This window comes from Equus asinus, chromosome 29 (assembly GCF_041296235.1).
Source record: "Equus asinus isolate D_3611 breed Donkey chromosome 29, EquAss-T2T_v2, whole genome shotgun sequence".
NCBI classification, from domain to species: Eukaryota; Metazoa; Chordata; class Mammalia; order Perissodactyla; family Equidae; genus Equus; species Equus asinus.
Window position 1 is genome coordinate 21,218,260 of NC_091818.1, and position 72,089 is coordinate 21,290,348.

General features: G+C 38.3%; 2 long non-coding RNA genes across 3 annotated transcripts; both read left to right on the forward strand.

Annotated features, from left to right (window-relative positions):
• The first annotated feature begins 21,254 nt into the window (after nt 1–21,254).
• Nucleotides 21,255–51,146, forward strand: LOC139042510 (uncharacterized). 2 transcript variants are annotated; one of them, XR_011499291.1, is made up of 4 exons: nt 21,255–21,630; nt 23,734–23,840; nt 26,070–26,139; nt 49,663–51,146. It is a non-coding gene; the product is annotated as an uncharacterized lncRNA (long non-coding RNA). The 2 variants fall into 2 exon arrangements; XR_011499290.1 differs by lacking the exon at nt 49,663–51,146 and adding an exon at nt 45,518–45,804.
• A 226-nt stretch (nt 51,147–51,372) lies between these two features.
• On the forward strand, nt 51,373–58,848 carry LOC139042492 (uncharacterized). The gene is made up of 3 exons (XR_011499250.1): nt 51,373–54,080; nt 54,772–54,932; nt 57,882–58,848. It is a non-coding gene; the product is annotated as an uncharacterized lncRNA (long non-coding RNA).
• Nucleotides 58,849–72,089: the final 13,241 nt, after the last annotated feature.

Genomic DNA, 72,089 nt, shown 5'->3' on the forward strand with positions numbered 1-72,089 from the left:
GCTGCTGATGGACGTTCTTCCAGCCCCTGATTACACTGTAGTCATCAGATGGGCCAGATGACCCCCTGCAGAAAACCCCCCTCACAGGGGAAATAGATGGCCAGACCCTCTACGGGTCCTGCACATGACCAGGAAGTGACCCTGCTAGAGGCTGGTATTCAAAGTTTAGTGGGAGCAACTTCAGAGGCATTTCCTCCTAAAGTTAATTGGTCAAAAATTGAATTATGCACTCAGAAGGAAGGGGGACATGCAAAAGCCTTTGTTGAACATTTTATACAAACTTTCAAAGGCACACTGCATTAAACCTGGAAGCCCCAGAACATAGGAATCTCCTAATTTCTGCTTTAGTTGGAAATTTTCTTCTTGATATAAAAAAACAAATTCAAAGCAGTGTGGTTGCTCGGTCAGCGCAATCACTAAGCGTAATAATGGAGGCTGCTACACAATTCTCTGAAAATAGTCAGCAGGAAAGTAAAAGAAAAAGAATTAAAGGTAACTCTTCTCACCTTACAGGTTGAATGTTTTGAGAAGCAAAAGGCAACTCTGAGAGTAAACTAAAGCCACTCAGAGGCCTCCCTATTGGTCTCCAGACAATTGCAGGTGTTGCAAGAAGCCAGGGCGCTGGAAAAGAGAATGTCCCAGTCTTAAGAGAAACGAAAGTTTAAAAAATGTCCTCGCTTGGCCCCAGAACCCCCAGAAGGCTGGTTTTTCCCCTCCTGGGGGCATTTCTCCCTTAAATGATGGGCTCAGCCGATCCTCAGTCACACCCCTGAGCCACCATTAACCTTAAAATAGAGGATCCGGAACTGGATTTTTTAGTTGATACTGGTGCAAATTTTCCTGCTATCCATTTGGAGGATTTATCTCTGCCTGTCACCTCTGAGTCTATTCAAGCTGTTGGAGTCCCTGGGCAGCCTATTTCGTTGCCCATATCAGCGCACTCCAATATCTTTAGGTCCCCTTAACACTCATCCTGCCTGTCTAGTCTCTGACTGTTCACCAGCAAACCTCTTTGGCAGAGATTTGTTACGTAAATTTAATGCCTCTGTAAATTGTAATGAAAAAGGTGTTTTTATCTCCTTTCCCTCTGATCAAACCCCAAGTCTCCTACTTTCCTTGCTAGAGACTTGTCCTGATTTGAATTCTTCTGAAGAGGATGAGTCTTTAACAGAGGTCCCAATTAGTCTCTGGGCTACACAGGAGAATGAGGTAGGATTGTTGCTTAGTGCAGAACCCGTGCACATCACCTGGAAGAATAATAAACCATTTCCATCAGTAGACCAATGCCCGCTCTCCAGAGATGCAGAGTGAGGAATTGAACCCATAATAGACTCCCTTTTGCAACAGGGTGTACTAATTTTTACTTCCTCACCCTGTAACACTCCAATCTTGCCCATAAAAAAAAAGAAGGCAAATTTTACTCAGACGGGAATGAAATCTATAGATTTGTACAAGACCATAAAAAGCCATAAACTCTTTTGTAATTCCTCGGCATCCCATGGTCCCTAATCCAGCTGTCATCCTGACCTCAATACCTGCTGCTGCAGCCTGGTTTACAGGTGTTGACCTCCGCTCAGTTTTCTTTTCAATCCCGTTACACCCAGACTCACAATTTCTTTTTGCATTTACATGTGAAGGGAGACAGTTAACGTGGACTCGCATACCTCAGGGATATTGTGAGTCCCCTCAATATTTTCCCAGGTCCTTAAAGCTGACTTGGATTCTGTAGCCCTTACTCAAGGCTCCACTCTTGTTCAATATGTGGATGGCCTTCTACTCTGTAATCAAACTGAGCAGGGAGCCCTTATAGACCCCTCATTCTCCTGAAGGCACTCGCTGAATGAGGCCATAAATCTTCCAGATCTAAACTTCAGTGGGTGCAAACGACTATTACCTGCCTAGGGCATGACATATCTCAAGGCATTCAAAAGCCAACCCCCAAACGCCTTGAGTTAATTTTGTCCATCCTTCTCCCCAAAACGAAAAAACAGTTATGTACATTTCTAGGAGCAGCTGGTTACTGCCGCCAATGGGTTCCTAATTTTGCAGCCCTTGCTAAACCCCTGTATACTCTTCTCCCAGATATCACCCCAGAGCCTATCTCCTGGCCTTCAGAGGCACTAAACTCCTTTGAAACCTTAAAATTAGCTTGTCCATGCCTCCAGCTCTCGGCTTACATAATTTTGACAAATCTTTCCTTCTATACTGTCATGGAAATGATGGAATTGCTACAGGCACTCGAGGGCAATCTTTTTCCTCTCAGATGCCCTATAGCATATTTCTCACACCAACTAGACCTTGTGGTACCAGGTATGCCCTCATGCTTACACACAGTGGCCACAGCTGCTACCTTGATTGACAAAGCCAGTACTTTAACATTAGGGTCACCCATTCATCTCTATGCTCCCCATGCTGTGTCCACTGTTTTGCAAGTTCATAGGACACAACACTTCTCCACATGGCAATAGACCATCTGTGAGCAGACTCTTTTGACTAACCCTTCCATCTTCTTATGTTGTTGTAGCCCTTTAAATCCAGCTACTTTACTGCCCCTTCCTGATGATGGAAAGCCCCACTCCATCCCATGTGATTGCCCTGCAACTATAGAAATGGTCTCAAAGCCACGAGAGTATCTCTTGGACATCCCTTTAGACAATCCAGACTTAATTCTGTTTTGTGATGGCTCCCGTAAATGAAATTTCTGGGGAAACATAATGACTGGTTATGCCATAGTTCCCCACAAGAAATGCTTGAAGCTTATTCTCTGCCCACTGTAAAATCAGCCCAAGCTGCTGAACTCATAGCTCTTACTAGAGCTTGCACATTAGGAAAAGAGAAACTGTCACTATTTACACAGACTCCAGATATGCTTTCGGAGTCTGCCACATGGTTGGCACAGTTTGGAAATCCTGTGGATTCTTAACTTCTGCAGGAACTCCTATTGCTAATGGACACTTAGTCGCAGCCTTATTACGACCTATTCGCCTCCTTTCTAAAATTGCTGTTGTTCATTCTTCATCCCACACTAATGAGACTGATGTCACACCTTTAGGAAATGACAGGGCTGACAGAGCTGCTAAACATGTGTTACTGCACAAAGGGCATGCTCTGCTCGCTGCGAGACAAAAGCCAGTCATCAAGAGGTAAGATGGTGGCAAAGGAAGGGCATTTTATAACAGCTTGCTAGCAAGAGGGAAGATTGCTGACCAATGACCCAAAGAACCATCCTTAAAGAGGGCACAGAATCTTAAAGCAGTTATATAGGCCAGTGGGTTATAGGGGAGGGGGTCAGGAATGCTGACGCAGGAGTCGCCACACCTGATCTTTCAGTTGTCATTGATGATGGCTATCAGCATAGACTCTTTGTCCAGGGGTGATCACATTCCTAAGGAATTCAAAAAAACAAGGTCACTGCCTTATTGCAGCTGGGAGGTACATACACAAGCAGGGGTCATAAAATCTAGAGGGCAGGTGGCTCTCCTGCAGGGTGCCTATCCAGCTGGGTTAGTTAGCCAGAGGTCATTCAAAGTTACAATATGTTTTCTTTCCCACAATATGGCTTCCCTTATGTTGACCTTGTGTTGAGCTAGTATCACATGCAGCTGACAAAAGACCCCTCTATCATTTTTCCACCCAGTTTCTAAACCTGCCTTTACCCTGACTGATATTATTAACTATCAGCCAAATGCCCCACAATCTGAAAAAGAAAATAGGATACAAAAGGGTGCCAAACAATTATCAGATGGATTATATATTGGGCCAAATAGACTCCCTGTAGTTCATTTTCTTTTGACTTTTTGGCTTGCACTTATCTCCCAGCAAATGGGACATATGTGCAAATGGGGGACAGTTAAGGAACTAAAAGACAATTGCTTTTACCGTCTCATCCATAAAATTTCTGAGCAAAGTATTTCCCAGTGCACTACCTGCAAATCTTACCAAGTTTCTGGGAGCAACCAGCAAACCCCGGGAAGCCCTCCCAGGCCCACGCCGCCCTGTGCGGCACTCCAAAGGACTTTCTAGACTTGTCCCCAGCCTTAGGCTGTTCTCACTGTTTGGTTACCATCTGCATGGTTAGTGGATGCACTGAATGCTATCCAGCTAGAGATGCAGACGCCACAACAGTGGGAAAGAAATGAATAACTGCAGTTCTTCCTCATTTTGGCATCCCTTTGCGGATTGGATCAGACCAAGCAAATCATTTTACAGCAGAGATAAACTACTTGCTTGTAAAAATTCTGGGGTACTCATTAAAATTTCATTCCCCGTATCGCCCTCAGTCATCAGGGCAAGTGGAATGTAAAAATCTAGACATAAAAAGGACAGTAGGAAAGGTCTGCTGAGAGACTGGACTTAAATGGCCAGAAGCTCCGCCCTTGGCCCATGTAAAGATTTGAAATACTCCAAATAGGAGACATGGATTAACTCCTTTTGAAAGAGTTTTTCGACACCTGACGCCTACTGGCATCTCTAAACCTTCCATTCCTGGGTTAAATGAACATTATGGGAACTTAAGTGAACAATTTGTTGCTATGACTAGCTATATACAGAAATTAACTAGTCTACTTGAAGCATATCATCAACAGGTCAAAGAGGCACGGCCCCCACTTTCTGACAAGCCTTGCCATCCCTTTTGACTAGGAGATCGAGGTACATCAAGATCTCTAGAAGAAAACACACGCTGTCAGCTCACTGGGAAGAACCTTATGAAGTCCTACTCACCACCTACACTGCCATCAAAATAAAGGAAAAATCTTCATGGATCCATGCAAGCCATGCCAAAATAGACCCAGGACATCACTCTCAAGACAAACGGGAGACAGTCCCCATGGGTGACCTTAAACTAAGGATTTCCAGGGCCAATACCCAGGCCCTAGATGCAGCCAGCCTCATGAAGCAGACAGCTTTTCCCAAGATCACGGATCAAGAAACCTTGCTTACACCTTTTTCTCCCTCTTGCATTTAAAAACTCCCTACACACTCACACACAAACTATTAGTGAACATGTATTCCTTTTAATCACTTATTAGAAAGTTGACTGGAGAGTGCTGGTCTCTATCTATCCTACTTCCCCTCTCTACGTCTCCACTATGGGCTCTTTTCCAACCTGTGTCTTGCTCTTATCCTCTCTTTTTCAACAGGTCAAGCACAGACCAAACACCCCTTATGCTAGTTTATCAAGCATTGGCCACACTATACTTATTTCCAGGACTGGGGAACTGGTTTAATGGAGTGTGCAGAAATGTGCTACGATTTGTTCTTTTCTGCTTATTTATCCTCATTCTAATCTATGTTCTTCTCTCTCTTTGCAGATTTCTTATCACTCAGCTACTAACTCGATTTCTCTCTCCACAGTCACCAGCTCAGCTTTTAATATGTGAAACTTCCAGGGAAGTTCCAGAGGAGAGAACTGCTGGGGTTCAGGGCAGGCTGCCCCAGGATGCACCACTCTGGTATGCGGATTATTTCGAGCTGAAGATGACAAAGGCTCAGAAGACTCAGGAAGAACATTTGACCCTCCCCCTGAAACTGCCTAAGAGAATTTAGCATAGAAGGCCTATTCCGGGACGGAGCTCATACCATGTGATAGCTATAGTATAAAGTAAAATAGGTGTGATAGAAAGACACCAACAAACCCATTGTTTTTGGCCCAGCAAAACCTGTTTAACAAACATTTGCATTTCCATCTCCATGGAAATTGTCTTCCTCCCTCTGAAATCCCAAATCAATAACCCAACATCCTCCTTGTCTGTAGCTGAAGATATTTATTCAGGCAGCGTTGGCCAGACGGCTGAGTTGCTCAGTTTTCCCTGAGTTTCTCCCATGTATACACGATATTAAACTTTGTTTGATTTTCTCCTGCTAACCTGCTTTTTTGCTTATTTGACCAGCCATAAGAACCTTAAGGGAAAGAGTGGGGGGGGGGGCGGAATTCTCCCACCTCCCCTGCACTATCATTCTTCCTCTGACCTTCACCCTGACATCTAAGTGCTGCTGAAGAACACCACTCAGCGAGCAGCCATCCAACTACTTTTATGCAGTTAATTGGCATGCCCTTTCTTCACAATGATGCTTTCAAATCTCTCGCTGTAAACTCCCCACTCTATTTCTTCCCTCCCACACGTACCAGACGATCTTATTTACCATGAGAAACTCTTGAAAGATTTGCCTGTTTCCTCATTAACAATTCATCCCCGCCATCTCTACTACGTCTTCTCCTGCCCCCACTCCCCCAACTACTCTAAAGTCACTGATGACTTCCACGTTGCTAGATCAAAGCGACACTTTTCCAGTCCCTGTCTAATTTCTCATTCCTCTTGGCATTCAATATAAAATGACCTCCTCGAGACACTCTTCTTTTGGCTGAGCTGGGCTTTTGATATTCTTTAACTTTATCCCGAATGCACACACAAGGTGTTCTGATAGAGACAGCGTTCTTATTAAATATCCCACAGTAAATAACATGTGCATTACTCCCCTTCTCAGTCTTCCCCCTGGGGTGACGTGGTGACATCTGATCGCTTGTCCTGCATCAGTAGGTGAAGGACAGAAGACTGACTTTCCCTGCTCCTTGTGAAGGGGCAGGGTCAGCTGCCCTCCTCCCCTGGGAAGGCTCTCGGCCTTACTCCAGCCGTTTGGTATGTAAATAAAATCTCTCCAGGAGCCAGACCTAGAGACCTCTCCAACTTCCTGGGCCTCATTCCTCCTTGAAATGTAAATACCTAGGGAGACAGTGCACCTCAGAGGACCTACTCTGGGCTGTAACTATTTGGTTCTCCTAGGGATTATTATTAATCCTTGCAGCTCAGGGCAATTAACTAGACAAATGGCTGAACATCTAACTCTCACCCTGCATGAAGCGTCTTATAGGGTTAGGGTTTTTCACAGAATCACCAAGAAATCCCAGGAAATTTTATTTCCCCATAATTCCACCCCTCGGTCCTGAGAGAGTTTTAGCCCCTGGGGAATTTTCCTAATGTTAAGGCAAATAATCCATAATCAATCTATAAATCAAAACTTGGGGTGAGTTTATTATGAGCCAGGTCTGAGGAGTATAGCCCAGGGGACTTCCTTCCCCAAGGATGGAAGCACACCAAAGAAGTGGGCTATGCAGAGTGGTTATGTATGTACATCGCATATGACAGGAAAATCCCTTTTAAAACAGTCATAAGATTGCTTTGCTAGCCTAGCAGGTCAGTAATTCATCCTTAGTTTCCAGGAAGAGATGCTTATCCCTAAGGAAATGCCGATATGGGGGAAACCGACTCCTTATCTTTAAGGGCATCATTCTTGGCTTTGGGACATTGTAAATGTTTAAAGCAGACGTACAATGCATGCTCACCAGACCACATCAGGCCTTTCCAGAAGAACAGGCTCAAGCAGAATTAGTTTTAAACCAAATGGCTTCCTCATAAATTCCAATATATCTTAGTGTTTTTCATTCATCATTAAGTGTATGCCACAACACCAACCACTCTAACATGTCAAACTTAAATTGGCATTAGTGGTCACCAAATCCTTATGGCTTATCTTAGGCAGCATTTAATCAGGACTATGATCAGCTGGACCCTGAGCAACAGAAAGAGATGAACCTGTAGCCTTGGTCTCAGCAAAACAGCCCAAGATGTCAGATTCAGGCATCTAAATGAGTCCTCAAAAGCATTAGGGTCTCTCTTGGAAAGCCAGGTGGCTTCCTCCTCATGTTTCTGTATTAATCTTTTCTCCCTGGCCCAAGGTACATATCCAAGGACAGCTACTTATGCTAATAGTTTGGCCTCTGCCTGTAAGGAAGGAATCTATGGCAAACTCTGCTATTCATGTAACAATAGCCAGTGAATTAAAACTCACTTGCATGCCTTTTAGGCTGAAGTGAAGTCACTGTTCACTTCAGCAAAAGTCAGGCACAAAAGCCTTTCCAGTGGAATATCTCCCAAAGTAGCTAAACCACCCACAGTGTACATGTCTCGGGGCTATGTGCACAAACGGGTGTTTCCTTCAGCATTTGAATGTTTCTGATAAATGTCCCTATGTGTAAATCACAGTGTTTTCACTAGAGAGCCAAGTTACCACCTGCCTTTCCCACACACAACACAGGATTCTCAGAGGACACGCATGACTCCCCAGGAAATAGAGTGTCCAGTTGTTAGGAGCTGCGAGCTGGGCATAGATGAGTCAGGCAGCACAGTGGACAGGGCCCCAGCACGGCCTCCACCTCCCAGTGATAAGGAAAGTTTAGTGCCACCTTCCCCGGAGTTCAGTCTGAATAACTGAGGTCAGTTCAGTCCCTGCTTTCAGTGGGGCTGCCTGAAGGCAGGCAGTTTCAAGCAGGTCTGCTGGCCCTCGTCGGGGAGGGGAAACTTTACCCCTATCCCTCTTGGATCTTTTGACTAATAATTAAATTGACACAAGACAGAGTAATTGGGGGGGGGGGGACAGAAATTTGATTTCATATGTACGGAGGTCTCATAGATATGGGACACAAGAAGTGAGCAAAGTTGAAGTTTAGTTAAGAAAATTAAAGTGTTTCTTTGGATAAAGAAGCAACAAATTTGTGAAGAACTGACAAGACAAAGAAACTTAAGCTTGGGTGCTAATTAGTGAAGAAAGCAAGCAGAGCTTGTTTGCATAGGCTCCTCCGCCCTGAATTCTGGATCTCTGGCACTAAGGCTGTCCCGCTACTTCCTGGCGCAGGGGGGCTACTTTTCACATGGGAGATTTATTTCCTGCTCTCAGGCGGAAAGAGACGAGCATCAGAGTGTCCTTCTTGCACCGGTTGTTTCTCAAGTAGCATTAATTCAAAATAACCAATATGCATTTTTGGGGCAGCCTGCCCTGAGCCCCATCAGCTTCCTCTTCTGAAACTTTCCTGGCACTTTTGCATATTAAAAGCTGAGCCAGTGGCTTTGGAGAGAATAATCAGGTTAGTAGCTGAGTGGTAAGAAATCTACAAAGGGAGAAAAGAACATGGACTAGAATGAGGACGGACAAACAGAAAAGAACAAATTGAAACACATTTCCCCACAGCCCATTAAACCAGTCTCCCAACCCTGGAATAGATCAGTCCAATGAAAAGGCTCTGCTTCATTTATCTCATGGAAAATGTTAACCTTCTTTTTTTGACAGACGTAAGTTACACACTACTTGTCCTGTTTCATTTACACAAAAGCAACCTTTTCCACCAGTGATCACACCAGCACCTCCTTGCTGGGTAGTCAGTGTATCTAGGGCAGGACAATTTTGGAGCACAACAGGGGCTAAGCTGTTAACTTCGGACTGGAGTATTTCCAAAGTTTGCTTAGTGGTGTTGAACTCTTGTTCTCTTACCACAGGAAGATTTAAGATGGCTCTTTCTGTTTCATAAGTTCCAAAGCTTGGAATAAGGTCCTCAACACCGAAAAGAACTGAGAGTGGTGACATACAAGCGTGTTTTCTATCACTTCTCGTCCAAAATGTTTATGCAGCACAACTTTCGGAACAAAGAAGCCTAAGTTTGTAATTTGGCTGTATTTAAAAAGGAGTATTTGGTGACAGAATGAGCCAAATGTCTAAGTCCACATTGTCCTGACCATTTAGATGGGAACCCTTTATATCTCTTGCCACCACATAAGATAAAAACTCAGTGTGATTTAAAGATAAGGTCGGAGTTGAACCTGTAACTGCCCAGATGGGAGGCATTCTATGACCTCTGCTACCAGCAATGTGAGGGCCCAGACAGCTCCGTTTTCCAGGTACTCCTGTCAGTCTGTAAGAGCAGAACAGGTTACAAAATATCTGATACGGGAGGCCCTCAGTCTGGCTTGGGCAGCTGTAAAGCTTGGTTTTGTCACCTGGACAAGTTGGTGCAGATTTTGGTCCACCCTTACACAGCTTTGGGTGTTGGGCTGTCTAATCAGGGGAGAGGCTGAGACACCCCAAGTTGCACTAGGATGGCCTGTGAACCACCCAGAACATTTGGGTTTTTGGCAAACATCTGTGCTAGAATCACTTTTAACCTCTGTGACAGATTTGAAGATGCCATCTATGGAATCAAACAACAGGGTCTAATCACAATATTATCCTGGTTTGTCACCCAGGAAAGGTCCAGTGGCATTTCTGTTTTCAATACAGAGGGAAAATTTTCACCTATTGTCTTTATCTGAGCAAGGACAGCCCTTGAGCTTCTACAGAGGTTTTCTGGGGCCCAAGTAACTCCCCAGAAGAAGAGGCAGAGCGATGTTTTTCTAGTCATGGCTCATCCACCTTCTGTACTTAGTCCACCAGGATATGGAGACAGTGGAACCTTCATACACTGCAGATGGGAATGTCAAATGGCTTGGCCTCTTTGGAAAACAGTTTGGTAGTCTCTTAAAAAGTTAAACTTACTGTACAACCCAGCAATTCCACTCTTAAGTACCTTCCCAAGGGAAATGAAAACATATGTCCATACCAGTGCTTGAACATGAAAATTCACAGCAGCGTTGTTCGTGAGAGCCAAAAGGGAGGGACTCTCCAAATGTCCATCACCTGGTGAGCAGATGGACACAATGTTGTCTACCCACACAGCAGAGTACTGTTCAACGAGAGAATAGACTGCTGGTCCATCTACAACATGAATGAACCCCCAAGATGTCATTATTTTAAGTGAAGAAGGCAGACACAAGACACAATATGGATTATTCTGTTTATATGAAATGTCTAGAAAGGGTAAATCTATAGAGAAAGAAAAGTAGATCAGTGGTTGCCTGGGGTTGGAGCTGGGAACAGGGACTGACTGCAAATGGGCATGAGGGATCTCTGTGCAGTGATGGAAATAATTGAAAACCAGATTGTTATGCACAGTTCTTTAAATTTACTAGAAACTATTATACATTTAAAATGGGTGCATTTTATAGTATGTGAATTATACTTCAATAAGGCTGTCTTACAAAGGGTATGGGGTAGAAAGAAACAGAAAAAGAAGGAGGTGATAGGCTTTGTTAAAAAAAGGTTTATTTGTGTTGTTATAGAAGTTATGTGTGTGGTTTTAAGAAAGTTTTCTTTCTGTATCATTTTAACATCCCCTGATAGAAAAGGAGAGAAGGAAACACTTAGCTTAGCAAGGATTGATCTCTATGTAAAATATTTCTATAGTGTAAAGCACATAGTACTTCTAAAAACGAAAGCAAACGGCAAAACTTGTTCTCTTTCTTCTCCTTGGAAAGATTAGTTTACAGTAGTCTAAGTACTGTAAGACAATGAGAAAGCACGAGGGAGAGAGGGAAGGAGAAAGGACCGCTGTTGAGGGAATGAGAAGGCGTTTACCCTTCAGATGCTTAGTAGCTCTCCGTTGGCTATGGTTAGTCCGAAACCTTCTTTGCCTGGAAGAAGGAGAAGTCAGAACTGTTGACTTGATAGAAGGGTAGTTAGATTTCTAAAATATGAACAACTTTTTCTCTTAGCAACTTAGAAATAAGTTGATTTAGAAGTTTTTCCTAGGTAGTGTATGGATACTACAGGGCAATGCAAATATCTATTATTGTTACTGCTCTTTCATGTAGTAAGTGAAAATCTATGAGCTGATAATTCCTAGCCTTCATGGCAGAGACCTGTTCGCAAATATTCATGTGTTGCCTCTGATGAGTACCCAGGCCTTGCTCTCCAGTCCACTCTTCTGCTCTTTTTTCTGCTGTGTGGAGTGCCCAGTCATCTTCTGCTTTCAACTGGCACGTGCTGGTACATATTGAACAACGCACTTTCTAGGAAAAATAACCCTAGTTTGTAGTGTTTTGCTGATTTCTGTGGTGTAAATACTCCTGCTGTGGTCCATTTTAAGCTACCAGCATGACCGTGGAGTTGGGAATAGATGCACACAACTGGCTCTCAGGAGACTGTGTGAGCTGGTCCCAGCACTATCCCCTGGCCCTGCATCTGTTTCTGCTCTGAAGGCCAAGCGTGATAGAGGATACTGAAAATTCCCAACCTTTGCTGAAAAAGCATTTATTTCCCTCAGCAAAACTGACATGGCATCAGTATTGATAGTGCACAATAAATACTATTTAATAACCTCAATCTTTAATGTCCTATTCAGAAGCTTTTCTTAAAAGAGTACTACATGCAATTCTGTATTGAATATGTTTTCAAAGTAAGCCACTTAAGGTAAAAGTGGTTTGTACTTATAAAGCCAAACAGTAAGCAAAACTGAGCCTTATAAGGAAATCGGGATACTTCAGAATCAAATTATAGAGAAAACATTGTTCAATATAAATTTTAATTGATTTTAATATTGTACTGGAGTTATGTAAGGAGAATATCCTTATTCTTAGGAAACACACAATGAGATATTTAGGGGTGAGGGAGTGAAATATCCATAATTTACTCTCAAATAGTTAAAAAAAATACATATATGTAAAGAAAGTGAATGAACAAATGGGACGAAGTGTTAAAAAATTGTCAAGTCTGGGTTAAAACTATGGAGAGAGTTCTCTGTACTATTCTTGCAACTTAAAGTTTGAAATTATATCAAACTTTTAAATTTCCGGAAAAAATGGTTATAGAACAGTTTGTTCAGAATGAGCATTTATTTGTAAAAGAGTAATTTAAGAACTAAACTTTAATCGGTTAAGTCTGATAAAAATCAAACTAGTAATATATTACGGTGTTTTTCCATGTCAAGTATGGTAAAAGAAAGATATCTTACCTTTTGGAAGTTTATCTCCGAGCCCAGTAAGTTTTTGTGGATTTTTAAAGAATTCAACAACTTCCTGTAATTCTTGTTTAGCTTCCTTCACCTAAAGTGACACAATTTACCAAATAATTTAACATAATGATAAGACTCTCATGGTATCCTCTTTGAAAACTGTAACTTTAATTAGAAATTAACTTGGCTTTCTCTTTGTTTCCGTGAAATAGAGCTGCCTCCAATTAGCAAGGACTGTTACATTCAAAATTCTAGTTAAATGTGTCAGTAGCATTTGATATAAACAAAAAGAGTCACCTAGCAATTTTCAAATCCAGATCTTTTTGGGCCTGGTCATAAGTTTCAAGGGCAAATTATGTGGAATTACTATATAGTAATGAAAGGGAGTCTGTATTTAAGTTATAACATTAATTTGTGATTAGGTATGAGGTTGTTTTCATTGTAAACAAGTACTACTAGATTATAAATGGTTCAGTTCCTAACAAATGCCAAAGGACAATGGCTAAAGTTAAGCTATGGTGTACTGATATTGTTTATAAATGGTCATGGCAAAAGAAGTTTGGAAGATTTAATCCCTAAAATATAAACTTTTGTATATTTTCTCCCTAATAAATATCTTTTGTTGACTTTTGACAGTCTTACAAGTTTTTAATATTTATAGTTTTGTTCAAGAAGTGTTGATTTCATGAAACTTATTTTACTCTTTTCTGTTTTGGTAGAGGAAGCAAGAACAAATGCTCCTCGTTAGATTCTGTTGGTGCGAAGCGAATCAAATCTCCAAAGCATCCACAGTCAAGGCCGACTATAAATCCACTTCTTGCTGAAATGGATGGGTAATGGAATTTTCTTCTGTCTCCAGAATATGGTGATACTTCTGGTAACATTCTAGAGGTATGAAAACTGTCATATTTAAAGGCGACAGAATAGTCCCTCATGCAAGAAGTCAAGACAAGCTTTTCTCGGTATTGTATTGTTTCTGTTACTAATGGGATCATTGATGTATCAGCTCCTCTTCATTGGTGATATTTACACCTTCTCTCATTTAATGTATCCTACTTAAGACAGGAAAGCAGTGACTCCAGCTGTGACTATTAGTCTGTTGGAAATGGAAAGGGGAGAGCATGCTGGTTCCACAGAATCCGTGACTAGCTTTAAGGGTTGTGGGAGATTTAAAAACTTGCATCAATTTTCATATTATAAAAAGCAAGAAGTGCGATTACTTTGAAAGAAGCAAAAGCTTTTCTTTATGTCATATAGGGCATTCTGGAAACAAATAGGAAGTGTAGGAGCAAATAATTTGAATTAGTAAACTTGAAAATAAGTTTTCAAAAATAGGCAGGTAACCAAGCTTTGTGTGTCAAGCCATCTCTTCCTAAGTGGAACAAATATTTCAAAGGTGTGTAATCGCAGATGGTTTGGGGATTTATTACCAGCAGTTTTAGTGAAGTGCACGGGCTGACCATTGTTCCTTTTACAAACAGTTAGGGATGTCTTATCATCTTGGGCATAAAAAAGATCAATCCCTTTTCTTTGTTATTGTTCAGATTAATGATAAACAATTTTGTGTAGAGTGTTTCTCTATGTGTGCTGTTTTAATTTTTAGCGAAAAGCTACTTTTTCCTTTTTTAGATTTTAGGTTTTGCTTTTTCCTTTTTTAGTTTTTTAGATTTTCTTTTTCCTTTTGGAATGTGATTTCTTTGTGAAGAGCTGGTTTTAGAATTTCGATATCGTGTTCTATCTACACAGCTGTTGATCCAGAAATCATAGCTCGAGGTGCTGCTGGTTTTTCCAGAGCAGAGTTGGAGAATCTTGTGAACCAAGCTGCGTAAAGTCAGCCGTTGATGGAAAAGAAATGGTTACCATGAAGGAACTAGTCTTCCAAAGATAGACTTCTAATAAGTAGGGGTTTTTTTTCCTATCTTATACTACTAATTATGTTGGAGAATAAATTCTTCTTTTTGAGAGAAAGGTTATAAAAAGAAGGCATAGGAACATGAAAATATATACTTGAACATAACACCACAATTTGGCCTCTTCCAGAACAAATATAGCTCATATGATTAAACCATTTGGGTTTGGGGGGGTCCATGTGTTTGCTCTTGTCTGATATTGCTGATAAAAGAATAGTTAATTTCAGTTAGTCTCAGTATTTAATTTTGATTTTAAATCTTCAATTGCCTTTAAAACAGGTTAGTTAGGACATTTCTGTTAAATTGGAAGTTTATTTTCTGAAAATAGAATTAAGCTTTCCCTCTTGATAGAAGGATGCAGATGATAGTTCTTACAGTTTTGGTTTTCAGTTGACAAATTGTTGTGGTTTATGTGTTGTAGGGTGAATTCTACTCATTTTTTAAACTTTTACTCTGTTTCAAACATTTAATAATGATATTAAATCATGTTACTCTAAGAATGACTCTAAGGCAAATGCGTTTCATACATTAAAATATACCTTCCTAATGGAAATTTTACTTAATTAAAGTTTTGTCCTTAGGGCCTGAACATAGAAGTGTGGAAACTGATAACAAAAACAAAACCATCACAGCGTATCACGAGTCTGGTCACGCTATTATTGCATATTACACTAAAGACGCGATGCCTATCAACAAGGCTACAATCATGCCACGAGGGCCAACACCTGGACATGCAAGTGTCTTGTAGTTTTTTCTTTTCTCTTAGACATCACTCCCCAGAAGCTTAAGTAGGAAATGGCCAATAAAACATGTAAAAAAAAAAATTCAGCTACTTCTTAACTTTATTGATACTTTCTTTAACATTCTGAATTATCTCAAAATCAGAGCACTTGTGAAATTTATCTGCTAATAAATAATTTTTTAAATATTTCAGATACTGTATATTTACATTATGAAATTTAATTCAGGAATGACAGCAAAGTATAATTTTTATATATTTTATTGTTCTTTTCCCACCAAAATGAAATTATATATCCCAGTGACTGGTTCAGTAGTTTCTAAGATTTTTCTTGTTGAGTACAAGTTTCATTCCCTTAAATTTCATTCATTCATTAAAATGTCCAATTATAGACATTTTAAACATTTTTGTGCAATTAGAGATAAACAGTCCTATTGCAGCATGATCTCCCTCTTGTTTATAAAATGTACTTTTGCTGTATAGAGAATTTTTCTTATTTTATCAATTGCTGGTTTTGTCATCAGTCACTTATGACCGTCTCTACTAAATGTCCTTGAGCTTTCAGCATCATGGTGTTAAGTAAGGTCGTGAGAGACCAGTGATCATTCTGGTTATTAATATACATGTGTCAAACTCATGTCTGAGGTTTTTCTCTGTTTTTCAATTGTCTAGGTGTCCCTGCTGCCTGAGAATGACAGATGGAATGAGACTAGAGCTCAGCTGCTTGCACAAATGGATGTTAGCGTGGGAGGAAGAGTGGCCGAGGAGCTTATATTTGGAACTGATCATTTTACAACAGGTTGGCTGTTAAGCGTGGCATTCCTTCAAGTTGTGTTGGCTGGCTTAAAGATATATTTTTAAATTGAGAGTTCCATGTATATTTTTATTTTATTTATTTTTTATTACTTTTGTGATTGAAGTATAGTTGACATAGAATATTGTATTAGTCCCAGATGTATGACGCAGTGATTTGACATTTATTTACATCACAAAATGATCACCCTGAGAAGACTAGTTACCATCTGTCGTCATACAAAGCTATTGCAATACTGTTGAACACATTCCCTGTGCTGTACGTTACAGCCATAGGCTAAGGACAGTTTATATCTGTGATTGTAAATATTCAATTCTGTTTTAGCTGCAAAACCATAACAGGTACTAGAAGGAGGGATGTTGATTATTGACTCTATTGCTTTCCCATTCTGACATATTTATTCAACAAATAGTATTATTTGCTTTGTGCCTAGCGGTGTCCAAGTGCTGAGCACACAGAATAAGCCCAACACAGGTCTTTTTGACTGCAGTGTCCACTAGAGATGAGGGTAAAGGGATGTGTAAGAGTAAAGCCAGCGAGGTCAGTTGGTATTGTGAGAGGCAGTCGTGGATAATGGGCGCTTGGATTAGGGTGCTGAAAGCAGAAATTGAGCAATGTAGGTGGATCCAAGAGATACTGATGTAGTGGAATCAACATGCCTTTGTGATGTTTTGGCTGAGAGAGAAGCTAATAGAAAGCTGTTTTTTAGAATATAAAGCTGATTATTTAGATTTGAAGTTTGGAAGATCTTAAAGAATATGGGACAACTGTAGAGCGCAGAGGCTTCATGACAATGGAGATGATAAGATTACACAAGGTCAGTCTGATAAGAGTGGGGAATAGATTTGTTAGATAAAGGAAAGGCACAGAGAGAATATACAGAGGAAACAAAAAAGTTAGATGTCCCTGTTAGCTAATTACTGAAAAATGTGGCTAATAGAATTTGAGGAAAACATAGCTATATTATATGTTTAAAATTTTTAGCAATTATATTACCTTTCAATAAAAACAACCCATCTTGTTTGCATTTTACTTGATTTTTTTCATCTGCGTCACACCATTCTTCAGTATTATGTCTTTCTGATGAAATCTTTACTGTCCAGTGTGTGCCTTCCCTAAGTATGTACCAAAAACTGTCAACTCTTTCTCCTGTCAGAAAATTATAGCTTAAAAAAGTCCTTCACTCTGGCTGTCAAATGAATACACAGATATCAAAACAATAATCGCTACAAATTACAAAAAGTGTGCAGGATTTACATAAAGGAAAAGAACTGCCAAAAGCTAATGAGGGACATAAAAAGAAGCTAAACTGATAGAGCGGGGGTGCAGGATGAAGCAGACCATTCGATGGAACAGAACTGAAGAACCAGAAGAGAAAAAGCATACCTGTGGATTTAACGTAAGATAAAGTGGCATTTTAAACTAGGTGAGAAAAGATGGATTGTTTGGGACAAGTGAATAGCCATTTTTTAAAGTTCTTAAATGTTGCACCATGCTCCAAAATAAATCTTGGATTGATTAAAGATTTAATTGGAGGAAAATAAAGGCCAAAAACCCCACAACAAACAACTAAAGAAGACGTTAAGGTAAGGTTGAGCTAAAGGGGAGGGTTCAGAGGCATGCGGAAACGCGTTTCCTTTCATCCGGAGAATGTGAATTGGTTTCTCCTAAATTGGCACTTGATGACAAATATGGCCACAGTCGGTGCCACCGAGAAAAGAGCTTTCTGTCGTTGCATCCCTTCAATTTCTCTGAACCCTCTGAGGCGCTCACGGGCACGTGTACACCGCGCTAATGGGACAGATAGTTTGGGCTGAAAGATTCCAAAGCCCAGAACGTCCTTGCTGGAATGTCGTGGGGAGACAGGGTTGGCTCATTCAGAGTCGTAGGTATGGGCTCAGTTTGCAGCGGAAAGCCCAACGAAGAAGATTGTCTGCTTCGGGGTCAGAAGGGCGAGTCGCCCCGGGGCTCATCCTCCAGCCGAGGAGGGAGGGCGGCGTCGGGAGAGAGAGTAGAGTCGACTCACAGCCGGGGTACCACGTCCGAGACGCAGATCTCGCAAAGATCCACAAAGCTGCCAGCGTGGGCTCCGTTGCCAAAGTGCAGCGGATTGTATTGCGTGGGAAAAATGCCCTAAATGACAGGGATAGAGGATCAGGTAATAGGACTTTGAGGGGAGCGCGAGGGGCCGGCCTGCAGGAGGGAGAAGCGCGCACCTTCCCGGGCGCAGCCTGGGGGAGCCCAGCCCGCCTGTCGCCGGGGGCGCTCGGCTTCTTCCCTCCCAAGGCCCCGCAGCACCTGGGCCTGGAAACCTTCCCGGGGTCTAGCGCCCAGGCCGACTTTATGAGCAGCGGGAACACACACTTGAGCCGGTTTCGGACCCACTCACAATTCCCCTTATAGAGCACTTCACTGACAATTGCAAAGTGATTTAACTAAAAGTCAATTATACTGGAAAGAAATGAAATTAAGTATAGACAGTATTTTATTTTTAATGGGCACATTTTTGTGCCATAATATATAGTCTAGAAAAGTGCATAATGAGAAAAATAATTCCCATAATAGGTCAACATCTGGGCTAAAATTTCTTCAGCTAAAATCCAATACCCGTTTTAAGTGAGTGTACACCTCTGTACATATGTTCTTCCCTGAGGGGCCTTAGAAGGAAACTTTGAAGTGAGAAGATGGCTGTGTTCCTGAATAGGAGGACTCCTTTTCTCAAAATGCGTGCTCTTCCTGTATTTATTAATTTTACATCGACCAAATTAAAATATCGTGGTTTTAAAAGTTTTGAGTTACACACGCCGTCTTTTATTATTGTGCTGAAATTAAGAAAATGTTTGCATAGTAGACAGAGACTTGCCCTTCTAGATATTCAATGTGCTATAAATTTTCACAAATTATTTGTTGACTCACAGCTGAAAAGACAGATAAATAAATGGAACAGAATAGAAAATGCCCAAACACACAAATACATATATGTAAGACTTTAGAACTTGATACTGGTAACGTTTCATGTGAGTAGGAAAAGATGAATTATTCATAAATGGTGGATAAATACCTGCTATTTGGAGAAAACTAGCTAGATTTTTACCTCACAAAAATAAATTCCAGATGGAATATGGATTAAAAATTTTAAATATACAAAATGAGAAGAGTTTTAGAAGAAAATACAAATGCCTATTTATAGCTTTTTATGTTGACAAAGACCTTCCTAAGAATGACTTCAAAAGCAAGAATGCTTAAGTTTGATTTTGCAACATAAAAAATTAAAACCCTCTGTATATCAGAAAATAATATGAATAAAAGACAATGTATTTGCAAAATATTTACAACATATTTATATCAGATGAAAAATATATCTTCATTTTACAGAGCATTATTTGAAATCAACAAGGAAGAAAACTCTAATTTGAAATTGGGCCAAGTCCTTTTTGGCATATCTACAAATGACCAATGGACATAGGAAATAATATTTAGTGTTCCTGGTAAGAAAGGGAATTTAAGTTAAAAGAGGAATGAAATACCATTTTCTGTCTCCAAAGTTTGTGAGGATGAGGAGCAAGGGTACTTATACAGATGCTTAAGGTTTAAGCTGCTTTTGACTTTTCAAAGAGGCCACTGGTGATAAGTACCACATTTAAAAAAGATATGTTCCCTTTACCTATCAATTCTATTTATACTAAACTATCTTTAGGAAATAATTAGAGACTATAACATACAATGTGTTTTTCTCGGTACTGCTTAAAATAGTCATGTATTAAGAAGAACTCATATAATGGATTTTATAAATAAATTGCCTTGCATCCGTAGGCTGGAATAATATGTGACCATTGAAGGTGGCATAGATATAGACGTCAATATAGATTATTCAGTGAGAAAAAAATCGGTTTGATTATATATATATATACATAAAGACAGAGTGTGGTCTTGTGTTAGTCAAAAATATGTACAAAATGTGATAAAATTTGTTATTTCTGAGCATTTCTGTTATAAATGAATTTTTCTTTTCCTTTTTTAAAATCTGTGATTTCTACAGTGAACATGTATAAAAATTCTAGTAAAAGTTTATTAGCAGTGAAATAATCCTGAGGAAGAGCAGGAATATGAATCTTGCGCAGATAAAAATAATTTCTCACTTGCTATGTTTTTTTTTTACTTTTTCAAGGATTGTTTTTTTTTGTACAACTTTTACCCTCTTCAGAAGTAAAAGGAATCTTTTAATCTGTGCTTATAGATTTTATTATGTATACATTTAATTATATGCATATGTTTTTTATTATATGTGGCTTTATTTCATATACATATAATATGTAAACATTTATAGATTGATCATTTTATTTTTAGTTGTGTCTTTATGAAAATAAAACAATAACAAATATGTCATGATTATTACAAAAGTTTATAAAATTTTAGTTGTATCCCTCTTAAGAAAATAAAAAATCAAAAATAGCAAATATAAATGATTACTATTAAAAAATATTGCTTTACTTTATAAAAGTTTTCTTTGAAAATATTGAGCTCTCCAACTGTATTTATCCGTTCTTTCAATCCATCTATTCATCAGACATACCCTGAATACCTGTTACGTAGCAGACATATTCTTCGCTCCCAAGACCCTTTCATCCTTAAAAACTTCATGTTGCCCAGTCTGGGCAACTTGGGAAATTTAAAATGGAAGTATTAGGACCTAATCTCAGTTGATGCTTTTCCTCCCTTCTCTCAAACAAAAGCATCTCTGAAGGAAGGAAATGGTAAAAGATAACCTTTCCTTGCCTTTTTGAAAATTTCCAAAAGTATTGAATATTAATATTAATTGTTGAAAATATCTGATTTTTATACAATCCATAAATCTAAATATTGAATAAAATAAGCCATCCCTATTCATTTGAATCCTGCATTTCCTTTGGCTTAAAGTTTCTGGAAAAGCAAAGTAAAAATTACTTTTTAAAATATTCTTTTTTTGTTGTTCTATTATTTTAGTCTTCTTTCCCTATAATGCATTTGTCAACTGAAATAACGAGTCTAGGTGCTATTAGTGAAGGAGTTTATTTAATAATCAGCATGAGGAGTTCAAACCCCAGGAAAACAGTTCAACAGAAGGTTGAACAACTAGATTTCATGTGTGTTAAAAAAAAAAGTGATAAGAGTACATCTGGGCTTTTCTCTAGATTATACATTGAAGGTACATAAACAGGAATTCCTTGATTACACATCAAACAAGTTCAGAGCTGCTGATGTTATCTCCCTGTGGAGGGAGGCCAGGACCGGGGTCGTTAATTATTCTCTCAATCTCTAAGAAACGCAGCTACCCCTTTATCTTTTCCTGCTGTGGATCTGCCGGGCTGCTGTCTTCTGTCAGGAGATGTGGGGTCGCAAGGTCATTTGACACAGCCTGCGCGGCTGCTCCGCAGGACAGCGCGGATTTCATTGTGCTGACTGACAGCCTGTGCAGTTTGCTTGCTAGATTTGCCTGTTGGACCCCGGAGAAGGGCCCCGAAAATCTGTCCACGTGAGTTATCTCTCATTGGCAAGGCGTGAGAGGGGAAGAAGGGAAAGCGAGAGCCATCAGAAACCTGCAGGCCAATTCGGAAATCTGGCAAAGGGGGGAAACAACAACAAGAGGGTTTTTGCTTTTGTTTGTTTTCTTCAGTTCATGTGTTTAGGCAAAGTGCTCTTCAATTTTCAGGGATAATAACTCTTAGTTTGGGAAAGAGAGGGGTGAGCTGGAACCTTGCCTTGAGATCAGTTTTAGGCGGACTCCGAGGAAGCCAGGTTGGCAGTGGATGCGGGTGAGGAAGTGGGAAACATGAGGGAGGAGCAGATAATTAACTGACCTCTTACCCGATTCTGGCAGAAACAGCCACTGAGATAAGAGCCTAAACTCTGCTCTCAAATCTAGAATGTCTTGCTGGGAAGTAAGGAATTTGTAAATAGTGAAATCAAGTTGCATTTTGAGTTTACTAGTCCCTGTTCCAGCCCTACTCAGGAAGGTTAAATGCAGTTTTGGTAAGCGATTCCTCTCTCTTAACACTTTTCTTTTTTCTGCCAAATCCTCAAAAGATAAAGGGAATTGGCCACTAGGTGAGAGATGAGACTGGTGATTATCTTCTTCTGGAGTTCTCCCTAGATTTGTGCTGGTGAATCACAACCAGCTGAGAAAGTTTAAAAACATTTACAGGCGAGGCTCTCCCCTGATTTTTTATGGTATATTTTATAGTATATTTCTATATTGCTCTATAGTATATCTTAATAAAGATTTCAAGATTTTCAAGACTGTCTATATTAATTTATAATATATTTCATATTTTATATTAACCTCTTAAGAATGAGCTTGAATTTTCCAAGTTAGAATTTATGTTGTTTTCAACTTTTTCTTCCTATGTGCTATAAATAACGGTATTCCCATTGGAATGTCTGTAAGCCATATGAGGTCAATCCTGGTTATAGTTGGATAGGTTATGCATATTACAGACAATATTATGTCTTTCTTCTCAGCATTGTTCCTGAAAAATGCAAGTGATTCAGTAGCTTTCATTATGCTAAAAATAATCCCTATAGATTAGTATTAGACTTTTTATTGATGAACCATTATATTTTTATTTCTGATTTATATTTTGCCTAAATTATAAAATAATTTTAAGTAGCAATTAAAATGGAAAACAGATTTACAAAGTAGATGTGCAATAGGGCCTCAGGATTATCATTCTAATTGAGAATAAAATTTCATATTAAACTTTCTAACAGGTAAGGTAAATACCTCTCATCTTATAATAAGAGAAAACCCATGGACCGTTTAGTATAAGCAGTCAAAGGTCATAAGCCCGTCTCTTTTAGTTCAGCGCTCATTTCCTTAGGGACGCATGTGGAGCAGGAGTGCCTGCTGTTGGCATCTGGGATCCTGATACCATTGATAGGAGAGAATCAAGCAAGTCTGTACCACCTGGAGAAATCCTTCACCTTTACTGGAAAGCTCTCAGAGCTGTATCCCTGAGACTAGTTTCTCAAATGTTAGTGTTTGCCACAAAAAAGTATTGTCACATGGGGATTATGCAAATTTAGAGAGATTTCTTTAGTACTAGACATATAATGCACAGTTTTGTAATATTTCTCCAACATAGATGATCATAGAATCTTTCTGTTGGGGCACAGCACTTCTAGGAAGTACATATTCTGTGGAATATAATTTAGGAAACACTACTCCAGAGACCATCATTTAGGTTATTAATTTGACAAAAATCCTTAAAGCATTTACTGCTGTTTTAGAGTTTGTAGATAGGGAAAGAATAGCCCCCGCGCTCAGGAAGCTCTAGGTTTAGATGGCGAGCAATGAAATAACTACGGTGTGCGTGATAAACGCTGTGATGGAAGCGACGACTCTTGGAACCAGCAAATGTTGGCAGTGGGTTTGGGAGAATGACTTTGCAGTCAGTCTGGGGAAGAGGCGGAGGAGGGCATCTTAAAGAGAAGGAGCACAGCGGGGGAGGGGCAGGGACTGCTTTGTAATTACTTTCTTCGATAGATGTTTAAGTCCAGAGGTCCTTTTATCAGTTTTCAAATTCACTTTAGAAATACGTAATTTTGTAAATTATAAATTGTTTCTGCTGTTTTACAGGATGACCTCACACCACTTTTACTTGCTGTAAGTGAAAACAAACAGCAAATGGTGGAATTTTTAGTAAAGCAAGAAGCAAATATACATGCAGTCGATAAGATGAAAAGGTACAGTAATTCTTTTTTTTTTTAAACCTTAGTATTGTTCTAAAGTGGTAACAATCACTCAAGTCAGAAAGACTAAATTAATAAGAAGAGGATTCGCTTACAATTATACAAGTGTGCTGCATAACGACGTTTTGGTCAATGACGGTTTAAAATAATGAGGTTAAAATAATTTAGCTGTTACTTCTTATGTAGCAGGTGCAGTTTCATAGTTTGCTTCCGGCAGTTTTGGCATGGCGGCGAGTTAGTCCGTGTCATCAGCCAGAAACCAAGGAAAAGGCTAGACTAGTTAGAAGTAGCAGTGGGATTCTATATCTTAGGACTTTGAAGACCTTAATCCTTAGGGATCCTAATGTTCATTCATTTCATTCCAAGTATAACCCCTATGAATGGAGTACAATCATGTCACATCTGTGATTTTTCTAAATTGTTGTTTGGGTCTTGAAATGTTCAATTTTTCAGAAAATCCTGTACTTTTTCCTGGGGACTATCTCTTCTACTCTCCTGCTTGAATTTTCCAGGAAGCTGAGTGTTTCCCTAAGTCCAAGGGAGACAAAAGTCCTCTTTCACAAGACAAATGGAGGGAAAAAAGGACACTCTAATCATCCTGTTTCAATTGATTCTATTCCTTCAGGGTTGCTGTTGAAACTGGTCCTGCAGTCCGGACCTTTGCTCCAATTGACCTTTGCTCCCAGAATGCCCTTGCTGATGGAGATCTCTCAGTCTTCATGGTGATCCATACTGAGACGTCAAAGTTACAACTTTTTTTAAAGTTAAAGTGCATATGCTTGTATGCTCAGCCACTGTACCAAACTCCCACACCCTATTCTGGCAGCTGAGCCTCCTCACCTTAACCACACGCACCCTTCCCTTCAAATTCAAAAACCCTATGTGCAGCCCACATCTTAGCCCAGACTTTCAGGATGAGTTACTCTTGGAGGCTCCTGTTTGACTTTTCTGCTAGCAGTTGTTAGTCGGGCCTATTCTAAGCTGTCAGAGAAGTTCAAATAATGCTGTAGGAAGAGATCAAACTTTCCTTTCTCCTTTGTTACCAGATCTGAACCCCAAGGCTGCTTTATCTCCTGAGGAGCACCTTTTCTTAGGTCATGGAAGGTCCCCTATCACCCTTCCCAGAGTAGCGTGTGCCAACTTGCCTGAGATCCCATAATTAAGGTTGGCCCCTCAAGTGATCTGTTTTCCATAATAATGAAAACCTCCCAAGTGACTTATATCTACCTCAAGTTTGAAATATTCTCAGGTTCTGCCTCACAAGGAAGCCAGTCAACAGAAATCTCAGAATCTAAAGTAGGTTAGTTGGCATTGGGAGAGCTAAGCCCCATCCATGACTCATCAGTATTCATGTAAAAAGTAGGGTCATGTCTTCCAAGTGACCTGGAGATGAACATGGAGATTAAGCATCATTCTAACAAAGATCTGCCGCTTCAGAGTTTGAGTAGAGAGAGAAGGAATAGTTGTAGTCCAAGCCAGGTCTTGACTTCCATGAGTTTTCTGCCCTTGGTGTGATGAACTGTAGAAGCATAGGACAATTATGTTATCTGATTTTATGAGGTCATGTATTTATAAATAAGTTTAGTTACAAATTATATAATAGCTGAGATGTCCTGAATTACAAACCACGAAGTAAGAAGAGCTAATAACCAAAATTAATAACGTGTTCTGAAAACTGCAACATTTGAATGTTAGAACCTATGAAAAAACACACATTGGGTTTCATTCGGATTTCCAACTTAGTTCCAGCAATAAAGTTCAAGAAGAAATCATTCCATTTTTTCAGTATTTCTATGAGCTTTTTTTTTTTTTTTTTAGTGTTTTTCTTGTTCAATCCTCTTGACAACCTTGTGAAATAAGGCAGTAAGAGCCCTGTTTTATAGAGAAGACTTTGAGCCAAAGAGAAGCAACTTGTCAGGAACAAATAGCTCTTGGTTATGGAGCTAGAACTTCTTCTGAGTTTAAGACACTTTCCATTATGTCCAGCAAACTCTAGTTAATTTACTGAGCTGTACTGCCCTCAATTCATGACTGCTTCACCTTACTTTTTTCTTCTTTAATTACATGCTTAATAAAAATTTGTACAACTTACAAATTCCAAGTATATGGGATAATTAAAGTTCTGATATTGTCCGAAATACTCTAAGAATTTAATATATTTGGTAAATGTTTTTCATATCAGTATTAAATTAGTAATATTATTTATCACTTTTTTATACATAGCAATCGCCAACTAATTTCTGAATATAAAGAAGAAAAGAGACTAAAAATTTTTCTCCAAACAGCAATCCAGGTAAGGCTTCTGATAGTGAACTACTTTTGTTGGTTCTACCATAGATAAAGAAAGGAAGAGTAAGGAAGTTTTGATAATGAGAAAAAACAATGTGTATATTGTGGGGGTATTTTTTCTTAATTTCTTTTTTAATAGTCTGGTATTCAGCATTATTTAAGAAGTTAATTATAGGTAATTTAAAATCTGAGACAATATTATCTGAAAATAAATTCATTTATTTAATCATGGCCCCTAAAGTCTTATATGATATTTTTGTATAAATAAGAAAAAAAATTTTTAAGTTAGCAAATTGTATGTTTTCTCTATAATCACATTATAACAAATTTGACTTGTTATAAAATGGATCTTTTGTTTGATTGTCACAACCAAGGCTTACATTTAGTAAATGATTATTAGTTATTATATAATGATTTATCTCACTAGAAAAATAGCTATCTTTAAAACCAGGAACTCAACCATACCTTCTTGGTACTATCAATAAATGGCAAACAATAAGAACCACGAAACTTAGCCAGTGTGCAGCAATACCAATAAGAGAATTTCTTTTAAAGATACCTGCTCATAGGACAGAAGTCAGAAAAGCAGTGCCTTGTTGAGAAGCAGAGGTTATTTCACATAGTGTTATACCAACAAGGCCTCTCTGTTATTACCTTCATTCTTCTTAAGTCAAAACAGAAGGAGATGTGTTGACTTTATTAAAACAAGATGTTTTCTTCTGTGTGTTGGATAATTGTCATGACACTGTAATTTTGTTAGAACAGGATGCTCTGTTACCATTAGTCAAAAGAGTATCATAATAAATGTTAAAATAGCCCAACTCTGGACTCAACAAATTATTGTAAAAGTACAAAAATGCTTCACAATAACAGAAATGCTGTGTGCTCCCTGGATGTGGCACCGAGTGCCTGGTACACTCTGAACTGTATGAGAACACCTGGAACTTAGTAGGCCGTTATCTGAGACCTTCTGTAGAACTTGGTTTTGCAAGTTACGGGACACAAAGATGGAAAAGATGCAATACAGTTTGATCTTCAAGGTGCTCATCCTAGAATAGAATTGTCCCTGCTTAATTTCTGTTTTCTTCTTAAAACAGAATTCTTAAAGAAATTATTATTATTATTTTAAAGATTTTATTTTTCCTTTTTCTCTCAAAGTCCCTGCTACATAGTTGTGTATTTTTAGTTGTGGGTCCTTCTAGTTGTGGCATGCAGGACACAGCCTCAGCATGACCTGACGAGTGGTGCCATGTCCGCGCCCAGGATTCGAACCAGCGAAACCCTGGGCCGCAGAAGCAGAGCACGCGAACTTAACCACTCGGCCACGGGGCCAGCCCCTTAAAGAAATTATTTTTATTCATTTACTCATTTGTCCAGTTAACAAATAGCTATCAAGTGTCTTTTAGGTACTAAGCATTCTGATGTTGCAGAATACAAATATTTTAAAAACACAGTCCCTGCCCTCTAGGAGCTTGTTATTATCATTATAACTTTTATTATTTACCCTACTTTATTCAGTGCCTACTATGTGCCAGAGCCCACTAGGAGCTTGTAGTTGTCATTAGTTATTATTTTTTTGTTGGTGATTAATATGTGCGAGACACTTTAAGTCCATGCTGAGGAATTAGAGTTTCTAAAAAGCGAGTAGGATTTAATTGCCAGGAAGAGGCAGCAGGGTGACGTTTGGCAGGAGGAACCTAGCCAGATTACAGATTTGGCAGAAGGAACAGCAGTGCAAAGGCTAAGAGAGATGAGCGACCTTTGCAGGATTAATGAACAGTCCAATTTTGCTGGTGCAAAAAGTAATCCAGCAAGAATGAAGAATAAGGAATGGCTGTTTGGTGGGTAGCCAGCCAGATTTGCAGCAGGGGTTCGTTGGAGAATTTTGAGCAGGAGAGTAACGAGATTAGATTTGATATTAGGGCACTCTGCTTATGGGATGAAGCAGGAATCAGCAGGCTTTTTCTGGAAAGGGCCAGATAGTAAGTATTTTAGGCCATGCAGTCTCTCTCATATCTACTTAACTCTGCCGCTGTAGTATGAAAGCAGTCACAGACAATACGTAAGCACATAGGCATGCCTGCGCCCCAATAACACGATTTACAAAACCAGATGGCAGACTGGATGTGGCCCCTCGTGTAGAGGATGGATGGAAGGAAGCCATGTACGAGACTGGGAGACAAAGGAGGCTTTTCTTTGTTGGTTGATTTAAAGTATTGTTGATTTAAATATTGCTCAAATATTGTTGATTTAAAATGCATCTTACTTTTTTCTTGTATAGTGGATGAGAGGTCTGAAGAATACTCTTCAATCAGGTGGGATTTTATGGATTTTTAAAAATTATATGTTAAGTAGGGAATGCAGAGACAAGAAACTAACATTCGTTGAGTTTTCTACTCTGGTCTAGACATTACATTATGTGCTTAACATTTGATGTCCCGTAGAGTTTTCACAATAGCTTTGCAAAGTACCCTTGCAAAGTCTATTTTTTTATTAATTAGGCACCTGTGGTTCAGGGAGGTTGAATAATCAGCCCATGATTCCATAGTTAGCAAGTGACTGACCCGTTAGCCTGCCTGGCTCTAGAGTCCATCCTCTTGTCCCTCAGCGTAGCTTGGCAGGTACCTGTGCAGCACTGGGATCAAGAGATAGATCCCAATCAGATCAACTCAGAAAGTCAGATTTAGTTCCGTGTTAACATTAACTCTGATTTAGACTTTCCCTAGCAAACTCGGTTTGTCCAAGTATTTGTCCTAATATATTTGACACTTGGCAGTAGTAACTAGTACCTTGTTTTCACCATGAGAGCTAAGCTATGGCCACAGAACCAGCAGTTTTACATAAGCAAGACCTAATCAGGCAAGTCTTAGGTATAATGAGATCTACTCTTCTTGAGATGAATTATTTTTCTGTAAGTGAAGAATATCTATGTATAGACCATATTATGTTCATTAAATTCAGCATCTATTTAGAAGATGTTTCTAGTTGACTTCTCTCCTTTCTGCTTCCCAGTCTGGTTTTCCCTTGAAGTCAGTACCCTTGCCTAGTTCTGTGAAGTTTTTTCTTTATTCTGAGAATCTTTTTTCTTCTTCCATGACTTTTCCATAATCTTCTCTTGATTTTTTACCTTCTCTGCTTTTCTTAGTGTTTCTTTCATTCTATTATTTTTTACACTTCTGCTAGCTAAATATTCTCCGGTTTTCTATAAACAAAAATAAAAGCACATAGAATTTCAGGATTTTAAGGGATCTTGGAGATTCCTTAATCGAAACACCCTCTGGTACTTCAGCCCATGTTTAATGTCCTGGCTAAGCAGTTGTTTACATGGAGAATTTGAAATCCAAGGAAATTATAGTAACTTATTTGGATATAGTAAGTGACAGAAATGAAATTTAAATTCAGGTTTGTAAGCCCAGGACTCTTCCTTCTTTATCATCCTGTAGGTGAGTATTTTAATAATAGAAAGTCAGGGAGTGGTTCTAGTGAATGCAGTGGAAGAGAATAAGAATGGAATCAGCAGAGGAGGCCGAATTTCAAGAGGAACAGCATTGGGTTGGGATAGAAATAAGGGATTTAGTCAAGAGTTCAGAGATCAGATAAAAGAGATCAGAATATTGGGGTTTATGACAAGTTAGATAAAGATAAATCACGTAATAACAGACACAGGATGTTGGGAGTTGTCTAGAAAGGCATGTTAAAATAGGGGGTTCAAGGGAGTATTGAACAGGTTGCTGTTTTGTCTGTTTGTTTAATTGGAAAAACTGTCAAATGCCAGGGTTTCTATTGAAAGATATTAAAATAATTTGAGTCACTGCAAAGATTCTTTTTATAGCAAATAGGAATGTGGCATCATCTGCCTCCACCCCAACTTCCAGAAGGTGGCTTTGATCCCCTCAAGTCCTAGGGGACTGGAGATTGCTGTGCTACATAAGTCTATGGCCCAAGGCAGGTGTCTCCTCCTCTCCACTTCTTTTCCCAGTTCACTGTTGTCCTTTCCATGTTCATGTAGGGTTGGGCAGGGGTAGGACTGGCTGTTGAATCAGTCATGGCGCTTCAGTTGGGTAGTTGGTGACATGCCTATGTTGGGAGTGGACGACTGAGACTCCATTTAGCTTATTTCCAGGAGCAGGGAAATAGACAGCTCCTACTCTTGGTCATTTGATCCCATCCTTGTTTCAGGAGTCTGTGCCTTCAAAGGCTGAAGATTTAAAAAAAAATTTTTTATTGAGTTTATGATAGTTTACAACCTTGTGAAGTTTCAGTTGTACGTTATTGTTTGTCAGTTGTGTTGTAGGTGCACCACTTCACCCTTTGTGCCCACCCCCTCCCCCCACTTTCCCCTGGTAGCCACCAATCTGTTCTCTTTGTCTACGTGTTTAACTTCCACACATGAGTGGAGTCATACAGAGATTGTATTCTCTATATGGCTTATTTCACTTAACATAATACCCTCAAGGTCCATCCATGTTGTTGTGAATGGGACTATTTTATTCTTTTTTACGGCTGAGTAGTATTCCATTGTATATATGTACCATATCTTCTTTATCCAATCATCAGTTGATGGGCACTTAGGTTGGTTCCACATCTTGGCTATTGTGAATAATGCTGTGATGAACATGGGGGTGCATAGGACTTTTGGAATTGCTGATTTCAAGTTCTTTGGATAGATACCCAGTAGTGGGATGGCTGGGTCATATGGTATTTCTATTTTTAATTTTTTGAGAAATCTCCATACTGTTTTCCATAGTGGCTGCACCACTTTGCATTCCCACCAGCAGTGTATGGGGGTTCCTTTTTCTCCACATCCATTCCAACATTTGTTACTTTTTGTTTGGTTATTTTTGCCATTCTAATGGGTGTAAGGTGATATCTTAGTGTAGTTTTGATTCACATTTCCCTAATGATCAGTGATGATGAGCATCTTTGCATGTGCCTATTGGCCATCCGTATATCTTCTTTGGAGAAATGTCTGTTCATGTCTCCTGCCCATTTTTTGATCGGATTGTTTGATTTTTTGTTGTTGAGTTGTGTGAGTTCTTTATATATTATGGAGATTAACCCTTTGTCAGATATATGACTTGCAAATATTTTTCCCAATTAGTTGGTTGTTTTTTTGTTTCAATCCTGTTTTCCCTTGTCTTGAAGAAGCTCTTTAGTCTGATGAAGTCCCATTTGTTTATTCTTTCTATTGTTTCTCTTGTCTGAGAAGACGTGGTGTCTGAAAAGATCCTTTTAATACTGATGTCAAAGAGTGTACTGCCTATATTTTCTTCTAAAAAGGCTTACGGTTTCAGGTCTTACCTTTAGATCTTTGATCCATTTTGAGTTTATTTTTTTGAATGATGAAAAAGAATGGTCAATTTTCATTCTTTTACGTGTGGCTGTCCAGTTTTCCCAGCACCATTTGTTGAAAAGACTTTCTTTTCTCCATTGTATGCCCTCAGCTCCTTTGGCAAAAATTAGCTGTCTGTAGATGTGTGGTTTTATTTTTGGGCTTTCAATTCTGTTCCATTGATCTGTGCACCTGTTTTTGTACCAGTACCATGCTGTTTTGATTACTGTAGCTTTGTAGTATGTTTTGAAGTCAGGGATTGTGATGCCTCCAGCTTTGTTCTTTTTTCTCAGGATTGCGTTAGCAATTCGGGGTCTTTTGTTGCCCCATATGAATTTTAGGATTCTTTGTTCTATTTCTGTAAAGAATGTCATTGGGATTCTGATTGGGATTGTGTTGAATCTGTAGATTGCTTTAGGTAGTATGGACATTTTAACTATATTTATTTTTCCAATCCGTGTGCATGGAATGTCTTTCCATCTCTTTATTTTGTCATCAATTTCTTTCAGGAAAGTCTTGTAGTTTTCATTGTATAGGTCTTTCACTTCCTTAGTTAAATTCACCCCAAGGTATTTTATTCTTTTTGTTGTGATTGTGAATGGTATTGTGTTCTTGAGTTCTTTTTCTGTTAGTTTGTTATTAGAGTATAGAAATGCTACTGATTTATGTAAGTTGATTTTATACCCTGCAACTTTTGCTGTAGTTGTTGATTATTTCTAGAAGTTTTCCAATGGATTCTTTGGGGTTTTCTATATATAAGATTATGTCATCTGCAAATAGTGAGAGTTTCGCTTCTTCCCTCCCTATTTGGATTCCTTTTATTCCTTTCTCTTGCCTAATTGCTTTGGCCAAAACCTCCAGCACTATGTTGAATGAGAGTGGTGATAGAGGGCATCCTTTTCTCATTTCTGTTTTCAGGGGGATGGCACTCAGTTTTTGACCATTGAGTATGATGTTGGCTGTGGGTTTGTCATATATGGCCCTTATTATGTTGAGGTAATTTCCTTCTATCCCCATTTTGTTCAGAGTTTTTATCATAAATGGCTGTTGGATCTTGTCAAATGCTTTCTCTGCATCTATTGAGATGATCATGTGGTTTTTATTGCTCAGTTTGTTGATGTGGTATATCACATTGATTGATTTGCAGATGTTGAACCATCCCTGTCCCTGGTATGAATCCCACTTGATCATGATGTATGATCCTTTTGATGTATTGCTGAATTTAGGTTGCCAAAACTTTGTTGAGAATTTTTGCATCTATGCTCATCAGTGATATTGGCCTGTAGTTCTCCTTTTTCGTGCTGTCCTTGTCAGGCTTCCGTATCAGAGTGATGTTGGCCTCGTAGAATGTGTTAGGAAGTGATTCATCCTCCCTAATTTTTTGGAATAGCTTGAAAAGCATAGGTATTAAATCCTCTCTGAAAGTTTGGTAGAATTCCCCAGGAAAGACATCTGGTCCTGGGGTTTTATTCTGTGGGATGCTTTTGATTACTGTTTCAATCTCTTTCCTTGTGATTGGTCTGGTCATATTGTCTACTTCTTCTTGACTTAGCTTTGGGAGGTTGTAAGAGTCTAAGAATTTATCCATTTCCTCTAGGTTATCCGTTTTGTTGGCATATAGTTTTCCTAATATTCTCTTCCAATCTGTTGTATTTCTGTGGAGTCTGTTGTTATTTCTCCTCTTTCATTTCTGATTTTCTTTATTTGAGCTTTCTCTCTTTTTTTCTTTGTAAGTCTGGCTAGGGGTTTGTCAATTTTATTTATCTTCTCAAAGAACCAGCTCTTTGTTTCATTGATCCTTCCTACTGCCTTTTTTGTTTCAATAGCATTTATTTCTGCTCTGATTTTTATTATTTCTTGCCTTCTGCTGACTTTGGGCTTTATTTGTTCTTCTTTCTTTAATTCAGTTAGGTGTAATTTGAGATTGCTTATTTGGGATTCTTTTTGTTTGTTAAGGTGTGCCTGTATTGCGATGAATTCCCCCTTAATACTGCTTTTGCTGTATCTCATATGAGTTGATATGGCATGTTATCATTTTCATTGGTCTCCGGATACTTTTTGATTTCTTCTTTAATTTCTTCAATGATCCATTGCTCGTTCAATAGCATATTGTTTAGTCTCCACATCTTTGTCCCTTTCTCAGCTTTTTTCTTGTAATTAATTTCTAGCTTTATAGCATTATGATTGGAGAAGATGCTTGCTATTTGAATTTTTTTAACTTTATAGAGGCTTGCCTCTTTCCCAACATATGGTCTATCCTTGAGAATGTTCCATGTACGCTTGAGAAGAATGTGTATTCTGCTATTTTTGGATGGAGTGTTCTATATATGTCTATTAAGTCCAACTGTTTTAGCTTTTCATTTAATTCCAGTTTCCTTGTTGATTTTCTGTCTGGATGATCTGTCCAATGATGTGAGTGGGGTGTTGAGGACCCCTACTATTATTGTGTTATTTGTAATATCTTCTTTTAGGTTTGTTAATAGTTGCTTTATGAACTTTGGTGCTCCTGTGTTGGGTGCATAGATACTTATAAGCATTATTTCTTCTTGATGGAGTGTCCCTTTGATTATTATATACTGCCCATCTTTGTCTCTCTTTACCTGCCTTATCTTGAAGTCTGCTTTGTCTGATATAAGTATTGTGACACCTGCTTTCTTTTGTTTGCCCTTAGCTTGGAGTATCATCTTCCACCCCTTCACTCTGAGCCTGTATTTGTCATTGGAGCTGAGACGTTTCCTGGAGACAACAAATTGTTGGATCTTGTTCTTTAATCCATCTTGCCACTTATGTCTTTTTATTGGAGAGTTCAATCCATTTACATTGAGGGTGATTATTGATGTATGAGGGCTTAATGCTGTCATTCTGTCACTCATTTTCTGGTTTTCCTGCATTTCCTTTGTTTCTCTTTCTGTGTGTTTTGGTCTACCCATTGACGTCTGTAGTTTCTTATGCTGTGTTTCTTAGTTTTTTCCTTCTTTATTTTTTGTGTCTCTGTTCTGCTTTTTAGTTTAGTGGCTACCCTGAAGTTTGTGTTCAGAATCTTGTGCATAACATAGCCCATTTTCTGATGGCCTCTTATTTGCTTAGTCTAAACTGATTCAGTCCCTTTCCTCCTCCCCTCCTAAGTTATTATTCTCATCTTATTCCAACTTGTGTTGTTTGTTTGTGGTTAAAGTGACAAGATTGTCTATGTTTTTGGTGGTTTCCTTCCCTTTATCCCAATACTATAGTTGAATATTTGCTATCCTATTCTGATTCTATCTATCTGTCTCCTTACTCTGTGTTTTGTGACCCCTTTCTCCCTTTTTTTCTTTTTTCAGGTATGAGGGCCTTCTTGAGGATTTCTTGTAGGGGGTGTCTCATGGCTACGGAGTCCCTTAGCTTTTGTTTGTCTGGGAAATATTTAATTTCTCTTATATCTGAAGGATATTTTTGCTGGATAGAGTATTCTTGGCTGAAGATTTTTATCTTTTAAAGTTTTGAATATGTCATTCCATTCTCTCCTAGCTTGTAAGGTTTCTGCAGAGAAATCTGCTGAAAGTCTGATAGGGGTTCCTTTGTAGGTTATTTTCTTCTGCCTTGCCGCCCTGAGTATTCTTTCTTTATCATTCATTTTTGCCAGTTTTACTACTATATGCCTTGCAGTAGGTCTTTTTACATTGAGAAATCTAGGAGATCTGAAAGCTTCCTCCACACACATTTCTCTCTCATTCCCTAGATTTGGGAAGTTTTCTGCTATTATTTCTTTGAGCATGCTTTCTGCTCCATTCTCCTTCTCTTCACTTTCTTGGATACCTGTAATTCTTATGTTGCATTTCCTCATTGAGTTGGATATTTCTCGGAGATTTTCTTCATTTCTTTTTAGTCGTAGTTCTCTCTCCTCCTCTGTCTGGAGCAATTCAACATGTCTATCTTTGATTATGGTGATTCACTCCTCTATGGTGTCCACAGAAGCATTCAAGGAATCTGTATTTTGTTTTATGTCTTCCATTGTGTCTTTCATCTCTAGTATTTCTGATTGATTCTTCTTTATAGTTTCAATCTCTTTTGTGAAGTAGCTCCTGAACTCATTGAATTGTTTCTCTATATTTTCTTTTACCTCATTGAGTTTTTTGACGATAGCTATTCTGAATTCATTGGCATTTAGTTTACTTATTTCTGAGTCCTCAGGACATAATTCTGGGTATTTATTGTTTTTTCTCTGGTCTGGAGATTTGGTGAATTGCCAGATGCTGGAACTATGGGTTTTCCCCATTGTGATATTATTTGGTTGCAGTTACAACCTATTGCCACTAGATGGGGGTTGAGAGCCACATATTCTGAGCCCTCTGCCTTCAGCTGAGAGAGCGTGGCACAGAGCGGGTTGGGGGGGAGGGGCGTTTTCTTTTGCACATAGACCTGAGTTTCCCAATCAGCTTTTGCTATCTGGTCTCCTGGGGTCTTGGCTTGATGAGGTCACCCCATGTGAAAGCTTTCGCCTTATTAGAGGGCTTCCCTCTATGCTGCAAGGGCACTAGGGAGTCCTGGGTGATCCTGCGGACACAAGACTCGTCCCCCACTCCTTCCCTCATGGAGCCTCCCAGGGCAGTGACCACAGTCTTTAGGGAAGGGAGTGAAGTTCTCTCTTACCCCATTCCAGCTCCTCCAAGGGGGGCTCCAGCCTCTCCGCCCTCTGTCATTTGGCTACTGTGACTCTCCGAGGATTCCTGTGCTATTAGGATATTTTCTGTTGGAATATTGTTGCTCCTTTTTGTTGTATGTTGGAGTAGAGAGAGTCCCGGGAAAGCTCACTCTGCCGTGATGCTGACGTCACTCCTAGAAAATTGTTTTTTAAAGGAGTATTGTAGGCAGCACAGAGTGTCTCCTTTTGGGAAGAGGGCTCCCTGAGCAGTTTCTGAAAGGCCAAGGTCATTAATGCCTCCCCTCCTCTGGGAGTCCAAGGGCATTCAGGGACCATGGTTTTCACTTTCTCTCCCTTGTTACAGAATCTGTGTGTCCCATATCAGTAACTGTAACATCACATTTTTTCTGGTCATCCTCTACTCTCACCCAGACCTTTTCCAGAAGGGCAGAGTCCAAGAAAAGCAAAAGTCTTTTCATTGAAGAACATTAACAAACAATTTAAGTGGAGATAAATCCAAATCCTCTAAGCTCCCTTTCAACCGAGCTAATTTGGGGTTACTGTTAGGGGAAACGAATATCATTCCCAGGGAAGTGGGCAGGAGGAAATCTTACATTTCCAAAATAGATTTATACCATCTCCCACCCCTTTTATCTGGATTGTGACTTAATAAAAAGTCAAGAGAGAAGATCAACTCTCTCTGGGAACAGCTCATTTAAAAGTCAAACTGCCTTAGTGAGGGGTGTGTACTGGGAGAAGGGGGAGGGAAGTAGAGTCAAGGATCAATTCGTTGTTGATTAACTGCTGCCGCAAAGGCACCAATTGTCACAATGAAAATAGTTCAAAAGTCCAGCACAAAAGGCCAACAGTAGTGAGCTATCCCCAAGAGGGGGTCAAAATTCCAATCTGATTGGCTTTGCCCTGAGCAGGTGGAAGGCCTCACTCTTTGCAATGTGGCCCTCCCCTAGCTGGTGTCTTTGGCAGGAAATCCAGGAAGGAGGCTAGCTTCTGCAATCAGGAATATAGAATCAGCTTCCGTCAGCAGTCCTGTAGTCAGAGAACAGCCTGGCCGGGCATCTGTGACCTCAAGTTGACCTAGCATCCATGCTGCTGCACAACTCACCAGCCCTACAAAGGGGTGTCTTTCAAGGGTCTCAGAGCCCTAATTCTGCTGCCCTGCACGTGGTGACCGTGCCAGCTTTGGCTTCACAGACCTGAAAACCACAGCCTGCAGCATCTGCTGAGGCAGGCAGGCAATTAAGGGAAACCTCTTGCAAATCTAGGATCTCCAAACCAGTCCACAGCTTTTCCTTCCTTCAGGAACAAGGGCCCTTTTCTTGTGCAAAGCTGAGACACTGCTGGGCATTCCATATCCAAATTGATCTACCCCAAAATGAGTGCACCCATTTCCTGAAGAGCTCTTTAGCAAGCTTAAAAGTTGCTCTTCAAAATGCGTACATCTGGTACCTGTTTCAAAAGCATGTTTAGATCTGGAGTCTGTCTTCCATTATGCAAAAATCCATCACTTAGGAGTCATTCTTTTCCCAAACTCAGAGTCTATTCCTTGGTAAGGTCAGTCTTTTAACTTTAGACATTCAAATATGTGTAAGTGGTATCTCATTATGGTTTTTATTAGCATGTCCTTAATGACTAATGATGTTGAAAACCTTTTCATGGCCTCACTTTCCATCTGTATTTAGCCTGATGAACACTTTTTGAGTCTTTCCCCATTTTTTTCAGTGGGGAAAAAATATTGTTTTTTTATTGTTGAGTTTTGAGAATATTGTATGTACCTGGGGACAAATCCTTTATCAGATAGATGCTTTACAAGATGTTCTCTATTTCATTCTCCTAGCAGTGTTTTCTGATGAGCAAATGTTTTAAGGAAACCCAACTAAGCCATTTGTTCTTTTGTGAAACGTGCTGTTGATGTCCTATTTAGAAATCTTTTCCTGGTACAAAGCGAAAATGATTTTCTTCTAATAGTTTTATGATTTTAGGTTTTACGTTTAGATCTATGGTCCATTTTGAATTAATTTTGTATGTGGGTGAGGCATCAGTCCAAGGTAGCTATTTTGCATATGGATATCAAATTGTTCCAGTTAGCCTTTGCACCTTTGTCAAAAATCAGTTGTCCCTATATATACATGTAGATTGATCTTTGGACTCTCTATTCTCTTTCAGTGATCTATTTTTCTGTCTTTATGCCAATACTACACTGCTATGATTATTGTAGTTTTATAGTAATTCTTGAAATGTGTTAGCCCGCCACATTTGTTCTTCTTTACTTTGTTTCTGTTTGTTCTAGGTCCTCTGCTTTTCTGTATGAATTTTGAATCAGCTTGTCAATTTCTGTCAAAAAGTGTGCTTGAATTTTGGTTGGTATTGTATGAATCTATAGATCAATTTGGGAGAAGAACTGATGCTTTAACAATGTTGATTCTCACAACCCATGAACCAGGTCTATATCTTCATTTATTTAGGCCTTCTTTAATTTTTTCAGCAATATTTTTTAGTTTTAATCTATAGGTCTTTCACATATTTTGTTAGATTTATCCCTGAGCATTTCACATTTTTAATGTTATTGTTAATAGTTTTATTTTTAAATTTTCAATTTTTGATTGCTCCTAACATATAGAAAGACAGTTGATTTTTGTATGTTAATCTCATATCTTGCAACTTTGCAAAACTCACTTGTTGGCTTCAGTAGCTTGCTAATAGATTCCACTGGGTTTTCTACATAGACAATCATGCTATCTGTGAATAAAGACAGTCTTACTTATTCCTTTTCAATCAGAATGCCTTTTTTCTTTTCCTTCCTTTTTTTCTTCCTTCTTTCCTTCCCCCTCCTTTCCTTTTTCTCTAAGTGATTGCAGTGGCTATAACCTCCAGTACAAAGTTGAATAGAAATAGTGAGAGCTGACATCCCTGTCTTGTTCCTGATCTTAGGAGGAAGTCTTAATTTTTCACCATTACTTAAGATGTTACCTGTTGCTTTTTAAAAGATGCCCTTGAACATGTTTAGGAAAGTCTCCTGTATTCTCAGTTTGCTGAAATTTTTTTTAATCAGAAATAGACATTGAATTTTGTCAAATGCTTTTCTGCATCTACTAGATGATCATATGTTTTTTTATTTCTTAGTTTGTTAATACAGTGAATAACATTAATTGTTTTGGGGATTTAAAAAATAATATTTAATTCATTAAAATCATTTTTAAATAAATACATTTTAAAATGTTCTTTTTTGAACTAAAAATCTTGTATTCTATTTAAAATTCCCTAAACTTTGTCAATCTTTTTTTTATTCTGGAAAAATATACACAGCATGAAATTTGATATTTTATCCATTTTTAAGCATATGAGTCAGTGGCATGAAGTACATTCACAATGTTGTACAGTCATCACCATTATCCATTTCCAGAACTTCTTCATCACCCCAAACAGAAACTCTGTATCCATTAAACAGTAATTTCTATTTCACCCCTTTTCCCAGTCCCTGGTAACCTCTATTCTACCTTCTGTCTGTATGAATTTGCCTATTCTAGGTATCTCATATAAGTGGAATCATGCAGTATTTATCTTTTTGTGTCTGGCTTATTTCACTTAAGCATAATGTTTTCAAGGTTCATCCACATTGTAGCATCTATCAGAACTTCATTCGTTTTAAAGGCTGAATAATAATCCATTGTGTGTATATATCATATTTAACTTATCAGTCATCTGTTGATAGATATTTGGGTTATTTCCACTTTTTGGCTATTGTGAAAAATGCTGCAATGAACATTGTTGTACATCTATCTGTTTGAGTTCCTGCTTTTAATTCTTTCAGGTATATATCCAGAAGTGTAATTGCTGGATCATGTGGTAATTCTGTGTTAAACTTTTTGAGGAACTGCCATACTGTTTCCATAGTGGCTGGACCATCTTATCATCCAACCAGCAATACACAAGACTTCTAATTTCTTCACATTCTTCCCAACAGTTTTTCTTTTTCTTGTTTTATAATAGCTACCCTAATGGGTGTAAAGTGGTATCTCATTGTGGTTTATATTTGTATTTCCTTGATGACTAGTGATGTTGAGCATCTTTTTGTGTACTTGTTGACCATTTGCTTATCTTCTTTGAAGAAATGTCTATTCAAGTCTTTTGTCTATTTTTGAATTGGGTTGTTGGGGTATTTCTGTTGTTGTTAAATTGTAGGAGTTCTTTGTTTCCAGATATTAATCCTTCATGAGATATATGATCTGAAAATATTTTCTACCATTTTGTGTGTTGTCTCTTCACTCTCTTGATTGTCTTCCTTAATACATAAAGGTTTTAATTTTTAAAAAGTCCAATTTATCTATTTTTCTTTTATTTGCCTGTGCTTTTTGTGTCATATCTTTAATATTTTTTTCACTAATTTTGAGCAATTTGTTTATGATGTGCCTTGGTGTAATTCTTGTCATGTTTCTTCTTCTTGAGGTTTATTGAATTTGTTGGATTTGTGGACTTATGGCTTTACTTAAGTTTAGAAAAATCCCTTCTCTTTATCCTATTCTTTGCTGGCTCCAATTACCTGATTTGAGTTTGTCTGAAATGTTCCCACCCACATCTGACTGATGATGTCTTCATTTTTTAATTCTTTTTTTCTCTCTGTGTTTAATTTTAGACAGTTTCTATAGCTCTGCCTTCACGTTCACTAATTTCTCCTGCAATGTCAAATTTACTGTTAATCCCTTCTAATTTATGTTTTATGTCAGATATTGTAGTTTTTGTTTTTTGATAGTCAGTTTGGGTCTTTATTTTATCTTCCATGTCTCTACTTAACTTTTTGAACATATGGAATACAATTATAATAACTATTTTAATGTTCTTCTCTGGTAATTCTAATATCTATGTCAGTTCTGAAAATGATAGAATGCCCCAGCAAGGAAATAGAAAGTTACAGCAAAGGAATAGAAGATATAAAGAAGAGCCAAAGGGAAATTTTAGAACTGAAAAATACAATAACCAAGATAAAAAGCTCAGTTTAGAATAGAGGGAACAGAGGAAGGAATCAGTGAACTGGAAGATAGGATGCTAGAAATTATCTAACAGAAGAACAGAGAGATGATAAACTGACGAAAAATGAACAGAACCTTAAGGAACTGTGGCATTATAACAGGATCTAGCTTTCATGTCATCAGAGTCCAAGAAGTAGAGGAGAAAGAGGGCAGGACTGAAAAAGTGCTAGAAGATAATGGCTGATTGGTCCCAATTTGGCAAAAGACATAAACCTACAGACTCAAAAAGCTAAGTGAATCCCAAACAGGATAAATCCAGTGAACCCAATGGCAAAACACATCACAATGAAACCTCTGAAAATCAAAGATTAGAAAAAATGTTTTTCTTATCTTTAAGTCAGAGAAAAATGACATCTTAGTTATAGGGGAAAAACAATTTTGAATGACAATGAATTTCTCATCAGAAACCATGCAGGTCAGAAGGAAGTGGTACATTTTTCAAGTACTGAAATAAGAGATCTGTCAACCCAGAATCTTATACCTAGTGAAAAGATCATTCAATAATAAAGGAGAACCCAAGATATTCTCAGATAAAGGAACTCTAAGAGAATTTTTCATCAGAAGAACTACTCTCAAAAAATAGCTTAAGGAAGTTTTCCAAACAGAAAGAAAATGATAACAGGAATCTTGAAACATCAGGAAAGAAGGAAGAACATGGTCAGCAAAATATGGGTAAATACAATAGGCTTTCCCATACCTCCTGTGTTTTCTAAATTATGTTTGATGATTGAAGCAAGAATTATAAAAATGTCTGATGTGGTTCTAAATGTATTTAGAGGAAATATTGAAGGCAATTATATTAAAATAGGAAAGAGTAAAGGATGTTAAGGGAGGTAATGTTTTTATACTTCACTTGGAGTAGAAAATGAGGACATCAATATGTTATGATGAGTTATGGATATTTAATGTAATACATAGAGCAACCCCTGACAAAACTATACAAAGAGATATACTCAAAAACACCATACAGAAATCAAAATGGAGTTCTAAAATATTCAATCATCCACAGGAAGACAGGGAAAGAAATCAGTGAAATGAAAGATAGAACAAACATAAAACAAAAAATAAAGTGTAATGTTTAAGGCATAACCTATGGATAATTACATTATATATAGATGGTCTTAATATGCTAATTAAAAGACAGCGATTGGCAGAGTGAGTTAAAAACCATGGTCCTTTCTCATATTCATATGGAATTGCAGGGTCCCTGAAAAGCCAAAACAATCTTGAAAAAGAACATAGTTGGAGGACTCACACTTCCCAATTTCAGAACATATTACAAAGCCATAGTAATCAAGACAGTGTGGTACTAGCATCAGGTTAGATGGCTAGACCAGTGGAGTAGAATTGAGAGCCCAGAAAAAACCCATATATCTATTGCCAGTTGATTTTTGACAAGAGTGCCAAGTCCATTCAATAGAGAAAGAATAGTTTCTTCAACAAGCAGTTCTTGGACAACTAGGTATGCAAAAGAATGAATTTGGCTCCCTACCTCTCACCATACACAGAAATTAACTAAAAACAAATCAATATAAGTTAAAACTCTCAGATTCTTAGAAGAAAACAGAGGGGTAAATTTTCATGACTTTGGATTTGTCAATGAATTCTTGGGTAAAGCACGAGCAACTAAAAAAATTGATGAATTAGGCTTCATCAAAATTAAAAACATTCGTCCATCAAAGGACATATCAAGAAAGTAAAAATACAACCCCAAAATTGGGAGAAAGGACTTGGAATCATATATCTGATAAGGCTCCTATTCCGAGAATATATAAAGAACTCTTAAAACTCATCAACAGAAAGACAACTAATACAAAAATGGTCAAAGGATATGAATAGAATTTCTTCTAAGAAGATAGGCAAATAGCCATACCCACAGGAAAAGATGCTCAACATCATTAGTCATTAGGGAAATGCAAATCAAAAGCATAATGAGGTCCCACTTCATAGTGCTAGGATGCCCGTAGTAAAAAAGATGGAGACTCTGAAGATAATACTTACTAATTTAGAGATAATATAGATTCATATGCAGTTGTAAGAAATAACACAGACAGATCCTGTGTACAGTGTGTCCTGTTTCCGCCAATATTAATATCTTGTGATACAGTTTAGGCACAGAATATTTCCATCCTCACAGGATCCCTCTTCTTTCCTTTCCCTTCTGCCTCCACCCCTGCCAATCCTAGCCTCTCCTTAATTCCTAGCAAGTACTAATCTGTTCTCCATTTCAAAAATGTTGTCACTTCATAAATGTCATATAAATAGAATCATACAGTATATAACATTTTAGGATTGGATTTTTGCACTCAGAATAATTGTATGGAGATCCATCCAGGTTGTTTCATGTATCAATAATTCATAATTTTTATTGTTGAATTGTAATCCATGGTATGAATTAACCAAAGTTTTTTGGTCTATTGAATTCATTCATTGAATTCATCCATTAAAGGACAACTGGGCTGTCTCCCATTTTTGGCTATTGCTAATAAAGCTGCTGTAAACATTTGTGTACACTTTTTATATAAACAAAATTCTTCGTTCCTCTAGATAAATGCCCCAGAGTACAACTGCTAAGTCACATGGTAGTTGGATTTTAGTTTTTGAGAAACTGCCAAAATGTTTTCCAGAGAGGCTGTGCCATTTTACATTCCCACCATCAAAGTATGATCGATCCAGTTCCTCCATTGTGGTATCAATTTGCATTTCTTAGTGACTAAAGGTATTAAACAGCTTTTTATGTGTTTATTTGCCATCTGTATGTCTCTTTATGTCATTTATTAATATTCTAATTGGACTTGTTCTTTTACTTTATATATTTGATTACTTCAGACTTTTCATATAAATGGAATCATACAATATGTGGTCTTTGGTGACTGGCTTTTTTCACTTAGTGTTGTGTTTTCAAGGTTTATCCTTATTGCAGCATGTATCAGTCCTTTATTTCTTTTTATTGCCAGGTAATATTCCATTGTATGGATATACCACTTTTTGCTTATCCATTCATCAGTTGATAGACATTTGGGTTGTTTCTACACTTTGAATATTCTGAATAATGCTGCTATGAACATTCCTGTACAAGTTTTTGTGTGAACATATGTACTTCTTGGATAAATACCTAGAAGTGGAATTGCTGGGTCATACGGTAACTCTGTTCAACCTTTTGAGGAACAGTCAGACTGTTTTCTGTAGTGGCTATATCATTTGGCATTCCTACCGGTGGTGAATGAGGGTTCCAATTTCTCCACATCCTTGCCAACACTTATTTTCCATCATTTTCATTATAGTCTTCCTAGTGGTATGGAGTAGTACCTCATTTTGGTTTTGATCTCTATTTCCCTAATGACAAAGGATGTTGAACATCTTTTCATGTACTTGTTAGCTGTTTATCTCCTTTGGAGAAATGTCTATTCATATCCTTTGACCATTTTGTATCGCTTGTTTTGTTGTTGTTGTTGAGTTGTAGGAGTTCTTTATATATTCTGGGCCAAATGTATTTTTTATTACTGTTTTGCTGTAAACTTTGTCTAAATCTCAATGTTCTTTATTGTTACTGTGTTTTAAACTTTTGTCACATCCACTTCCTTACCTTTTCCCAGTAATTTGCTACTAGCAGAAACATATTTCTTTATCTCAATCTCATTTTCATGATTTGCTTCCTTGTCAAAAGTAAGAGAGAGGGGCCGGCTTGGTGGCATAGTGGTTAAGTTTTCATGCTCCTCTTCAGTGGCCTGGGGTTTGCAGGTTTGGATCCGAGGCATGGACCTACACACCACTCATCAAGCCAGACTATAGCAGCATCCCACATGCAAAGCAGAGGAAGACTGCCACAGATGTTAGCTCAGCGACAATCTGTCTCAAGCAAAAAGAGGAAGATTGGCAACAGATGTTAGCTCAAGGCCAATCTTCCTTACCAATATATATGATATATATAGAGAGAGAGAGAGAGAGAGAGAGAGAATTTCCCACCCCAGTCATATCCACTCTTACCTATAATCCACATCTTCTCCTGTAGCAAGGGATTGGGAAGATTAAACTTTTCTTGTGAGAGAACTTCCTAGAAATTGCATTCATGAAGTTCTCCAGTTAGGAAAACCAAGCAAAACCAGGCATATTGCTGTTTTGTGCAGGAGGGCTGGCTTATGTGCCTTGTAATGGATTTAGTACACCCTGGACAGATGACCTGTGACGCTAACAGCTACCATCTCATTAATCATCAGGATTACTTATAAATGTCATAGGAAAATTCAGAAGTTATAGGTAAAACCCATAAACTTTTTAGGTGGCAAATATTTGTCTAGAACTGCAATATTAGTCCAAGTTGACAAAATTGTAGTCTAGTCTCTGTTTTTTCTCATTCTTTTTTTCCTTTATACTATGTTTCCAGGTGTCGCTTCTGATATGAACTTCAAATTACCATGCACAACTCTGTAGAGATCATCCAGGACACTCATCTTATATGATGAATGAGAAATCTCAGATGACATGAGATGGATATAGTAGCAAAGAAAGAGACACTTCCTCCTTCCATACTGAGGTTTCCCCCATTATCTCAATGTGCACTATAAAAACCATAAATCAGCGTCCATTCTTTAACCACCAAAATAAAAATATTCAAGATAAAGCTATTGTGAGGGGAATCCTCTTTCCAAAAGTCAATTATTTTGGTGCAACCTTCAGCATATGTTAGATGAATGTGAAGAAGTCCATGGTGAAAGAAACTTCCTTTTTCTCCCGTCACATTTCTCTCTACCCATAGACAAGAACTTCTGTCTTCTCACTAATATTTAATAAAAACACTGCCAACTACTCACCTTGAACCAGCTCATTCCTGGAGCCAAGAGGAGTGACTTATTTGGTGGATAATAATAGCCTTCCATTCATTGGCCTACATTTCCCTGTCAGTGAGGTTAATAAGTTAATGGGTATAAAGGCATGGTCTCCCTTTCTCTCCTGGACTCTGCGCAGGAGGGGTGTAAAGCTGGTGAAGACTCTCCATGCACCGGCTGGGTTGGGTGAATGTTTATTCTGTGAACCAACCTTCTCTGTATTCAGGCTCCAAAGTCAAGACCTGGAGAAAGTATTAGAGAAGTCATTTTTGGTCATAGGGTCAAGCTATGTTTTCCAAATCAGCTTTGTTGTTGTTAGTGCCATTGATTCAATTCTGACTCCCAGCAGCCCAGTGTATAGCAGAGCTGAACCCTGCCAGGTGTTTTTGCACCATTCTCTCACCTTCTGGCACTCTATCAAACAATACTCTGCTGTTATTCACAGAGTTTTCATGGCCACTATTTTCACAAGTGGGTGGCCAGGGCCTTCTTCCCAGTATGTCTTAGCCCAGAAGTTCCATTGAAACCTGTCCACTGTGGATGACTCTGCTAGTATTTGAAATACCTGTGGCAGAGCTTTCAGTATCACAGCCACATACAGCTACCATAGCATGACAACTAACAGATGAGTGGTGTGGTTTCCTGATGGGGAAACAAACCTGGGCTGTGGCAGTGAGAGCACCTAATCTTAATCACTATACTGCTAAGGCTGGCTAATCAGCTTTAACAGGAATCATATCATGGGATATTGGTCTGATCTCTTGGTTTATTTCTAAATTGGTTTAGAACTCAAAGGGGAGAGGTGTGTTATCAGTTTACACCCGTAAAGCTCCGACAGCCTTGTATGCATTCTAATGGAAACTAGATCTCTGAGAAGCAGATATAAATTGTTTATCCCTGTTTGAGGGTGATTACTGTATTTCAAGCTCCATTGCTGACCAGAGGCAGAGGCTTTATGTGTGTGGCTACTGCACACACGCCGGGGTCCAAAGCATTACATTTCCATCAGGGCACGCATCCCCAGGATGCCCGAGAGACACAGGGCAGAGGATGGAACAGGCAATGGTCTTCAGATCATTCCAGTAGGACATTGGATGCACCTGTTGGCTGGTGCTTGGAACCAGGAGGCCTCAGCAAGTAATGAGCATGTATAGACACTCAAAACGTGAGTCACAACAAATTTCTATAAACCAAACATTTTTAACTCTGCCTTACCTCTGCAAAACATTCCAGGTTAATTGCTCAGAATAGCTTGCAATAATGACAAGAGGGCAGTGGAGAGAAAGGATGACTCCTGAAATAATTATAGGTATTATCCCAGTGTACATAGAACTGTGGAGATAGCTTTGCAAAACCAAAAGAAGCATTTCCAAGCCTTATTGCTGAGGAATTTTTGTGACGTTTTTGGTCTCCTCCCAGTGAGCCCCAAGCCCTGGTTATGCAACGTGCGATTAGTGCGAGAACGTTCAGACGCAGGCAAGAGAACATCCTGCTGTGCAGGGTGCCTGCACCTCCGCCCTGGAGGGCCAGCTTTGCCAAGGCCTCTCTGCAGCCAGATTGAGAGAGTAATGGACTGCATCTGCCCGAAGTGAGTCCCAGATTAAACCAGGGACGTAACGAGAGGACACACATGGACTTTGTTTCCTTGTCTCAATTTAGCCCATCATTGTAGACAAGGCCATCAAACTTTAATTCTCTTCCCTGAATTATGAGAGGACCATTATAAAAATGCTTAATGCTTTGCCCTTTGATTGTGCAAGATGCATATTTTGACCTGTGCTTTATCCCTCTGTGTGTCTGTGCTATGAAATGTGACAAAAAGTCATTATGCCCTGAACAAAAGGGAAAATCTTCTATTTTCCTATTCTCTGGCCCGTAAATCCCAATACCTCCTGCGCCTTGAACTAATTCCTGTTAAAAAAGATAAAAATTATAACCCACAATTGGCTCCAAGCACTTTTTGGAGACCTCAATATAATTTTAAACTAGTAAATAAAGATCTAAATTCACTAGGACTTTTCCTCTTCCTGGCCCACGCTATTCCTAGAGAATAGATTTTGAGTAGGGTAATGAAGTGGTGTTTGTTTTCTATAAGTTGCACAGAAATTTCTGGGTTAGGGGAGGCAGCAAGGGGCATGTATAGGAATTTTCAAGTAGATCTTCAAATTGGAAGTATTATAAGCCCATGTTATAATACCAAATATTCGGGAAGTAAGTTCTAAATCTAGTGTTTGGGGGCATTAAAGTTTCTGGGGGTGGGGAGGGTTTGATAAACCCCACACTGTCCAGAACTGTGAAGCCCCTCGGCTTTTACCAACTTATAAGCTAACAGGTTAACCTGCCACAGTTTCACTGATGCTGGCAGAAGACACGAGACCCCTGCATCAGAGAGAAGAGAAGCGGCAGGTTGGTTACAAGTCCTCTTTAAAATATTGGGGTCTCCTAAGCTTGGGGTTCCTGGGCTGTGACCTTAACCCGCTGGCATGCGCAGCTTCCTACTCGGCTGTTCTGCATTGTGTGGTAGGACCTGGGGACCAGTGTGGACATGAAGCTCCTGCTGGCTGCAGTGCCCTGAGGAATAAAGTTCTTTGTCTGCACATGCAGTGAGTGTGCATCATAGCCAAGGAAGCTGAAGCTTGGGAAACCCCAATATTTAAAAGGAGCTACTAATAAATCAGCAAAATTTCCCCCCTCCCCAGGAAGTCATTGTCTGTACTATCCTGCTCAGCACACAAATCTGCCTTCTGCCCCAGTGGGGGCCACTGCCCTTGTCTATTTGCTGTGGAAACATGCTTGAAAACATAAAAGATGTAGTGAGATGTGATGCGCTGACACAAGAGGTGCAAAATGCAAGAAACCCAAGAAGAATTGTTAGTTCTGAAAGGAATGTGGTGGGTGAATTGAGTGATTTACCCAAGCTCCCATGGATTTTATTGTTTATTTTATTTTTTTGCTTCATTGATATCTTTGGTTAACTCCTAAACCAGTACAGAACTATTTGATTATAATAACATTAAAATATATTTTAATATCCAGTGGTCCCCACTGCCCCTCCTTCCTTCTTATTCTTCTATTTCTAAATGTCCTTGTTTGTCTCATATAGGGTACCGAATTTTAGAATCATTTTATCTCATCTCTTCAAATCTTCTTTTAAATCTCCCCTCCCCAGTTTATTGAGATATAACTGACATGCAACATTGCATTAGTTTTAGATGTATGGCATGATGATTTGACATATGTATATATTGTGAAATGATTTCCACTAGTTTACTTAATACCTTCATCACCTCACAGAGTTACCTGACATAGTGTTTTTTTCTCATGATGAGGACTTTTAAGATCTTCTCTCTTAGCAATTTTCAATTATACAATACAGTGTTTGTTAACTGTAGTCACCATGCTGTATATTACATATGTAGACTTATTGATTTTATAACCAGAAGTTTGTGCCTTTCTACCACCTTCACCCGTTTCCCTTACCCCCATCCACCGCCCCTGGAAACCACCATTCTGTTCTCCGTGCGTTTGGTTTTTTAGATTCCACATATAAGTGAAAGCATACAGCATTTGTCTTTCTCTGACTGACTTATCTCACTTTGCAGAATGCCCTCAAGGTCCATCCACATTGTTGTTCCCATTGGTTTTTTAATTTGAAAAAGTGACTTCACTTATATTTCCCCCATCTTTAATTCTTTTTTTTTAGGTGCCAATAAAATTAATAAAACAATGAAAACACGTGATGAGGTTGCGATTGTGGGAATAGGATGCAATTTTCCAGGAGGTAAGAGCGATGATAAGGAAACAACAACAATAATCCATGGCCTATATAAAGCCTAAAGAACTAAAAGGACGTTTGTTATGAATGTCATGCCGTTTATCATAAAAGCAGGAGGAGCTCACACTTGAGGACTTACTCTACACCAGAGCCACACTTCGAATGAACAACTATAATGTCTTCATTTTAAAGGGGAGGCGTCTGGAGTGCAGAGGGTAAGGTGCCCAAGGCCCTGAGAGCCAGGAAGCAGAAAGAAGCAGCCTGCCAGAATATGCTTCCTGTGAAATGCTGTCCTTCATTAGGTCATGTGAGTGCTTTGGGAAAATAAAAAAATCTTCTGAAAGGCATACATCCAAGGGAGAGTCTTCCTTCAAAACACTCTGGGAAACTAAATTTTCACATCAGTGATAACACTCAAGATAGCTGTAGAACGCCTCTTTAGAAACCATGTTCAGAAAGAAATTCTATTTATCAAAAACTTACTAAATTTCTGCCTTCATATTGGAGAAGCCCTTTTGGGTAAAGGGTCAAGGAATTCCCCTAATGTAGCATACAGTGTTACTTAAAAGAGCATCCTTGATAAGGAAACATAGTTTCAAACAAGTCCTCTGAGCCCCTCCCTTCTTTATTTCAACTAGAACATGGTAATACAAGAAGCATATGTTTACAAAACAGCATAAACAGGAAGAAAGCCAAATCTAGACATATGTAATGAAATTGCAGATACCAAAGGCAAAGGAATGCTAATAATAGAGGGAGAAGTGTGATTACCAACGAAGGAACAACAATTAGCTGGCAGCACTTTTCTAAAGGCAACAATAGAAGTCAGAATAGAGTAGAATAATATCTTCAAAATTCTTGCAGAAAATAATTCACAACTTAAAAGTGCTCCAGAAAATCTATCTTCTGTGAATGCAGGTAAAATAAAGACATCTTCAGATAAACAGAAACCAGAGCATTTAGTACCAAGAGACTAAAGTCATTTCTAAAGGACATATTTTAGGAGGTAGGAAAAAAGATGCAGAAGTAACATCTAGAATATACAAAGAAATGATGAGCCGAGCACTTGTTAATTATATGGGTAAATCTAAGCAAACATCATCTGTAAAAATAATAATCATGATGATGTGTAATTTGTGGGGTTAAAAAAGGGGACATATAAAATACTGGACAACAATAGCATGTAAGTACAGAGGGGGTGATGAGAGTATTTTTCAGGAAAGGGGTTAATATATTAAATTTAGACCTTGTAAACTCAAGTATTCAGGGCATCGTTTCAAGAGTAATCACTAAAATAGTACACGTAGAGGGTATAACACCTACACCAGTAGAAAGAAATAGTGGATTGAGAAAATCAAAATGAAACAATAATTAATCCTAGAAACAGGTTGAGAAAATGAAAAAGAAATTGAAAAAAGAAGGAAAAAATAGAAAGGAAATAGAAAACAAAATAGAAATAGAAAATAAAAAGTAAAATATTGGAAACATCCTAATATATCAATAATCACAATAAATTGAATGAGCTATAGTTGCCATTTCAAAAATAGAGATTATCAGATTTGATTATAAAATAAAATCTGGCCATGTGCTATAAAGAGATCCACTTAAAACATAAAAACAGAAAGATTAAAAGTAAAAGAAGGGAACAATATGCAAGGCAAATATTAACCAAAATAATTATTAATGTTAACTATATTAAAATCAGACAAAATAAACTTTAAGAAAGAAAACATTGTTGGGGAGAAAGTAGGTAACTATGATGATTGCAGAGAATTCCTTTTATCAAGAAGGTAACAATTCTAAAGTCATATGTACCTAATAAAATAGACCCAAAATAAATAAAGCAAAAAATGTAGAGTTTTGGGGAGAAATCGACAAATCCACTATCATAGGGGATTTTCCAATATATTTCTCTTAATTATTGGTAACTCAAGGAAATTTTTAAAAAATAGTAAAAAAAAAATATGTAGATGATTTGAACAACACAATTACCAATTTTGTCTTAACAGATAGATGGAGAGCTCAGTACCCAAAATTAAAGGATACATATTCTTGACAAGTACACAGGGGACGTTTTTAAAAATGAGGTAATGAATCTGCCTATAAGCATGTGGTAGTTAAGAGCACGGGGTCAGAAGGCAGCCTTTTTGTATTTGAATTCCAGCTCCACTTCTTACACGGTTTAGCACTGAGATGTCTTGCAAAATATTTTACCTCTGTTAGTTTCAGTTTCATCACCTGTAAAATGTTGGTAAAACTAGCATTATAACTATTTCATATGAAGAATACATGATATAGTCCATACAAAGGTTTGGCATAGTACCAAGAACGGAGCGAGTGTTCTGCAAATATTATCTTTTTAAGTATTATCATTATTAATATGAATGAATAAACAATGCATAATGTAGGATAGAAGATAATCATCAAAAAGAGGTTTGGGTAGTGAATTAAGACATTTCTCTTCATGCATATCTATCCTTGTTCCTGAACCTTTTAGTTAACATGAGATAACTAGAAAGCAGCTTGATTTCATTTATAAAAATTCATCTTAGAGAAGCGATAACTGCTTAGTGAATCAGTTCTTGTGACCCTAACTTTCCAACAGTTCCCTGGCCTGGAAATTTCCTTATGAAATGAGTCCATATAGGAAAATTATAAAATCCAGATAAGCAAAAAGAACATGTTTAAAATCAGCTACAATCCACATAGGGATACTATTTTTAATATTCAGGCTTATATTCTTCTAAATTTAAAAAATCTGTTTGTATCATTTATACCAATATGCCAAAATTAGATTATGCAGTGCCTACTATGTGATTCACCCGCAATGAACATTTTCCTACATCAAAATAATTTACCCTTAGACGGTTTTTTTGTTGCATAATATTGGATTATATCGATGCACCAAACCCTATTGGGATAATTTTTCAGTATTACAAATAATTCGGCAATGATTAGTCCCACAAATATATCTTTGCATACTAGAGCAATTACTTCTGTAGGAAAAGTTATTTGAAGTGATGGGGCTAAGACAAAAGGCAGGCATCCTTCCTACCACTCACTCTTTTACATACCTACCCACTATTCAAAAAACATTCGTGATTATTTAAGTCTTTGTAATCCTAATATGAAAAAAGACATGTCATCATGGTTTCAATTCGCATTTCAACTTGCACTTTATTACAAGTGAGTTTATTTATATTTCGTTTGTATTTCTGTTTATGTGTATGTGAATTACTTATTCGTGTTATTTGTCATTCTTCTAATAGAATTTTCCATTTAAAGATTTTAAAGAACTCTTTCATATACAGGACATTAATCACATTACATTTTTCCCATTAATGGTATCATTTATCTTTTACTTTCTTTATGGCATGTTATATACGTCTAAAATTTTGCAATCGAATATGAAAATAATTGGGCTTCTGTTTTTTACTTCTCCTCCTCACAAAGGCTTATGTTATCCCAAGATTAGAAAAATAATTATTTATATTCTATATTTTTAATTTCCCAATGTAAATCTTAGTAGATCTGGGATTCCTTTTGGTGCATGGTGTAACATTTAAGAACTTTATACTTTTTCAAATGCTTATTCACTTACCTCAAACCAACCTTCCTTTCGCAAGTAGTCATATAGTAAATAAGTAGGGTTTTCCCTTTTCATTTCTGGATTTTCTATTCTCTTCCATTGAATTATTGGCTTCTATTTACTTCAGTACCCAATTGTTGTAACTATTTGTTTACAGTATAAACTTTAATATCTATTTAATATCTATATTTGATCTCTGGCAGCCTCCCTCCGATTCTTCATCAGATACTGTCTTCGTGATGTTCACCTCTACATTATTTCAGATGAATTGAAGAATTGAAAAGAATCCTCGATGAGTAATTGATGTTAATGGTCTTAGAGAGTAAGAATTCGTATCTTGAATGAGTTTAGCAAGGAAGTGGCTATATCTCCTCATTTTTTCAAGGCTTATTTGATGCCCCTCTTCAGCTTTGGTATTTTTTTCCTTCATATAAATCCTGTTTATTTCTTGATACATTTATTCTTGGGTTTTTCATTTTTTAATTTGATAGTATACTTAGTTATAATTTCTAACTCATTGATAGTTTATAGGAAAAGTTTGATTTCTGTGTATTTATTTTACAACCACAGTGAATAATTTTTGAAACTACAATTTTCTAATAGGAGAAGGCGTGGGCAATTTCCAGGAAGTGCTTCTGGAAAGCAGGAACTGCACGGTAGAGATGTTACCAGAAAGGTTTAATATTGAAGGATGGTGTGATGCAGATGAAAATAAATCGGATAGAAGCCAGACAGGAAGAGCTGCTTTCATTGAAGGGTAAGATTATTGTTGGCATTTCCAATATACATAATCTAGTTATTAGTTTTCCTTCAAATCCTGTTAACCAAATTCTTCAATGATTAACTGGTAGAGCCTTCTAACTTTTGTTTCCTCTTAATGTGCTCTCTGTTCCTTTAGTTTATCCACCCAAGTCTAGTCCCTACTCCTATAGCTGGCAGTCCCATAATCTCCATTTTATGCCACCTTTCTTGCCCCTCTCTTGTCTCATTATATTTTTCACAGTTGTCCAAGCTTGAAATCGAAACGATCATTTCCCCTCGCTTCCTTCTTTCTCAATCTGCAATTCCTGTTTTCCAGCCTTTATTGTCTTTCTTAGAAAGCAAAATGCGTTGACTCCATACTCTACGGTAACTGGTATAAGCAGGTGAATGTATACAGAAACTCCTTTTAATGTAATACTTGGCCCAGTAATTCCGTTTGAACTATCCCCAGTATTGGTGAGGCAGAAGGGAGCAGGAGTAGGCCCAAAAGAAATCGCCTAATTTATGATGTGTTTGTTAACTATCTCATGTTAAACAAAATAAAAAGTAACAGAAACTATGGGCACATGAGATGAACCAGTGAAATCTGAAAGTTTGGCAACCATATTTTACAGAAGACAAATACAGAGATATTAATCTAATATTTATTCTTCAGATGCCATTTAATGCCATTTTATTCTTTGTAGGTTAAATGAATTTGACAACAAATTGTTTGGGATCAGTGACTCAGAAGCCGAGCACATGGACTCTCAGCAGAAATTGCTGCTGGAATGAACCTACAGAGCTCTAGAGAGTGCAGGGTCCCTGCTGAGGGAGCTGGCTGGTTCCAGGACAGGTGTCTCTAATGGTAAGAGAGCAAAGCAGCACAAACAAAACAAATGAACAAACAACAACAAACACTTCTCAGGCCTACCCAGTGTAGCTAGCACAAAGTAGAAATGTGAGTGATTTCAAGTATGACCACTAACCATTTACCTCCTCCAGCCCTGCCACAAAAACTTCTTTTTCTAAAAGAATGTGGTTGTCACTGTAGGGGAGGAAGACATTTCCTCTTCCCAAATGGGGGTTCGTCTGGCCGGAGAACGAATTAAATTCACATGAGACAGAATAGCAAGAGAAAATTAAACAAAGCTTTATGAGGAACCATGGCCCGGGGCCTTTCTTCCGGAATAAAGGCCACCGAAGAAGTGGGGTGCACAGAGTGGTTATATACCCCCAAACAGGGTGTTTCACATGTGATTGAAATGTCCCTCCCACAATAGTCACAAGATTGCCCTGTCGGCACAGTGCTTGATGGACACAGCAGGTAGTGGTTGGCTATCTCGGTGGGCATAGCAGGAGGCAAGTCGATTGTCTGGAGCTGGGCGGTCACAGGTGAGCGCAACAATCAGTTCCTAGCCTAAGGAAAGATGCTTAATCCTTAAAGAAATGCCAACGTTGGGAGGGGGAGGGAAGTCAGTTACAGGAGGTTATCTGCACAATAAAATGCAGATTTTTAAGTCCTTGCCTTTGGTATTGATTAAGAGTTTTTAGAGAGAAGGTTATCTCCTTTCTTCTTCCTGGTACAGAGAGGGAGGCACATTTTACAGATAGAGATTTACCTTACAAATGTAAAGGTGTCCTAACAAAGGGCAAGTTCCATTCCTCAGACCCTCCTTCCCTGTCCCAGTTTATCAAAAGAAATCAGCCTCAAATAATCCTGATGCCAAAGAGACATATCTTGGGGTGGCCAACCTCAGGTCCCCACATCACCCATATTTTTCTTCTCTGTATTTCCCAGGGAGACCTGTAAGACTAGTAAAACCTCTCTAGAGTGGGAAGTGGCGGGAGGACAGAGACATTTCCTGACACAGCCTAGAATGAGGATCACAGACACCACCAGACTGTGGGGACATAGAAACCACATACCAAGCCTCCTCGTAGATTGCAGAGATCCAAGAGCTTCCTTGATCCTAGTGGACTGGTGTAGACCAGAAAGACTCAAGGAGTATATATTAGGCTAACCTTGAGCTTCGGAGTTCCAGGCTCTAAACAGGGTCTGAATCCCCAAGGAGTTTCTGGGAGTCGATTGAAATCTGAGATTTCCCATTCCCAAACTTCTCTTGAAATTAATACCAGATCCAGAGCACATACCCTAGGTAGCTCTCACTTAGAATTCCCAGATCTGTCTTCTTCTCAGATCTGTATTCTAAGACTCAAGTAATGACCTGATTCATTTTTATCTTTGTTAACAAAATTAATAATGTATTAGGCTAATATTTATCTTATAATAAAAATCAACTTGGAGTAGATGTCATTAGCTAAATTGCATTGGTTAAAGCTTACCAAGCTTATCAGTGCAAGGCTGTTCTAAGTGTTTTCTCCTTTATGGAGTTACCAGGAAACCCATCAAACTCAGCTTCCATGTTTCTCCAACTGATTTCCTCCTTCCTTGGGAGTTATCGCCCACATACTGTCACTGTGTCTAGTGAGAAAAATTGAATTGTAATTAAACCATGATTAGAGTATGTAGGCTCACGTGTGTTGGGGCTGATCTGTCAGTGTTTACTGGAGATCTGTGACCTGAGAGATTCACAGTAAAGTCACCATAAAATTAAATAGAGGGAGGTGATTTTATATGGAGTGATAAGTACCACATTCAGAGTGAGCATGGGGGTGCTACAGAATGAACAGAGAGGAGAGCCAACCTCAGTCTGGATGATCAGGGGAGGCTGCACAAGAAGAAGTGATATCTTAGCTGAAATATAAAGGATGCACAGGAGTTACCCAGTAAGTGGGGAGAAAATAGAAGGAAAAGTATCCTGAAATGGGGAATTATAGTAAGTTTTCCAAAGGTGAGGAGGTAAAACAGCCCGTGCTGAGCTCCTGGAATGGAAAGCTCAAAAAGATGTGATATTGACTAGACAAGTCTGGAGAGGTGGGTGGCAGGGGACTTAAGACCATTAAAGTGTTGTATTTTATCTTGAGGAAAATGAGGAGACACTCAAGTGTTTGAAAATAGGAGAAAAGCGTGATCAGGAGAAACACTGATTGGATTTCCATTTTCAAAGCTCACTCTGGCCAAAGAGCAGAGAGTGGCTTGAGAGACTGCAGGAGTGTCAAGGATGGAGGCAGAAACTCCAAGGTGAAAACTGACTCAGGGACGTGAGGGAGATGGCCTGGACTAAGATAGAAGTCTGCAGATTTGAGAGAAATAAAGGCACAAGGGACAGGAATGGTAAGTAAGTAGACGTAGGGTCTTTAGAATGGGGAGGAGTCAAGAGTTTCACTGAGGTCGTGGCTTGGCTGAAGCCTCTGCACTATGGGTAGAACATACCTCTAGTTTGGGTTTGCAGGAGTGAGAAGTGAAGTTCAGTTTTGCGTGTGTTGAGCTGAGATTCCCATGGAATTGACAGGGATAAGTTAGTTGAGTTTTAGATGTCTGTGCACCACCCAAGGAGCGATGTCAGTATGGTTTAGAAATGTGTTTTTGGAATTTAGGAAGAGAGAGATCTGGGCTGAAGAGAAAGGACTGAATGTTGTTAGCACTACATGGTAACTGAAGCCATGGGAATGAATGAGCTTTCCCAGGGGGAGGTGGTGAAGTAAGAAAAAAGACTGCAGTCTGAGAGATGTGATGGCACAACCTTTAAGGGAAGTGAACATATTTCAGTGTGCTGAATCCAAAATATTTAACCAGAATCATGGCTCATCTCTATCTAACTGAATGACCTTAAAGTGATTTCTTTAACTTTCTGAGCTTCCATTTTCATGGTTCTAAGGTGCTGCTAAAAATATTTCTATATCTGTCCTTCAGATATGAGAGCAGATGGTGAAATGTATATGAAAGTACTTTGCAAAACTGAAAATTACTACTAGAGATGAGAAATCTTATTTTGTTTCATAAGATCATCGATGCTATGTCACCTGTAATAAAAATGTGAACTGGAATGAAATGCATCTACTCTCTGAAGTATACTGACATGCCATTGGACTTGACCTTCCCTTATCATGATTAGTAGTCATGGTCAATGGAAATGAAAGGTACAGAAATCTTAATATGCTTTAAAATCTACATAGTACATAAAAGGTAAGGTTTATATTTGCTATGCTTTTTTTTCTTCAATAAGGGACTCACTTAAAAACTTTTTTGACTATTATAGGTATTATGAATCAAGACTATGAATTTATGTCCCTTAGAAGTCCAACGACTGCAAACCATTATAGTGCCACTGGATCTGCATCAAGCATAGCTGCTAATAGGATTTCTTATGTGTTTTACTTAACAGGACCATTGCTTGCCATAGACACTGCATGTTCATCATCTCTTATTGCACTATACTATGCCTTCCTTGCAGTTAAACAAGGTATTCTCAACTTAAGTAACTAAGACATGAGGCAGAGGAGTAGCAAAAAAAGTGAATATTTCTCTTCTATCTTTTTCTTGCCTGATTGCACTGGCTAGGACTTCTAGTACTATTTTGAATAGGATTTATGAGAGTGGGCATCCTTGTCTTGTTCCTGATCTTAGATGAAAAGATTTTAATCTTTTACCCTTGAGTACGACATCAGCTGTGTGCTTGTCATATATGGCCTTTATTATGTTGAGGTATGTACCTTCTATGCTTAATTTGTTGAGAGTTCTTATTATGAATGGATTTTTAATTCTGTCAATTTCTTTTTCTACTTTTATTGAGATGATCATATAATTTTTATCTTTTATTCTATTAAGATGGTGTATCACATTTATTGATGTGCATATGTTGAACCATCCTTGCATTGCAGGGATGAATCCTGCTGGATTGTGGTGTATGATTCTTTTAATGTGATGTTGAATTTAGTTGAATAACTAATTCTTTTAATGTGATGTTGAATAACTAATATTTGTTGAGAATTTTTGCATTTATATTCATCAGGGCTGTTGGTCTGTAGTTTTCTTTTCTTGTAGTGTCTTTGTCCAGCTTTGGTATCAGGATAATGCTGACATTTAAAAATGAGTTTGGGAGTGTTCCTTCTTGAATTTTTTAAAGAGTTTGAGAAGGAATGCTGTTAATGCTTCTTTAATGTTTGGTAGAATTCAACCAATGAAAGCATCCAGTCCTGGGCTTTTCTTTGTTGGGAGATTTTTGGTTACTGATTCAATCTCCTTGCTCATTATTGGTCTGTTCAGATTTTCTGTTTCTTCATGATTCAGTCTTTATAGGTTGTATGTTTCTATGAATTTATCTATTTCTTTTAGGTTATCCAATTTGTTGGCATATAATTGTTCATAGTTGTTTCTCATGATCCTTGTATATCTGCGGTGTCAGTTGTAATGTTTCCTCCTTTATTACTGATTTTATTTATTCAAGTCTTTTCTCTTTTTTCCTTAGTGTAGTTGAAGTTTTGTCAACTTGTTTATTTTTTCAAAAGCCAGCTTAGTTTTGTTAATCTTTTCTATTGTTTTTCTGGTCTCTATTTCATTTATTTCTGCTCTGATTTTTATTATTTCCCTCCTTCTTCTAACTTTATACTTACTTTTTTCTTTTTCTAGTTCCTTGAGTTGTAAACATAGGCTCTTCATTTGAAATCTTTATTTGATATTAATGTAGGCATTTATCACTAAAAACTTCCCTCTTATAATTGCTTTTGCTGCATTCCATAGGTCTTGGTATGTTGTGTTTCCACTTTTATTTGTTTCAAGGTATTTTTTGATTTCTCATTTGATTTCTTCATGACCCATTCGTTGTTCAGGATTGTGTTGTTTAATTTCCACTTATTTGTGAATTTCCCAGCTTCTAGCTGTTATTGATTCCTAATTTTATACCATTTTGTATGATTTCAATCTTAAATTTGTTAAGACTTGTTTTGTGGCTGATCAGAGAATCTATTGTGGAGAATGTTTTATGTGTGCTTGAGAAGAATATGTATTCTTCTGCTGTTGGATGGAAAGTTCCTTATATGCCTATTAGATCCATTTGGTCATAGTAGGATTCAAGTCCAACGTTTCCTCATCAATTTTCTGTCTGAATGATCTATCCATTGTTGAATTGTATTGTCTGTTTCTCCCTTCAGATCTGTTAGTATTTACTTAATGTATTTAGGTGCTCCAAAATTGGGTGCATATATATTTATGAGTGTTAAATCGTCTTGATTCATTGACCCCTGTATCATTATATAACTACCTTCTTTGTCTCTTGTTACCATTTTTGGCTTAAAGTCTGTTTAGTCTGATATAAGTATAACTACTCCTGCTCTTTTTTGGTTTCCACTTGCATAGACTATCTTTTTCCATCCCTTCACTTTTAGCCTATGTATGTATGAGCTGAAATGAATGACTTGTAGGCAGCATATTGTTGGATCTTATATTTTTTATCCATTCAACCATTCTTTGTCTTTTGATTGGAGAACTCAATGCGATTTCATTTAGAGTAATTATTGGCAAAGACTTACTTATGTCGTTATTAATTGTTTTCTGGCTGTTTTGTAGTTCCCTTGTACTTTTCTTTCTCTCTGCTGCTTCCTTTGTGAATTGATGATTTCCTGTAGTGGTAGGCTTTGATTCTATTCTATTTATCTTTTGTGAATCTATTGTAGGTTTTTGCTTTGTGGTTACCATGAGGCTTACAGAAATCATCTTATACAGTTTATTTTACACTGATAAAAATTTAACTTCAGTCACACACAAAAGCTTGACCCTTTTACTCCCCTCATTTTGTTTTTAATGTCACAATTGAAATTTTTTTATATTGTGTATCCATTAACACATTCTTGTAGTTACAGCTATTTTTAATACTTTTGTTCTTTAACTTTTAAACTAAAGTAGTTAACACATCACCATATTACAGTATTAGAGTATTCTGAATCTGACTGTATGTTTACCTTTATCACTGTGTTGTATATTTTCATGTTATTATTTAATATCCTTTCATTTCAGCTTGAAAAACTCTTCTCAGCATTTCTTGTGATGTTGATCTGGTGGTGATGGACTTCCTCAGCTTTTGTTTGTCAGGGAAAATCTTTATCTTGCCTTCATTTCTGAAGGAAACTTTGCTGGGTAAAGCAGGCTTGATGGGCAATTTCTTTTTTGCAGCAATTTGAATATACCATCCCATTCTCTTCTGCCTTCAAGGTCTCTGCAGAGAAATCTGCCTATACCCTTATGGGGCTTACTTGTATGAAAGAAATTTATTTTCTCTTGTTGCTTTTAAAATTCTTTCTTTGTCAGATTTTTAAATGAGTCTTAGAGAAGATTGTTTTGGGTTGAAATTTTGTGGTAACTTATTACCCTCATGAAGGTGGATATCCAAATCTCTCCTCTGATTTGAGAATTTCTTGGTCATTATTTCTTTAACTAAGCTTTTTACCCCTATCTCCCTCTCCTCCTTCTGGGACTCCAATGATGTTTACACTGTTTCTTTTAATAGTGTACTGTAAGTCTTATAGGTTTTCTTAATTCCTTTTCATTCTTTTTAATTTTTTCTTCTCTGATTAAGCAATTTCAATTAATCTGTCTTTTAGCTCACTGATTGTTCTGCTTTGTCAAGTTTGCTATTGAAGCTGTGTATTGAATTACTCAGTGATTGTATTCTTCAGGTCCAAAATTTCTGTTTGGTATTTTCTTATGTTTTCTATCTCTTTGTTGAACTTCTCATTTTGTTCTTGTGTTGCGTTCCTGGTCTCATTAAATTGTTTACACATGTTCTCTTATAGCTCCCTAAACATCTTTAGAACAATTATTTTTGAATTCTTTGATGGACAATTCCTTTATCTCCATTTCTTTGGGGCCAGTTACTGGAGGTTTACTGTGTTCCTTTGGTGGAGTCACGTTTCCCTGATTCTTTGTGATTCCTATAGCTTTTCTAGGTATCTGTGCATTTGAAGAAAGAATCACCTCTTCTTGAGTTTATGGACCAACTTTAACAAGGGAAGACTTTCACCTGTGAGTAGGTGCATGTTGGGGCAGGGCACCAAGTGTGGGAGTGTGGGTGGCTCTGGGGCTGGGGAGGTGTGATACCTTTTTGGCTCAGGTCACTGGAGTCCACAGCATTGACAACTAGGTGGTCCTTAGCGAGCACTCAAGGGATTCACAGTGGCTAAAAGGGTGTTGAGGTCTTCAGTGGCAACTCCAGTTCCAAGGATAGGTACAAGGGCAGGCAGTAGTGGTGGCTAGAGCTGGTGATGTACACATAGTTGGCTATGGGAGGCCAGCTGTAGGTACCTGTGTATAGTCAGGGGCCAGTTGCAGACACAATGTAGAGGTGGAGTCAGGCAAGGCAGCAAAGGCCAGGGTCAACTACTGGCTCACTAGCAGGTGCAGGGATCCCGGCTGTTGGTGTGCACTACTATGGCTGCTGGTTCTTGCCATGGGCACATGGCAACGTAGGCTGGTGATGAGGGTTGAGCCACAGGTGTGCAGCTACACAGCTGGTGGGATTAGCTGCAGGTGAGTGCAGTGGTGCAAGTGAGTGGCAGAAGATAGGGCCTAATCAAGATCTACAAGCAGTTGCATGGGCCCTGGCTGTCAGTGTGCTCTCCTGTGGCTGCTCAGTCTCCCCAAAGGAGAGCACACTGCAATGGAGGCAAGTGACAGTTGTCAGGCTGGCAAAGGGCAAGTGCACAGCTGGGGGGATAGCCACAAGTGCCCACATGGAAATGGGGTTAGCCACAGGGGTGTAGGCTGGTATCTTGCACTTGTGCAGCCACAAGCCCTGGCTGGCTGCCTCTGTGGTTCCTGGGCTCTGATGGGAGCAGGGGAAGGGACATAGTGGGAGAGACTCAGGCAGCTGGTGTCAGTGAATGCCAAAATCTGTGGGGTGAAAGCTGGTGAAATCTGCAGGGGGTCGATGATGGCTATATTGTCCACTGCTTTCTTCAGTGGCAAAAGCTACTGTGTTTCTCTGCAGAGCAGGTCACTAAGAACCATGATCACTCTTGATGTGTGGCTGCTATTGGTAGCCCCTTCTTTTCTTCCTTGTTCTTAGGCATCTCTATACATCTCATCTTTGCCAGTCTGGATGGAGTAAAACAGAAGCAGAACCTTCATGTGGTGGCCTGAAAGGCTGGGGAAGCTAGTCGCTCACCCCACACTCCCTTTTCTGGCAAAAGGAACTCTTTCTAGATTGGAAAGTGCCTTTTGGCATTCAGCATGCCAGCTTGGGGGGTGGGATGGTGCCGGCAAAATAACACTGTCTTTCTTCTCTTCTTGTGTGGTCATTCTCAAGCTTTTGTGCTACCAAGTAGCTGAAGTTTCTTAAGTGATCTCCAGAGCTCTCCCAGAGCCGTTTTTGTTCACAAATAGCTGTCTAACTGCTGATCTTTGTGAGGGGATGGAGGCCTGGGTCTCTTACATTGCCATTTTGGTGACATCACCCCCAAGTATCCCAGGTTTTTTAATTCACTCCCAAATTTGTGACTCATTATGCTAGATAGTAAAGCAGGGACAGGTCAAGAACCATGTTTGTTGTTCCTGAACTGGCCTATTCCCTATAATAACAGACATTAAATCCTGTTACATTATTTACTTATCATCACTGTTACCCTTACAAAGCAATTTTGAAAATGAAAGCTGAAATGTTTTTATTATTGTCTTATTAGGCACTAGAGACCATAACACAGTTTGGGGAGTCATCGATGCCATTGTTGTCAATCAAGATGGACGATCAATCACTCCCATCACCAGACCATCTCAGAGGCAGCAGGAGAGGCTCCTACAGAGCATCTATTCTACTCATGTTGACGCACTAAGTGTACAGTACATCAAGGCTCATGGCACAGGAAAGTCTGCTGGAGATCCCATTGAAGCGGAGAGCTTGGGGAACATTGCCGGAAGAAACAGGCAAGGAGGGGGCCCTGCTCTGAAGATTGGGTCAGTGAAAGGCCACAGTGGCCACACTGAATCTGCAGCAGGAATAGCAGGCCTCATCAAAGTGCTTCTGATGATACACCATGAAAAGATTTTTCCATCTTTGCACTATTCAGACAGTATGAGCAGCAAAGACAGTAAGAGATTAAATCTGTCCATTTGTACAAGCCTGGAGGCTTGGGAAGAGTCCCAAGAATTTTGCAGAAGAGCTGGGATTAGCAGCTTTGGATTTGGGGAAACCAATGTTCATCTTGTCATTAGACAGTTGAAGCAGCAATCCCAGAATCTTCCTTTTAGGAGGCCCTATGAAATATTTTTACTATCTGCAGCTTCCAGGAAATCCCTCCGGCTCACAATGGAAGACATGGCTCATCATCTGGACCAAAGTGTTCAAGCATCACTGCAAAATCTGGCCTACACAGCAGCCTGCAGAAGGAGCCATGTGAGCTACCTGTACAAGAAAGCATTTGTAGTTACTTCCTCGGAGCAGCTAAGGCAACAGCTGGAATCAGCAGCCAAGGAGGAAATAGTTCAAACTCAGGGAACTCCTCAGCTGACATTTGTTTTCTATGGAAATGGAATCCACTACCAAGGGATGGGCAAGGTCCTGCTCTAACTTGAACCAGTGTTCAGAGAAAAATGCCAGGAAATTGCCAAGTTCTTTCTCCAATACCAACCCACAAGTCTCCTTGAGTTAGTAGAAAATGACTATGAGAATTTTTCAAATCCTGAAATAGCCGACCTCTCCTTTTTATACTCCAAGCAGCTTTGATGACTCTCCTTAGATCCTGGGGCATTGTCCTAATGCCATCTTGGGTATCTCAGTGGGACAAGTTGCTGCTGCCCACTGTGCAGGGGTCATTTCCCTTGAAGATGCTGTGAAGGTGATCAGCTGCCAGAGCAGGTTACAGGCAGAGGTGGTTGGAGGGAAAATGTTGCTGGTTGGAAACATTCCAGTAGAGGAAATCTCGAAGGCCCTAGTCTCTCTCTCTGTAAAGGTGTGCACTGCAGTCTTTAACAGCCCTTGCTCCAGGAGAAGCAGAAGCTATAGCAAAGTGTTATGAAGAGCTGGCTCAGCTGTTTGAGAGAAGAAACATATTCCTGCACAACCTATCAGTTCCAGCTGCTTATCACTATTATATGATGGATCTAATACTCAAGGATGTTGAAGAGTGCATTGGGAATTTGCTTAGGAGGGAGCCAGAAATGGAACTGATTTCAGCAGTGGCAGGAAAAACAGTTTCTGAAGAAGATTTTACTACTGGCAAGTGTTGGTCCAGGAACATTCAAGAGCCAGTTACTCTTACCCAGGCTATCACAACTGTGGCCAAAGGAAGAGGAAATGCTGTGTTTGTTGAAATAGCTCCCAAGAGAGCCCTCCAAAGAAATATCAGGGAAATCTTAGGTGAAGAAATCATAATTTTTCCTTCTCTAAAACCAAATGAAGAGTATGAGACTTTTTGATTTGGTAAAATCTCTATTTGAATTTGGACACAAACTTAATTGGCCATTCTTTCATGAGTGTTTGAAAACAACTCCCATGGGTTACCCAAGATATCAGTTTGTTCACAAGAATCTTAAGACTTATTTAAAAAGTCTTCAGTTGCAGAACAAAATTGCTGACTTCAATCACCTCTTACTAGCGATGCTAATGGCAACTTAAATTTCAGCTGCTTCATAACTCAGATAGAGCACCGCATGTTTTTGAGCACAAAACCAATGGGACTCCTTTGGTTCTGGCTCCTGTTTTGTAGAACTTGGTTTGGCTTGTGCGATGGACAGCTTAGGACCCCGAGTACTTCTGAGCGCACGCCAGGTAAGAGTAGATTTTTTTAGCTCCCTGTGTCATGAGCCGAAACTTCTCAGATATAAAGTTGCAGTTGGAATCAGGAGAAATAGAAATAAACTTTAAAATTTTGTCATCAGCAGCAGTTTATGCAACAGGGGAAGTTATAAAAATCAATAAAACTTTGAGTGAAGAAAAGTATATTTCTCTTGGGACCATCTTTCAAAGGTGTAAGTTGATTTTAACCAGTGATGAAGTTTATGAAAGACTGTTCCGTATTGGCTTTCAATATGGCACCATTCTGAAACAGGTAAATGCCATTTCGTTTTGTGATGAGCTAGAGCAAAGCATAACAACCATCAAATGAAGGTCTTCAAAGACAAATGTGTGAATATCATATGCATCCAGTGCTGTTAGACTGTTTCTTGCAAATGGCAGCTTTTATGGGCACAAGAGAAAGAAAAATTGAAAGAAAATCTGGTTTTCCATCAAAGATAGCCAAACTGACAGTTTTTAAAAATCTGGAAGGGGAAATGAATATATACATAAAGGCCACCAAATGTACAGAAAACTACTTTGTAGTGTGTGGGTTCTTTACAGAAAAACATGGTTTCGTTTTAGCAAGACTAGAAGAGATTGGGTTTGTGTATAGTAAACAAACGCAATCTAATGTTAACGTCCTTCTCAAGAACAAGTGGAAGCAAATGTCACACATTCAGATGCTGGAGAACCCTGCTGAAGTACCTCCATACTAGTTCTAGCTGACACATTTGCAATAGCTCAACAGCCTAAAAATTATTTCCCGTATGACTCCAAATATATTGGGTTTCAGGAAGGGAAACAAGTCAAGATTCTGAGATGAGTGTGGGGGATGTGATAAAAACTGAAATCAAGGACTTCCATCATATTTTATTCATGTGGGGAATTAAAAAAACTAAGTGAAGAGAACCCAGGAACGCTTCTTCAATACCTTATAAAGTGCTGTGAGCCATTTCATCAACTTATTTTGTCCTTAAAAGACCAAAGTGCTGATTAGTCTGCGACAGTAATCACTTACAGAACAATAAGAAATGTGGATCACATTAATCCGGGATTTGTTCTCTCTGGGATGACAAGAGCCTCTTTGATTGAAGTGCCAAGCATCACATTTCAGGTGATAGATATTAGCGATACAAATCCACAGAACATAGTAAGTTTAGCAGAAGCTTTTGTTAAATGTCAAGGGAAGTATTATCCAGAACTCTCTATTGATCAGGGAAGAATATTCATTTCTGAAATCAGGCATGCTTCCTTTGAAAGTGTTTATGATAGCAAACCTCACAAAGGCAATCAAAACTCTGAGATGTTTATATACCTCAGATCCCTGCAAGGTCATAGAGGTGATGGCTGAGGTGGAAAGACACAAACTCACACTCCTCAATGACCAATCTGTGGAAGTTCAGAGTGATAAAATATGCGTCCACTTGGAAGATTATTTTCCTGTGAACACGTCCAGCTGTAACTTTGGCAATACTTTGTATTGGGCTGATGACACAATGGAGAAACATAAATTAAGTTACGGGCACTGGACTTCAGTGGGACAGTAACAACCATAGGCAAGGATGTTAAAGAAGTGAAGATTGGTGATCACATTGCCACCTGTTTTCCTGTTGTGGCATCATCAAAGGTCTCAATTCCTGACATCAAGTGCTTTCACAGCAAGGAGTTTCCAGTATTTAGAAATGTACCTTGTGCATCATACTTTATAACAGCTTGGAAAATTCTCACCCAGATGTTACCAAAGGCCAACCATCTCTCCATGCTTGCTGTTATCTCCCCACAGCCAAGATGAGGTGCTGACCTTGGCTGCTAAGGAAGTCGGCTAGGAGGCCACACTTCTCTCCCTCTCTCCTGGTCTATGGCAAAAAAGTAAAATGCTGCCAGGCACTCATTCTTCTGTCACCTCTAGTGGAACCTTCAAAGAAACACTCTCTGACCCTCCCCACCTCCGAGATGTCGTATTCCTGTGTGGCCAACATCAGCTGAATTTTTAAAGCAGTTACTGTATAATGGTCACAATCACATCCAGAGCCACATTCTAAATCTTGCCAGGTTTTACAGAAATCCTGCCTGATAGCATCCAATAGATCTGCCTGTCAGTGACCGAAATCAGTGAATTTGAAAAATAATTTAAATTTGGCTTCTCTCGTTATCAACAAAATCCTGTAAAGGTGAATCCTGCTCTGTCTTCATATTTCACACCTGTGGCCATCCCCCTTGCTGTGCTGGAATTCAGTGTTCCAGAATGTCAACTTCCACAAATACCTATGTATGGAGCAAAGAGGAAATTCTTCAAGGCAAATGGGGTGTATGTTCTCTCCGGGCGGGGGAGGGGGGTCGCTCTGGCCTTGGATTTGAAACTGTGAAGTTTATTGTACAGAACAGAGGTGGCTCTGCTGTGTTTCTTTCACGGCAAAATCCAACTTCTGAGCAGTTAAAAGAAATGCAGTTGCTGGAAAATCAGAATGAAGGATGCAGGATTATCAGCCTACAGTGTAATGTCAGGGTTTAGTCTGAGGTGGAAAAAGCAATAAATTCAATACAACACACTTTCCTAAGGAGTGAAATCACAGGTGTGTTTCCCAGTGCTACAGTCTTGCAAGATGGGCCCCTGGAAGCACTCAGTGTCTCTCAGTTTGAGAAAGTTAAATCCCAAAGTAGCTGGAGCAGTAAATCTTCACCTTGAGACCAGAGGGCAGGAACTTGATTATTTTGTGTGCTATTCATCTCGTTCTGCCTTTCTTGGCAACGCAATGCAAGCCAACTATGCTGCTGCCAACTCTTTCCTGGATGTCTTCTGCCACTATCCTAGGAGCTGTGGTCTTTCTGGACAATCAATTAACTGAGGAGTTTTGAATCTCGGATTGCTGCTAAACAAACACCATCTCCAAAGTATTTTAGCCACTGAAGGAATACTTACTCTTCAATTATCAGAAATCCATGAGTACCTTGAGAAATGCTTAATTGTGAATAACTCTCAAGAAGATATAATCAAATTTGATTTCAGAAAATTACATGAAGACTTTCACTAAGTTCCATCTCTCAGAATTCGTTTCTCCAAAGTTTTTTTAAGATGATTGCAATTTTCCGGAAGATCCTTGCCTAGCTTATATTCAGTCTTCATCTCAGATATCAACAGATGAGTATATCACTTCTTTAGCTGGTGAGTTCATGAATACAAGCCTTAAAGACATTAGAAGGTCTACATCGCTTACAGCATTAGGTGTTGACTCGGTATCAGCCGTGACAATTCAAAGTAAGCTCTTTCATGACGGAAAGGTTCAAATTCGTCTTATCAAACTACTTGATCTAAACGCAACTCTGCAAACCTTAAAATTGTTTCTGGAAGAAGACTCAAATAAAACTTTTCAAGGAGAGGAATGACTACAAGCCACAATAATTTTTTTTTAAATTCATGCAGCATGCTGAATCTGGTGAAAATAGAAGTACAAGATTATAAAGCAGATCCAATCAAACTTGTGTTAAACTTAACTAACATTTTACAGATTTCTTTCCTGAAAATTTCAGACAACTTTGAGGAATATTAAATTGACATTCTAAACTAACTTAATTTGAATTTACATGTTATCAAACATTCCTTATATTAGTTCTTTTTATTAGCTAAAGCTGAATTCAAAATCTTTAATTTAAATAAAAAATTAGTCTTTTCTAATCCAAATATAAGGTTTGCTAAATATAGCACTTTCCCAATTAATTTGTTCATTTTTGATTCCTTATCTTGGCAATCTGCACAAAATTCCACTAAAAAGAAATTGGTAGTAGGAATTATTCTCAAATACCAAAAGATTATCTGAAGAATTTACTCAATTGGTTTCACCTAGAAAGAAAAGGAATGAATTTTAATTAACTGACATTCTCATTCATATTGTTTTTATTGCTGTTGGGCTAGTGTTCTGAGACAAATATGATGGCAAGTAATTATGCAATTAAAATAAATATTTAGATTTTTAAATTAAATTAGAGGAAAAAAATGGCTCTCAAGCAAAACCCTTAAAAGCATCATTACCTAATACTAAAGCTCTTAATTACTATGCTGGACCATATCCAACATCACTTAAGGGCTCACTCTGTGCCAGGCACTGCATTAAATTTTAGTGAACTTCAGAAGAGTCGTATGGGATAATACGCTTCAGCTTCATAAGATTGTGTGCATTTGCTAGTCTTGGATTTTCTAGGCTATACTAAGCCAATATTAGTCCAGATACCCAGTGATGTATTTAGGCTTTACAGCAGAACTAAGAATAGTCTCTCAATCACAGGCGATTGAGTTGTGGCATTATTTTGAAATTACTTTTCCTTGATTTTGCTTTGCCTTTTAATTTATTTCATGAACTTTTCCTTTTTGATGAACAGAAATATTTTGTAACTCTTAAAAGGATAATTGATTGGTTTTTCCCTTTAACATTCTGCTTTTGGGGTCTTACTTAGTCTTCCCTATCCTTAACATCATACAAATATTTATAGTTTTCTTATGCTATTTTTGAACTCACATCTTCTTTCAACATTTTTTATAATAACAAAAGTGATACTAATCAATTGCAAAATACTAAAGTGGTGAAAAAAATATCTGGAATGGTATATGCATTTTAAAATTTTACCAATGAGATGAATGGAATGCTATCATATTTTAATATACATTTTTGGCCTTTAGACAGATGAAGGATCTTTTCATTTGTTTATACATGATTTCTTTTGGTTTTTTTTTTGTCCAATTCTTCTTTATATTCTTTGCCCATTTTCCCATTGGGTTTTGCAAGTTCTTACTTTTTTGAAAGAACTCTGCGTATATTCTGAATATTATCTTTTTGTTATATATATAAGCTGCAAACATTTTTTTCCAGTGTGTCACTTATGTTTATCAATGTTCTGCTAAAAAAATTTTAATTTTGCGGTAGTAAAATTTGTCCAGTTTTTTCCTCATGATATTTGCATTTCACGTCATGCAATAAAACTATCACTTACTACAAGAATATAAACGTATTCTATATTGTCTTGTAATGTTGATTTTATTTTTACACCCAAGTTTTTATGTTATTTGAAATTTATTATTGTTGTTTTCTTTGATTCTAAATAATACCCAACTTTCCCAAAACAATTGTGTATTTCCTCTACTGATTTAAAATGCTGTATTTCTTATCTTTTACATTCTTATAAGCACATGACTGCGTGTCTGGACGGTCAAGCTAATGCATGGGTGTGTTTTCTGTACCAGTAGTCTTCTAGGATTGTAACGTGTTCTGATATTCCTTAGAATCAGACCCCTACTCATGATGGTTCTTTTTCGTTTTGGAGAAAAAAGTAGCTATTTTTATATGTTGGCCTTTTTGTATAAACTTGAAAATAGTTTATCAAATTGCACATACACAATTTAGTATCTGATTGAAATGTCAGTCTCTCTAGATATAAATTTTGGGACTAAGATTATCTCTATTTTTTCAAGTCTTCTCATCCAAGATTCAGATTTAGATCTGGATTCTTCATGAAAGCTTTGTAGTTTGCTCTGAGTACATCTTATATATTCCTTAATTCATTTCCATAAATTGCATAGCTATTTTTCTTGTTGTGATTGTAATCTCATTTTCTTTGCATTTTTGATTGGTTATAGGAAATATAAAGGAAAACCATTGATTCTTTCTGAATATTTCCTTCATATCCATCAACTTCATGGTCATGTTAGCCTCCTTGTATAAGTTAAAAAATTTTGCATTTTTTTCTATGCTCCAAAAAATTTAAAGAACACACGATCTCTTTCTTGAAGTCTGGTAGAACTCAGGCATAAGATGAATTAAGCCTGATGTCTTTTTTAGTATACAGCTTAAATTTGAAAAACAAAAGATTTTTCACAGTTGTTTTGAGTTAATTAAATTTGAAGAATGCCAAATAAGTCTAATTATTTTATTTTTTCTATTTATAAGGCAATAAAACAAAACTTTGTGTCACCTGGTGGCCTTTTCAGAAAATCTGAAGATAGTACAGGCATAAAAGAGATCTGGACAGTTTTATTATTGCAAGTTTAGGACCAGATAAAGGAAAGACAAAGTCAAAATTAAGTGTTAGGTAAAGTGAGACATGGACATAACTCATAGTTGTATAAACAAATGCAGTTGTTTTACACAATATTTTTAAACAATCAGTAGCAGTGATTTTTAACTATGCACCTTAGAAAATACTGAATGTTTTCTCAAAAATATTCAAGAGTCTACCAGAAATACAGAGAGAGTTACTGTAATTATCTGTTGTTAAATGAGAATTTCTGTTATCTGAGTACAGAATAATTACGTCACTTTATAAAAGGAAAACCCAAAGTCGGATTTTACTCATTTTGTGTATTATCC